The 72,089-nt window shown below is 43.5% G+C and overlaps 2 protein-coding genes across 2 annotated transcripts; both read right to left on the bottom strand.

Annotated features, from left to right (window-relative positions):
- Positions 1-24,287: 24,287 nt before the first annotated feature.
- map2k6 (mitogen-activated protein kinase kinase 6) lies at positions 24,288-60,231 on the bottom strand (the record flags this gene model as incomplete). Its single annotated transcript, XM_079492923.1, is given in 15 exon segments — positions 24,288-26,488; positions 27,527-27,572; positions 30,803-30,942; positions 32,328-32,405; positions 33,790-33,917; positions 35,563-35,614; positions 36,855-36,971; positions 39,017-39,136; positions 41,354-41,467; positions 48,620-48,668; positions 49,567-49,630; positions 60,068-60,144; positions 60,146-60,166; positions 60,168-60,213; positions 60,216-60,231. Coding segments are annotated over 15 exon segments (1,146 nt in total). The 3' UTR covers positions 24,288-26,410.
- Positions 60,232-61,290: 1,059 nt separating this feature from the next.
- btbd17a (BTB (POZ) domain containing 17a) lies at positions 61,291-65,790 on the bottom strand (the record flags this gene model as incomplete). Its single annotated transcript, XM_079492347.1, has 3 exons — positions 61,291-62,697; positions 63,537-63,816; positions 65,721-65,790. The coding sequence occupies 3 exons, from the start codon at positions 65,788-65,790 to the stop codon at positions 61,620-61,622; spliced, it is 1,428 nt and encodes a 475-aa protein (XP_079348473.1). The 3' UTR covers positions 61,291-61,619.
- Positions 65,791-72,089: the final 6,299 nt, after the last annotated feature.

Genomic DNA, 72,089 nt, shown 5'->3' with positions numbered 1-72,089 from the left:
ACCTTATACACTGTTGACATAGCAGCGGTCGGCGAGGAGTTATATGGAGGCTGTTGACCCACTTCGGGCGATGCCTCTGAGTGCGGACCAGCATCCCTGCAGCCAGGGTCATTCAATGTGACCGCAGCACTGCCGTGTCAAGGTTGGAGATCGCCCCTTGTTGTTCCCGGGTAGAGTTGCTACAAAACAACAACACTACGTCATCAGCAAACATCCCCGCTGTTGATCAAGGTCGGTTCTTAGACGCTGATGTCCACGGACCATTAAAACTCATCCAAGAGCTTAAGGTTCTGAGGGCCTGCTATGCATGTCAGCGGGGCTCAGAAGACCGGATCAGGTTTGTCACACATGGAGCCTGCATGGAGGCTGTTCACCAGCAGCAACACATCATTAAAATTGCATTAATGTATTCAAGATATACAAGTGCATCTCTGCAATTGCTACATCTGTTGCTTTTCTTCCACTATGAATGCCAGCATCGGCCATGAGGTATAATGGCTGTAAATTGAATTCCGTAGACGTTATCTACGGAATTTACACAGCCTCGAAGTCTCCTGGATGTATGTCACGGTTCTCCTCCTTTTTCTCGACTCCCATTTTCCTTTTTCCCCCTTCTCTTCTGTTATTCAAGGTCTACTTCATAAAAAGTCGGTTAGGAACATTCCTCTTAGTGAAATTATGTAGCCTCTAATATCTCCATTACAACATAGTGGTAGTATTTAGAATGACCAGACGGAGATAAAAAGAGATTCTTCCATATCTCCATATCAACAAACACCAATTCAAACCCTTGCATCTCCACAGTCCCAAGTGAAAATTCCCATGTACTCCTACATGGACCATTGCACTCTAACCAGGCACTCTAACGAGGAAGCCCCCACGCCAAGGTCACACCCCATTCGAATGCTGTCATGCACTGAATGGGAGATCGTCACATTTAATCGGACTATGGAATGGTCTCAGTAGGTCACCTACTGACCTACCGACGAGCTCAGTATAGGCGTTTTGTCACTATTCTGTTGTGGGTTGATGATGGCTACTGTTTTGACCACGACTGAGGCACGCCATCTCAAGTGAACTTGAGCCACGAGAGGCACCACCAAGCGAGCTAAAGTGAGCGAGTTCCCGTGCCAAACGTTGCTTCCCTGGCAGTTCACCATTCCTTAGGGGCCTCCTTCACTTACGGTTCTTTAACAAGGCGCCGCCTGCATAGCACGTGCATCGTGTGTAGCATATGCACATGGGCATGGCATCTTAGTTTGTTTGTCACCCATACAGTACTGTTGACATTACACTCCTTGGGCGAGGAGTTATAGTTGACCCACTTCCAGCCATGACACTGCGTGCCGTCCAGCATCATGACCAGGGTCACTGAATGTGACCATCACACCTGTTGTTTCAAGATGCCTTGTTGCTCCCAGGCCGAGTTTCTAAGCACTACCTCATCTGGCACCACCGTTCTGAAAGAAAAGTTAATCTCTGTTGTTGATGGACATCGATGTCCATGGACCGTTAAAGCCAATCCCAGAGCTTAAGGTGCTGGAGGCCGGCTATGCAGGTCAGCCCGGCTCAGAGGAGGACCGTATCGGGTTTGTCACACAACATGAAGCCGGGAAAACCATCTGCGTGAAGATCAACACTGATGGAGGCTGCTCACCAGCAACACCGCATTAGAGGAGCATTAAAGATATACAAGTGCATGCAAGTCGACACTTGCTGCATTAAAGTCTACAGTGTCAAATGAAATCTAAACCACTGAGATATTAGGCAGATCATTCTGCCTAATAAGGTGTGTTGGTGATCGGTCATAGCTGTGAGTGTCTTTTCATGTCGGCGGGTTCTTGGAGAAGCTTCCATTCTTTGTGAAGGAAGTCCCCCATGTGAAATCATGGGTAGATAGGGGAGGCAGGGAACATCTCAGTGGTAGATGAGTATCTGCAGCATCTCTCACAGCCACAGCAAGCTCTGCGTTAACCACACGTGAGTGGCTATGCTAAAACAGGCATGCTGAGTAGATTAGCCGAACATATACGAGCAAGCACACATGCACACACGTGCCCACTTGCATGCATGCAGCCTTGCACACACTTACACACGCTTATGCTGTAAGCACGTGCATTCATTCAAACGCTCAAATGCATTTACATGCAAAGTGACTGACAAAGTGCATTCAGTCTCACACAGACGCACGCACGCGCACAGACACAGACGCACTCACACACACGCACACACACACACACAGTATGATGCAGTGTAGAGTGATCTTAATGGTTGTGGGAAGTAGCAATTTCAAGGCTGCTTCGATTATTATTATGGGACAAAGACTTTGTCTTTTTGTGCCATAACGGCCATTATACGACTTTATACTTGGATCAGTGGAACTGTCTTGGTTGTAAAAGACATTGCATAACATAAATGGAATATAATGGCTGAATAATTACTTATGATGATGGCTATTATGAGAAGTTTGAGGTTATTAGGTAGGGGTGAGAGCAAAAAGCTAAGTGAGTACATGTGAACCCGCGGGTCTCTCGGTTCATTGCTGCCCCCTCATGTGATTTCAGACAGCTGCAGCAACTCGGCAGCCTTACGAATGTTATTTACTGTGTCAAAAGCACGAGTGATGGTAGGATAGAAAGAGATGGAGAGATGGAGGTGAGACTGACGCAAGATGGTGGGGCAACAGCTGAACCTGTCAGTGCCCGTCACCCAAACAAAAGCCAGAGGGGTAGCTTCTGGGGGACAAGGCCTTTGGCCAGGGCGCTGAGGGCGGGGTGCATGCTTGGCACGGCCCGGCCCGGCCCGGGGAACATCACGTAGGCCAGCAGGGACACCTGTGCCCACTCTGGACCAGACGTGTCTGAGTGGCAGCTCAGGGAACAGGAATAGTATAGCTTGGAATTAGGATGGCTTTAGGAATAGAATGGATTTCGATTCCTTCCAATGGTACTTGGCTGGACGCACCACCGAACGCAATGCAATTGGGAAGCCAGCGGGGGATGGGGTGGTGGTGGGGGGGGGGGGGGGGGGGGGGGTTGGGCGTGAAACTATTAAACTACTGTAAATAAAGACCCACCCCCACCTGCCTCTGATTGCCCCATAGGAGGGGCCTACTAGTTCTCACATTAATACAGCCAGAAAGCCCCTTTCTGAAAGCCAGCTTGGTAGCGTGCCTCGTTAGTCATTAGACTCTCAACCCACACCTCCTGGGATTGAATCCCACGGCCGTCCAATATTTTTCAAACAACTGCAGACTACGTTTTTGGGCCAATAAAGTATAGTTTTAGACCGTGAGGAAGGGGCACCGTCTCAAGCGAACTTGAGCCACGAGAGACACCACAGAGCGTGCTAAAGCTTGCGAGTTGCCATGTCGAATGTATGTTGTATGTTCAGGGCACTTGTTCAGCAGGGAGCGGAACTGGGAAGGATAGCGTGTTCCTCTACATGCCTTACATTACCCTCCCGGAAACTCCTCACTGTAAGCTTCAAAGATGTGACTGCCAACTCCATGTGTATTGAAAGGAGAAACATGGTTGTCTAGCCCTTATCCAAGACCAACAAGCAGGGGCTGGCAGTGACAGGGATTAGATTAGTATCATGTGGGGAACTGGCAATGAGATTGGGAGAACAAAAAAAACGTGTCGATAAAAAGGAACACAATTGACTTTACAGCTTTAGATCAAAGCTGTCGATTGGACTGTCAGTATACGGAAGTGCATGAAGGTGTCTCGATCGTTGGAGGAAGTGATAGGCGCAGTGCAAATACAGCGGGAAGTCCAGTGCTGCAGGTATTATCTCAATTACTGACCAGCGTCATCAGATCGCTGTCAACCACCCACATAGAGGAACAGCGCCGTCGGTGGATAATGCAAGGCACTGTGCCAAGCACAAGCTCTGTCAATCATGCCCTGTTACATCAACAGCAGCAGCAGCTTTATGTAACTCCTTACTGACTGTCAGGATATCAGCACGCATTCTGGGAGTAGTTCAGTGAGTTGGAGGAAAAACAGTGTCATTCCATACCTTGACTTGAATTGTTTCTTTTACTTCGCCCCTAAAAGGAAACACCACACGACAGCAGTTGTTGCATAATGTGACAGACAACACTAAAGCTCAAAATAACAGAACAAGGATTTAGACAATAGGAAGGCTGGCTTTCAGTCTTACACTACAGTATAGTAGTTTCATGTTTCCACCTTTTATTCCATCCCATGTGCATTTGGGGCTTATTGGGCTAGTGGGAAAATATACCATCTAACCCAATAGTACCCCTGAATTGAATTATACAGCAATTACACCTGCATACACCTGCTATATAAACAGTGTTCTGTAAATTGAGAATAAATAAAGCGGAATCTTGTAAAAAAACAAACAAAACAAAACAAAAAACACAGAAAAACACCCACAAAAACAATTACAATATACCAATCCAGTGTTAAATGTACGGTGCATATACGGTGAGTGAGTGAGTGAGTGAGTGAGTGAGTGAGTACAGTGAGTGAGTGAGTGAGTGAGTGAGTGAGTGAGTGAGTGAGAGAGTTTGAGTGAGTGAGTGAGTGAGTGAGTGAGTGAGTGAGAGAGAGAGTTTGAGTGAGAGAGTTTGAGTGAGTGAGTGAGTGAGTGAGTGAGTGAGAGAGAGAGTTTGAGTGAGAGAGTTTGAGTGAGTGAGTGACTAGTGAGTGAGTGAGTGAGTGAGTGAGAGAGAGAGAGAGAGTTTGAGTGAGAGATAGTGTTTGTGAGTGTGTAATAATAATGTGTCAGCAAAGCCACCAAATGTCCCATTTACTGGAGTAAGTCCAGTAGCTGACTAGTGTGCAAACAAGATGCAACATGCACCCGTATTTAGTGGACAAATTCACGCATTGGTTGAAATGCCCCAGGCTCCTATCCAATCCAAACAGTGTACCTGTAGTGCAGGTGCAGAAACCATTTAAGTTCGACACCCTATGCCCCAAACCTATAGCCGCACGCGGAAGCCACAGGTGAGTCTTAACCGGCCACGCATGTCAGACTGTTGCATGTCGGACCAACGTATGCGCCCCCCTATACTAATGCTTCGAAACTGGCTGATCTACGCACCGCGGGAAACGTGTGAGATTGTAGTCTATCAGCTATTTTCGGCACATTCCGCCTTCGTGTGACTACTGTAAGTAGGTCTAGTAACTTTTCATGTGATGATATCGATTTTTTGTTGTGTTCACCTGTGATGATATTGAATTTTGTTGTTATTGTTCATGTCATGTCTATGAATTGATAGGGCCTACTGTAAATGGAAACTGTTTATTGCGACCTTAGTAGGTCGCATTTACTATGAAAACCTGCATCTCCTGTCTGTCCGTCCGTCCGCCCGTTAGTTAGTCACCCACGCCTCTTATGGTCACGCCTCGTGACATCACATCTCCATGTCACGCCTGGTGACATCACGTCTCCATATATGGTCACGCCTCGTGACATCACGTCTCCATATATGGTCACGCCTCGTGACATCACATCTTCATATGGTCACGCCTTGTGACATCACGTCTCCATATATTGTCATGCCTCGTGACATCACGCCTCCATATATGGTCACGCATATGTCAGTCTGACATCATCACCCTTGCGTGTCTTGACACGCTATATATGGCCATGAACCCTGGCCATGCTCTCTGGACATACCTGTTTTTCATTGTGCATTTTTTGGCCAAAGTTGATCCCATGCCAAAGCGACAGCACTCGCCCAGCAGTACGTACTAGATCTGCATATATGAGCCAGCCAGCAACTCTACATCTGACCTCACTGACACCAGATTAATAGTTTAACTTGTGCTTCTCAACTGTGCCGTATTAAGAAGCTCTGTTGTTTCAGCATGACCTCGCCCTTTAGCTCGAGGTCGCTTCTTGCCCTCAGGGCGTCTTACTGGTACATTCTGTCTAATATACCAGTGGTTCCCAAACGTTTTCATGTCAGGGACCCCCAAATTGGCACTCATTAGCCCGCGGACCCCCATTTGAAGAGATATGCCAGGGACCCCCATAAGAGAAGATTTTTACGGCTCTAGTAGAGATTCTCAACCCGTTTAATTTCAAGGACCCCCAGGTTTGACATGCATTAGTCTACGGACCCCCATTTAATGGCATTTCTATCTCTGGGACCCCCAATTTATATGGTAAAATCCATTTGGTTCCATTTGTAGACTCAAGGACCCTTTGTGGGCCAACGTAATAAACTATTCAATCAATCTGAACAGAACTACAGTTGGAGGCCATCGATATTGTCCTTTTCTTTTTGCTGAGGTTTGCGTGATCTGCGCAAAAGGACAGTTAACCCATTTTGGGCGGGAACCCCTTTTGGTGTTTTAAACATTGTTATAATTTAGCTATTGAAAAATAGCAGATCTACAAGCTCATAGCGCGCCACCGAGTGGCGCGCTACGAGCTTGTAGGTCTGCTATTTTTGAAAAATCGTGAAAATATTTATTTCAGAAAACTGGAGGATTTAGAAGGATTTTTTAAAATTTTGAGGTCAGGCCTAAATGGGTCAAATGATAAGGGACAATATCGGTGGCACCCAACTGTATAAGGCTTAATGCTGCACTCTCCATCCTCCCCATGCTCTCCAGGCTGCTGTACTGTTGTTGTGGGGCATCATGGAACCAGGAAGAATTTGTTGTGCACAGGATGCCCCCTAAACACACACTGCTCCCCCTCGGCTAATAACTTTAACACTTCGTCTTCCCCTCGCTGCACACAACCGGGACATACTCACTTCCTCTTTGGCAGTCACTTCCTCTGTGGTCAGATTGTGCGTGTGTGTGTGCATGTGTGTGTGTGTGTGTGCATGCGTGCGTGCGTATGTGTGGTCAGCCTGCCCTTATGCAAGGGGGACCAGCAAGTAATGCATTACACACGCTATTCTGTTTTGATGTTTGATCATTGGCTGGGTGATCGGCTGGGTATGTATGTATGTATGTATGTATGTATGTATGTAGGGGTAGGAGCGGTGGTCATGAACGGGACTCGAACACGCAACACGCTGTCAGGCCAAAGCCTATATGTGGCATGCGCCTGGACCACTTGGCCAGTGGGCGCCCCAAGTGCCATTATTGTTGGTGACGTAACTAATCTATGTTTCAAAGTTATATATAGGAAACGTAAAACATTTAGAAACCATTATAGTGGACATCTTGGTATAGCACTCGACAGATTTAAACCATAAGTTATAACGGGTAGTAGACCCAGAGACTCACAGAGACTCACTAACAAGACGATAGCTGTTACCAGACAGACAATCCAGAGGTCGTCATGGTAGACTCAGAAAGAGAAGTCAAAAGACCTCTTCTTGAAGAGGAATTGGTTAAACGATAAGGAGTTGAGTCTCAGAAAGAAGAGAAAATACCTCCCCATTGGCTGGGTTCAAGTCCAAATGATGCATGGGAAAAACTTTTGGTGTAGACCAGGGGTGTCCACACATTTGTGACGTGAGATCTACTTTCAAAATGACCAGCTCAACCAGATCTACCCACTGAAAAAATAAGTGTACCATTGCTGAAAATAGTTTAAATATATAATGTACCTGGGGGGGCTTTGGAATAGGGAGGGGGGAGAAATTATGACAGGCAGGCTGTCAAAATATGTCCCCCCCGTATTTAACTTAAACGCCCAATGCATTCTCAATGGCAATAGCACAAACTTTGGCATGCTACTAGTCCTACATACTTACACCTAGAAACCCCATTCAAACCTATTTAGGTTCATCTTACGGTTGACATGTTTGCCTGAAATGGAATCTTTGAAATGTTTCATAGTTTTAGAAATATATAGCGCTTTCAAATTTGAGAAATTTATAATGGGGCTCAATGGCAGCTCTATGGCACGTCAAAAAAATCACTTTCACCTAGAAACTCAATTCACACATTTTATAATTCAGCTTACTGTGCAGACACGTGCTGGAACTTTATATTTTGAAATGATTTGTAGTTTCTCAGTTATTTAACTTAAACGCCCAATGCATTCTAAAATGGCAATATCACAAACTTTGGCATGCTGCTAGTCCTACATACTTACACCTAGAAACCCCATTCAAACCTATTTAGGTTCATCTTACGGTGGACATGTTTGCCTGAAAATAAATCTTTGAAATGTTTCATAGTTTTAGAAATATAGTGCTTTCAAATTTGATCAATTTATAATGGGGCTCAATGGCAGCTCTATGGCACGTAAAAAAAATCACTTTCACCTAGAAACTCTATTCACACATTTTATAATTCAGCTTACTGTGGAGACACATGCTGGAACTTTACTTTGAAATGATTTGTAGTTTCTGAGTTATTTAACTTAAACGCCCAATTCATTCTCAATGGCAATAGCACAAACTTTGGCATGCTACTAGTCCTACATACTTACACCTAGAAACCCCATTCAAACCTATTGATATATCGAACATATAATCGGAGACATGAAACGCATGAAACGTCTATGCAGATGCCAGAACAATCATTGTGATGTCAGAACAGGCCAGTTCCATATATGGAGATATAAGGGTGATCAGGTCCAGAGTCCGGGCAGAGGCTTTTGTGCTGGTTCTGGACAACCGGCTATCCGACGGACCCGACACCGGGCACTGCACTCCCTGTGGTGGTTTGGAACGCGTGTGTCGAATGTTTACGTGGATTACACACGTACGTACTGTACTACACACACACACACACACACAGAGACTTGATAGATTTATAGATGGATATTATTCCGAATTATGAAAAAATCATTAACATGGTGAAACACATCTTGATGACATCATCAAGATGTGATTCACCATGTTAATGATTTTTTTCAGACCTACAGTTCTAGGAAACACAGAATGGGGGGGACTTTTTTTTATTATTTCCACACAACAGTTCTAAGGTATATTAATGACATAGTAAAATGTTGAAAATGAGTGGAATGCCCCTTTAAGTGAAAGAGAAACAATGGAGAGATCTCTTCTATAGCGTCCACACTGTTCAAGCGGATAATCTAAGGATGAATGAAAAGGGAAGAGCCGCAATATCAGTGTCAGGGTTCAAGTAGTTGAATCTGAAACAGGAAGTGCGTGTGCGATTCCAAAACGACATGCATTCTTGGCTTCTTGGTTCCAAAAGGAAGCCGTTTGAAGGTGACAGAAATATTGCGCAAATACTGGCAGTTTTCTATGAAGATTAAAAAGAGACACACACGCACACGCACACACACACACCACACCAGCACACATGCACCGGCAGTCACGTTTTCATTCTCCACAACAGGATGTGATGCCTCTCATTCCCGTCGGCGGAGCTATATTAATTTGAATAAAAAAGATGAATGGGAAATGGGAGTGTGCGTCAGCGAGCACATCGAGCAGGTCTATTATACTCATCTGTATAATAGACCTGCTCGATGTGCTCGCTGACGCAATTTATACTTTCTGCTACGGTCCAGGGTTGCATCTTCGCGACAGCAAGCTTTTTGCCACAATTCCTCCATAATCCTCACCATGGACTGTGGAGGTTTTTGATGATGTTACTAAAGGTTGGTTAAACATATCAGGGCCTGGGCCATGGCTCAATGGTCCAGGCACATTGGCTGGTAATCCAGTCTGGCAGTGTGCCGCGGGTTCGACTCCCGATCCCGACGGCCTTTACTGCATGTCTTCCCCCCATCTCTCTCCCCATTTCCTGTCAGCCTACCGTCTGTCCCTTCATAAAAAATATAAAATAAAGGCGAAAGCCACAAAAAAAAAACATATTAAAAAACAAAACAAAAAAAACATATCAGGGAGATGCAGGACTATAAATGGCAGGATTCAAACTTCATTCTTTATTGGAGATATGTCATTACAGCAGAGCAGCAGCATGTCTGCGTCCAAGTTCAACGCGTGTCGCCCTTATCTTATGTCCATTTAATATAGCATTTCTGTTAAGAGTGGACTATAAGGACAGTCTCAGATTGGGGTTGGGGAGGACTTGTACCCTGAGGGTCTGCAGGAACAGGCATAGAAGGCCTGTTGTTCCTATATGATCTGTATGTTATTCTTCTGCCTGAATCTTCCTAATACATTCTCAACACTAAACCCTGAATGGACATTAATATTATCCATAACAACAGATTCTTCCCTTTCCTACTTTCTACATGGGAGAGCAGGAATAGCTGCACAAACAGTCAATGGGATGTGGTGTGTTTGGCTGGGGGGGGGGGGGGGGGGGGGGGGGTTGGGGTGGGTGGTGAGTGGGGGGGGGAGGGAGGGTGTCGGTGGTGACAGGATGTTGTTTGAGTTTCAAATCCTGTTTTCTTCCTTTTCCCAAGAAGCTACTCGAGCGCAGGTGCACAAGCGGACTCCCCACCCACCCCCACTAGCACCAAAGTCACCGCCACTACACCCCCCATCACGCCATTACCCCCCCCCCCCCCCCCCCCCCACAACACACACACACACCCATCTCAGGACATTTCCACCCGGACCAATCTCGGGGCCAATCTCCCGCGCACCCAACTAAGTACACTTCTTCCTCCTTTGAAAACAGTCCCCCCTCCTCCACCCAGATCTCACCCTTTCTCAGACATCCCAATGCACAGTCACGCATGTACAGTACACACAACCACACACAACACATACACACAGATGAGCACACTGCACACCCTCACAAAACTTTCCATTGTTGTCCGAGCGAGTGACTTTTGACATCGCCGATCAATTAGGGTGCCCTTGGGGAATTAAGGAAGACACGAGGTCAAGTATTTCTGTAAGGATCTGAAGTACTTTTGTCTTATGTTATGTAAGATTTTATGGCCGTGCCTTTCCCCTTGAACGGAAAGAAAAATATCTACCCATCTGTCACGGAGTGGAGCGGTATAGTGCTACCCCAGGCTTAAGTGACCCATGATGAGATGTATTTCGGTTGCACGTCGGTGTCGCGCACCAAAAATAGCCGAATAGCACTGCGACACCTTGTGAAATCGTACATTGGATATTTAACGGTCGAATCCGCTAGATATTTCCGTGTGCGACACGGTTAAAACTATCCTTTGTCCCGGCTGCTATTCAACTGCTGAACAGCAGATAGCACTTTATTCTTGCCTCTTTGCACATACTGCCCACTAATGCACTTTTGCTGACTTTGCTACTAATGAATGTCATGAATTCTCTGTCTCTATAGTGACCTGTTCTTAGATCTTAGTCTTGCATTGAATGTTGTTTGTTGTGTGTATTTTACTATGATCTGGCTGCAAACCAATTTCCCGCAAGGGACAATAAAGCTAACCTTGAACCTTGAACGGTGCACCAACCAACTACAAATAAGTAAGTAGTAGGTATTAAGCCTTGCCGGGCCATGAGGCCCCTATAGGGCAGGAGCCTATCTCCTGTTTCTGTAGCGTGAGGCGGCTTGATGTACAAGTACACCCCCTGGACATGATGTACAAGTACACACCCTAGACATGACGCAGGGACACTTACCCCAACCCTTGACGCTGCAAAGCAGGGAGGCACTGCATCCCCCTTTTTGAAACTAGCTCCTCGCCACTCGCCCTACACACTTCCACTCGGTTTGAGCATAGATATATAAATAATAGAGACGGCACCGGAATCCCACTCCCATCCACTTGCATTGCATTGCGTCACGGTTATTTATATATCTATGCTCAGACCGAGTGGAAGTGTGTAGGGCGAGTGGCGAGGAGCTAGTTTCAAAAAGGGCTGTACGGGTCCCATTTTTCACAGTATTTGGTATGAGCCGGCCGGGGATCGACCCCCGACCTCCCAGTCCCAGGGCGGACACTCTAACCACAAGGCCCAGCGATCTGGTGAAGTACAAATCCGCCAGGCGTCATGCTCCAGAGGCCTTGCTTTAGCCATGGTCTCGGGGGAGAAAGAGACCACAGAGAGGCTGGAACAGAGCGGTCCGTCCGGTCAAGTAAGTGAGCCTTTTGTTTCCTGATGTATTTACAGTGAGAGGATTTAGAAGCTGTGGGGCTGCATGGGGATGTAAAATATGCATTAAGGCCCCATTTTTCTGCAGGCGCAGAAAATGAGAGGGTAATAGAAAAGAAAGAAAAGAGAGAAAAAAAAAGGTCTGGTGCTAGACATGGGGGGACGAAGCGGCTGCTTTTGGTTACTTGGGAGCATAAATGTCTGTGCGGTGGGGTGGTGGTGTGTGTGTGTGGTGGGGGGGGGGGGGGGAGTGTTCGAGTTCAATCCAGGTATGTGTGTTTAATGAACATAAAGCTTGCAGACCTCTTGCACTCCCTGCTTTCATTCACCATGTCCAACGCTCCCCCTCCAACATACACACACCCACCACCACCAAAAAAAAAAAAAAAAGAGAGACTCAGGGGCTGCGTTTCATTACAAATCATTCTCCAATTTTTAAGTGCGCTCAGAAGAAGTTTCCATGACATCATCAGCTGTCAGTATGGGAAGCCAGTCGCTTATATTCTGAAATTCAAACCAGGGCAAGGAAAGGCAACATAGAATGCATGCAACGGAGGATCCTGCTGGGATATAGGCATTAATCCATTCTGGACGAGAACCCGTTTTGGTGTTTTAACTAAGCATTTTGTTATACTTTAGCTATTGAAAAATAGCAGATCTACAAGCTCAGAGCGCGCCACTCGGTGGCGCGCTATGAGCTTGTAGATCTGCTATTTTAGAAAAATCGTGAAAATGTGGCGGAAATCTTTGAATATATATTCTTTCAGAAGACTCTTTATTTATTTCGACGTCAGACCTAAATGGATTAATGGTGACACATTACCTGCATGGGGTGAGCTTGCAGCATGAACATTTGAACTTGAGCCTCCAGATAAGTGCACAGAATAAAACTGCAATAGCGAGGAGGAGGGAACGGGAAATGCCTACACAAATCTTTAGGGAGGAAAAAAATAAATTGACACTGCCTTGGCTTAAAAATACTTCCAAAAAAGGAGAGGTGCTCATTGTGAGGTGGGGTTCTTATCCATGGAAGAAATAAAGTAATAATTAAACATGGCCAATATTGGTACATTCAAAAATAAATACATTTGGAACTCTAGAAATCTACATTTGCATATACTGCTTATAACAGCGTAAAATGATAATTAAAGCCTACTCAATTCTTTATAACAATTATTACACATTATAAAGCATTGTTTAATAACTTAAAAGGCATTCTAATACTTAATAATTTCTGGACACTCGTAATTTTCATAGTGTATTGTTATAGTTGTAGGCCTACATTATGCAAGTAAGGGATAATTGCCGCCCAGCCAGTCATTGTTGAGAAATTAAACCAACCGATTAGTGTAAAGTAATAAATTAACACAAAAGTAACAACAAAACAAAGTATTTACTTGATTACGGTATAGAAAGTAGTGAAACTATTAATAGTGACTATAATATAATAACTATTAATAGAAAATATTGTAATATAAGTGTTGTTCAGGGCGTACACGGTCAAAGGTAAAACAATGAATGAATGAATGAATGATTTAATTTAATTTAAGTGTCATGCCACCTTGTGGCCCATCCCTCATGGGATTATAGAACACCTTTTCATACAGTTAAAAGGATGAAAAGGAAGGAAGTCTTGATTGATCAAATAGAATACATTTTCGGTTACAAAATCTAATCAAGCACCGCAGACAGGTGCTCTGAGTCTTTGATTAGAGCAGCAGTCTGTTATCACAAAATAACACGCCACTGAATTCAGCGGTTGTCCAATAAGAATCAAGCATTCAACCGAGCCGTGTAATAAAATGTATTAATGTATTATAATAAGCACCATTCTATGCTTTGGGGTGGGGGCTGGTCTGCCCTTTGGGTATGGGGGGGTGGTCGCCCGGGCAGGGGTCTCGATGCATTGCATCGGGGCCGCTTCTTGGGGCGGTGGCCCTGCCGCCTGGAGGGGGGGCGGTTGCCGCCTTTGAGTGGAGTATGCATGGGTCTGCTCTTATTGTAATGTTTTGTGCCTATGATAACTGTATTGTCTGCCTTTTTAACATGTATTTATATACTGTATGGATGTATTTCCTGAATGGGAGTCTATCAAAACTCAAGAGTCATTATGGTTCATTGTCCTTGCCATGTCTTTGTATGTTCAATCTTTTTATTTATAATGATGTTGTGCCTGAGCTGTTTTTTTTGTTTTTCTTTTCTTTTGTTGTTTGTTATTATGTTCTTGTTGTGTAATGTCTGTTTGTTGTCTTTAAGTTTGTTAAAAACCAATAAATATACTTTATAAATAAATAAATAAGCACCATTCTAATTCAATATAGTGTGGTGTGAAGTTATGACATTCCTGAAGGTGTAGGCAGAAATATGTTGAGTGTTGTTCTTGCATAGTTGAAACAGATTATAATGCATTATGATTGCGTTTATAATGAATTATATTTATAGACATACTGTAGGCTTCATAGGAAACGTGAGTGAAATATTTGGTTTAAAAAGGAAACTTGAGAAGGAACCTTGAACCTTGCAACACATCCCACAAACACCTGCTAACAAAAGATTTGCTGTGAATGAATAAACAGTTTCACCTTTGTGTCTCTTCCTTACTGTGTAGTGTACCCAGACATAAAAGCATAAACACAATGCAAAACCAGGGACAACAAAGCCTGTGGTTTGCACGGCTGGCCATCAAAGGTAAGTGAAACTGAGGTGGAAGGTATTGTTGAAATGTCCCTCGCCGAGCTATCCTCGTGCAGGGTAGAGAGAGAGAGAGAGGAAGCCAAGTAACGTTAGAGGATTAAGAAGAAATTGAACAGAAGCAACCCAGCTGTGGAGGCGATAAAAATACATATACGGGGTATTCCAATGAAACCGGATATCCAGATGACTTGACATTAAGGACAACGCTGCCCGACAGTGGCCGGACAGGGAGTCTGACCTTAGCTTTAGTAGGCCGATTCACTCACTCTGTCTGGCATGTAGTACAAGTAAATGTTTATTTTATTTTAATTAATTTATGTAGTGTTATCAGTCAAGCCATGTTTTATTGGTTTAGCCATGCTAACAAAGGCCCCTTTAAAGCCTGCCCTCCTCCTTGGATGGTATGAGTGCTAAAGATCATCATCCTGGTTCTCTCTCAAGTCATTTTGGAACTCGATGATCTGTTGGAAGTTTTATTTTGGCTTTGGTTGTCACTCACTGGGGAATTTCCACGAATGCAGGACGGGGGTATTCCAACCTGTAGGGTGACCTTTGCTCCCCCTGAGGTTTAGAGGTGGGTCACGGGAAGGAAGACTGTGTGGCATGACATGTCTCTCTCTCTCTCACACACACACACACAGTCAGTCTGTCTCTGTGGCGCGCTATAAATATATACTGCAAAAGTCGTGTTGTAGGATATTAGTGGGAGGAGGGATGTGCCAACAAAACACAGCACGTCAGAACAGGTGGCCCTGGATGGAGCAGCTAGGGGCCGCGTGGAAGTAAAGTCTGTGTGCGTGTGTGTGTGTGTGTGTGTGTGTGTGTGTGTGTGTGAAATGCAGGCGGAGAGGGGGGCATTGTTAAACTAAAGCATTGTAGTAGTCCACAGACGGACTGGACTCTCTCATCTCATCTCTCACTATACTGCTGCCAGTGGTGGAAAGTAGGGATGCACCGATGTGGAAATTCTTGGCCGATACCGATATGATGTTTAAAATAACAATTTATCCGATACTGATACCATATAGATTAATTTAATTGTTGTTTTTATTTCCCCCTTTTGTGCCAGAGAAATAAATACATCTTCAATACAAGAAATAATCTACAACCTGGTAGGCTGCAGATAACCAACAACATATAGCCAATGCAAAATGTATGCTTATCAACAACAGATACATATCGGCTACTGCCATATATTGATAACAGCAATAGCGTCCGATACCGATTATGTGGCCGATACATCGGTGCATCACTAGTGGAAAGTAACTAAGTACATTTACTGTACTGTACTGTACTTAAGTACAATTTTGAGGTATTTGTACTGTACATGAGTATTTCCAATTTCCAGTACTTTTACTCCACTACATCTCAGAGGCGAATATTGTACTTTTACTCCACTACATTTATTTGACAGCTTTAGTTACTAGTTACATTGTAGATTATTTGGATTATTATTACAAAAAACATACAGAAACCACTTCGGAACTATTTGCATTTCTGAAAATAGCAATACTGAAAATACAAGCTCACAAGTGAGCTTTGCAGAACTGCTAGTTTCAAAAGATAATTATACATTTGAGAACTTGAAAGTAACAGAGTACAGAGTACAGTATTTCTATGTTGCAGTATTGATACTCCCATTCAGGACGGGAACACCTTTTGGTGTTTTAAGAATCATGTTAAACTTTAGCTATTGAAAAATAGCAGATCTACAAGCTCATAGCGCGGCACCGAGTGCCGCGCTACGAGCTTGTAGGTCTGCTATTTTAGCGAAATCGTGAAAATGTGGCAAAATCTTTGAATATATATTCTTTCAGTGCGGACGCTTTTAGGTGTAACAACACATTTTCAGATGGGGGTCGGTGGCCGATTAAATATAATTTCTGGGGTTCTTGACATGAAATAGTTTGAGAACCACTGATATAGAAACATAGGTTTTTCAGAAAACTGTCATGATTTAGAAGACATTTTTTTAGAATCTGGCCTCAGGTCTAAGTAAAAAAATAAATGTGAGTAGCTTTCTTTCCACCACTGCCCTGGGTTTTATTTATCTTTGTTTCACTGTTCTCACCCCCCCCCCCCCCCCACCCCCGGCCCCTTCCATCTTCCTTTTGTTTTGCCGTATATTTACAGGAGTTTGTGTTTTTATTAGTTTTCTTTTAAAGCACGCAATATCCTCCTACTGTACACGACGGAAGTTCATTGGGTGCAATTCCCAAGACCAAGGCTCCACCCCTTTTTGTGCTACGTGACATTTCTCTGCCAAAAGCAGTGGTTTTCAACCCTTTTCATATCAAACGTCCATTATTTATTTATTGGGGCATTTGAGCCAAGGACCACCATGAGAATTAACCTCTCATACCCAAACGTAGAATATTTTGTCATCCTTGGATAACATTTTGTCCACAATCGATATACCGTAAGAGAGATAACGGCAAACGTCGATTGATTAAAATAACAATTATTCTACATTCTAATTGTGTAGACTTCTTGTAAATAAAGAAATGGAGATGTTTAACAATAATTTAACTCTTTTAGAGTGTACAATGAAACCTCATCATTTAGCTGGGGACCACCTGGAACCCCCTCAAGGACCACTAGTGGTCCCCGGACCACTGGTTGAGAACCACTGGTGTATCCAAGTACATTCACTCAAGTACCGTACTTTAAGGAACATTTTGAGGTACTTTTACTTTCTAATACTTTTACTTCTATTCTACTACTTCTACTACTACTACTAATTCTATCTCTGAGGAAAATATTGTACATTTACTCCACTACAATTATATGAAAACTTTAGTTAGTTACTTTGCAGATTTTGGTTATTGTTAAAACACACTAACCACTTCAGCCCTGTATATATTTTGGGCATTTGAAAATAGCAGATCTACAAGCTTACAATGCATCTCATCGCCAAAATGATTTTGCACGTGGTGCATTTATAGATATATAGATTTTGATGCCGATACTTTTTGTTTACTGCAGTACGGGATCGACTTCTACTTGTGAGTACTTCTTCTATCACTGCCTCCGAATGAGAGTCGTCTCCACTACAGGAGCACGCTGCCGGTCCGTCTGTCTTTTGCTTTTTACGATATTTTAGTGTATAGTAAGCCGACAGGAAATGGGGGGCGGGAAAGATGGGGAGTGACACACAGCAAAGGTCGTGGGGATCAGGAGTCGGACCCGCGACACGCTGTCAGGCTTAGAATTAGCAGCCTAGGTGCCCAGGCGGCTGGGACGGCCTGCATGGGCTCAGTCTGGCTATTTGAGTCAATGGCCTTACAAAGAACAGAAAACCTTCCCCCAAAAATGCCCTTTACTCTTGGGCTGACCTCAACGAAAGGCACTGGTACAAAAGAGCATAACATGGAGTGCTTATATTGTGTAAAAATACCTCTTTTTTTTTATTGAATTTCCGTCATTACAATTGCACACAATCAATTTGAGCAATCTAAAATATTAATAGAAATTCATTGAGCTCTAAATGAACAGTCATCAGTCTTAAGCAGAGGCTTTAAGAGACATAAATATACTTGAGAACTTCACTTCCCACGCAGGGGTCAAGGGAACTGTAGCTGTGGTGGTTACCCTCCCCAAACCCGCCCAATAAAATTATAATAAAAATAATTAACCAAATCATTAAGATGCCCCTTTTTCCACATACAGTAGCGTCTCTGGATACGTGTTGAGGCCTTTTTAGACGGGGAGCGACTGACGCGCCTTTAGTAATTCATTTTCAATGAGAGGCGTGCGTTTATTTTGGACGCGTGGAAAAGTTGAGGGGGGAGATTTTCACAGACACAGGTCCCGTGAAATTGTCGCTCGCGTGCTCGTTTCGTGCACACGCCAGCGGGCGACTAGACCTGGATTTTTCTTCTTTACGATACACGTCCCACAGGGCAGATACGTTGGTCCGACGTATTAAGACGCTTCCGACAACACTCACCCGTGGCTTCCCCGTGAGGTTAGGGTAAGGTTAGGGGTTAGGGTGTCGGACTAATGCCTGTTAGTACGTCACACCCGCGTCGCGCGCCGCTCATGAGCAGACCTGTCGCTGATCCGGGGCAAAAACACCTGCGCCACTCGCCTCCCCGTCTGAAAGGACCTTTATTCTGAAGCCAGTCAGCATCGAGCAAGAACCCATTCTTCCCCAACCAGCCCAGACAGCATTCGTCTCAAAACCCCCCCCTAATAAGAGAACACAGCACGGCAACATCACGTCACATACAGCCGAGTATGCACCAGCAGTTAACCATCCGCAACAGAGAGAGACATAAAGCTCTGATATTCACAAATAATTGTAATATTCCGTCAATGACGCCACAGACGCAGCAGTTCCCCAGGGAACCGTTCAAGCGAAAGGGCCGTGTGCAATAGATTGAATAAAAACAAAGCATAGTATTCAAATAAAAATGGAGCAAACATGTCACACGCAAAAAAAAGAAAAGAAAAACACGCACACATACAACAGATTTACAATTGATATAGTCTGGCAAATGCATAACACAATTTACAACTTTTTGAAAAAAGGGTCTCGCTTAGGATGAGAGGGAAACAGTTGCTGCTCATACATGAATATGTAATTTGATGGACTGCACTTATTTTTTATTTTCTTAAAGAATAAAACAATAGGAGGAACCAATATACTAATTTCAAGGTGTCATGTGTTTACAGTTGTCTGAGGATGAGGAAGATGGTCACAGATCAGGCTTCCTCTGATTCTTGTCATGGAAGCCCACACGGCTTTTCCATTTCACCTTTAATTTACCCCCCCACGAGTCACCAGCCATTTAGATAAGGGGGCTTTGTGTTCCGGTAAACGGGCCTCCGATATTACCGACACGAGGATCCATAAATACACACTCGGAGAAAAAGAAAAAACGAAAACTGAGGATAAATTAGAATCACAACGGGAAGCGACGTCGTCTGGGAAGGACAGTTTCCACTCCCGACGTCCTGCCCCCCAACAACAATCACCCCCCCCCCCCCCCCCCAGTGACAGACGTTTACTCAGCAGGTGAGTAGCGCACATGCACACGAATAGAATCACGGACGTGCTTTCCCACACACAAGCACACGCAGGACAAAGATCCACATGCTCACGCTCACTCACACACTCACACACACACACACACACACACACACACGCACGCACACACACGCACGCACATAAACAGACCTGAACATGACAGAGGCAGGAAACACTTTTCAGTTTGTATTGTGTTATGCCAATTAGTATGTGTGTGTGTGTGTGTGTGTGTGTGTGCGTGTGCGCGCGAGAGTATGAGAGATCACACGCAGTGACTGACCCTATTATCTGGCAAGAGTGGCATCATCAACGCAGGAAGAGCAGGGGGTAAAGATAGCACTGCCACTCTGGCCAGCCCACCAACACACGGTAAAATGTTTTTGCACACGCTTACAAATGGATAATGGATGCTAAATTAAGGATTTTTACAGTGCACACAGCAGGCACGTGGCCAGCCGCACTTGCACAAGAAACAAACCGTAGTGATTGGATTTAGCTCACATTTGAGTGCAGCTCAGTCAATTGAATACGAGGCAGCTGCAACCACAGCAATGCATGCTCGTCCAGAAGGTAAAACAACAGTGAATGCCAGAAATTGTCTAGAAACTGTCCGTGCCAAATTCACAGTGACCTTGCAGACGGTAACCCTACCTACGCTATGTGGTATGAATGGGCTCGATGCACACAGAATAACTCGTCCTACTTCCGGGCTGCTTCCCTACTCCCTTGACAGGTGTTACCGATGATACTAATTAAGGCTCTATTTAGTGTACAGTGGTTTTCAAACTTTTTTAATTTCAAGGACCCCCATAACTCCGAGAGTGTACAAATGGTCCATGCTACAGGAACAGGATGGCTATCTTCTTGAAAAAAAAATTGTATTCGTGAACAAAGTGGCAAGCTGGCAGACGAGGACAAGATCATTCAGAATCAGCATGTTGAGCTTGAACGCATGGAGAAGACTACCAAATTGCAAGAATACAAGATTGACATTCTTCAGAAGGCCACCAATGTATATGAGGAGAACAAGCGCTCTATGCAGATGGAGACCCACTCAAGGACACTTTGAGACCCACACTGGTGTAGTTTCCAGTGAACCAACATGCACAGTAGCAGCACCCTGACTCTGTATGACCAGAATGGAACAGAGCCTTCATTAGTATCATCGGTAACATCCGATGTAGCCCATTTGGCGTTCCCTTGTGGTAGGACAAGCCAGCCCTGCGTGATTGATTGGACTCGCTCGGCACAGTGCAATCACATGCAGCAACATGCAGCTTCAGTGTGTTACAGAACGGGATCGAAACTCTGAACAAGAGTGTGTTGGGCATTACTTAATCCATTGAGACCTGGAACGCATCCATGTCACGTTAGCGTTTAACCACATTAACCATTAACCCATTTTGGGGCGGGAAACCCTTTTGGGGTTTTAAACATTGTTATAATTTAGCTATTGAAAAATAGCAGATCTACAAGCTCATAGCGCGCCACCGAGTGGCGCGCTATGAACTTGTAGGTCTGCTATTTTAGAAAAATCGTTAAAATGTGCCTCAAATCTTTCCGAAAATTGTCATGATTTAGAAAACTTTTTTACTTTTTTTTAAATTTCGACGTCAGGCCTGAATGGGTTAATAGGCACTTAACCTCGGAACATTACGCAAAATTACTGCTATGGGGGATCATCCACGTGGTTGGCACATGTTGACACAAATGGGGACATGTCCATTATTTTCAGCGTGGGCAGGATGTACAATACAGTACGCAATTATTTCTAGGACTGTATTCATCACCTTACTTATTCATGGTAAGGAGGACTGAGTCACGGAACACATTGTGTCCCTTTGATCAAAGACACTCTGTCCTGAGCCCCGGATCCACGTGGTCCCTCGCGGTGACACACTTTGGTCTCATTGACTAAAAATGGATAGAAATGATGATTATCCCAGGCATAATAAAAAGGGAAAATGGGTCCTGTGATGTGGATGATCCACTGCGTGTCACACAAGACCTTTAGAAACCCGAGGACTATTCTAGGAGGTGGCCCTCGTTATTTTTACAGTGTCTTTGTGTGTGGGCGACAGGCATTAGTCCGACAACACCGTCGCTGCAGACATGCGAGGCCGGATACAACTATCCCCTGGTGGGTTAAAACTCACCCATGGCTCCCGACATGAAACTAACCCGTGGCAGGTTAAAACTCACCCATGGCTCCCGACATGAAACTAACCCGTGGCAGGTTAAAACTAACCCATGGCTCCCGACATGCATGGCAGGTTAAAACTAACCCGTGGCTCCCTGTGAGGTTAGGTTTAGGGTTTAGATTTTGGGTAGGGTGCCGGACTAATGCCTGTCGGACTGTTAGTACGTCGGACCAAACACATGCACCTTCTTTCTGTCAAATTTCTATTAGAAGTGTGACTTGAATTTGACGGTCCATTAATGCAACCCCACAATCGACACTCTACTTCAACAATGTTGTAAATAATCAAGGGAAATTAGCATTTGTTTCAGGTGTCTATGCCTTCATAGGAGATATTAACATGAGTGAAATCAGAATTATTATTTAATTATTTTTGGCAAATGGCATTGAGTACCTTAATTATAATTGAAAGTTGACCGTTTTATGTCTCCGTCGCAAAACTCGGTCATGGGTTTTAGTCCCACGCTCTTGATGAATTCAAGCAGTCCACGCTGCAGTGGACTTGAAATTAAGCTGAAGCTCATAGCAATGAAACATAAGGAGAGCTAGGGAAGGGAAGGACTGATTGGGTTGACTGAAAAGGTGTGAAAATGAAATGCAGCAAAGACGACGAAAGTCCTTTAGTGCTAAACGCAAGGATCTCAAAATAGGACACATTCGTGACTGAATGCAGTTGATGTTGCACAATGCACTGGATTCAGGACAACAGCTGATGCTTTATTATGTGGAGTTGAAATGCTTCGTCATTTAAACAGCAAACACAGCTGTGATGCGCAGTTCGTTTGGTGTTCAGAACAGCGGTTTGTTTGGTAGTCCACGCCTGCACGCCAGTCGCCATCCACAGGTAGTCCACGTCTGCATGTCAGTCGCCACTATAGCCTCGGAGACAACAGCAGTTTAGCATTCCATGCCACTGACTTGACATACAGCTGAAGGCTTCTGCAACAGCAAGGTGACACTGGAGTATTGTGTGGAGTGGGAAAACACCACATGCCTTCCACACACGCCTCCAAACAGAAGAACTGTAATAAGGACACAGCAATGCACAGCAGGGTGAGAAATAAGTAAGTAACAGCCAGGCAGAGAAGGGGAGTGCTTGACGTCATTGATGAAGAAACAACGCTGGAGAAGAGCTGCTACAAGTGGCCGACCAAAAAATCGACTGAGCCGTCAGACCTGCTGTGTCCCTCTGAAAGTTCATTTGATAATGACAGCACAATGTCTGTTATCAAATGAATTCCTTCCCACATAATGATACAGGACGGTCCACTGCTGGGAAATGTGGGCATGTGTGCTGGGTGGCAAAAGTTGTACCAAACGGTACAACAAGAAGAAGAAAGGGCCACTCAAAAACAAACTCTTAAGATAATGATCCTACTTCCTTGACATGCGACCAGTGGGTCACAAGAAGACAGCACGTCATGAAATTGACTCCTTGGGACCAGGACCACCCCGCCATAGAGCGTGTCCGCAAGATATTCGGTATCAGGGAGACAATAGAACCGGTTCCAGATCGCACTGCTCCAGACCACACATTTTCCTACAGAGAAATCTTAAGCGGTGTAGGGTGGTCAAAAGGGGACGGAGGACTGTAAGAAAGGACAAGAGAACGCAGTCCGCCAAAGATGGGAGCCTCACCAAGCAACCACACGTAGTAGACTAAAAATAATTATTTGAATTATTGGAAATAGGTTATTTTTGGCTGAGTCCGAGTATAAATTAGTCCTAAAAAGACTGCCTAGTTATACAATGAAATACTGTAAATATAAAGCAGATACAAGTGAATGATATATATGAACACGGATGCAAAAACATGCACTGGACGTAAGAGTACTGTAAAGTGTCAGTTTGTTACGCAACAGACAATTTAAGAAAGGCCATCACTGAAATGGACACTTATTTAAGACACTAGGACGCCCCCCCCCGCCACACACACACACACACACACAAACACACACACAAGAAACCTGGCAAACAAACGTGTTTACAGACCAATGCAAATGCATTATTTAACTGTGACGATACACTGCCAGTTTCCCGTTGACATTCGAGTAGTACTTTTTAAGAAAGGCAGAAAGAGTAAAGTAAGTGTGAAGGCATCGGTTTGGCTCTCCCTCTGAGCAGCCCAACGCCATCTATCCATCAGCAACTAGCCGCAACCACAACATGAATGAATCAAGCCATCGAGAACAAAGTGAATAAAAACAAATGCATTTACAAAAAGATAATTCACCTTGCCATCAACCGCTCCCTATGGACTCAGAAACAACAAAAATAGCAGATCTACAAGCTCATAGCGCGCCACCGAGTGGCGCGCTACGAGCTCGTAGGTCTGCTATTTTTGAAAAATCGAAGAAGACTGACATAGAAACATAGCTTTTTCAGAAAACTGTCAGGATGTAAAAGACATTTTTAGAATCTGATCTCAGGTCAAAATGGGTTAAGTGTTTGACAATTATTTGGGGGCCCACTTGCAATATCCTCCTCAAGGGCCGACAGGTTGAGAACCACTGCTGTACAGGAACACAAGCGAACAGAAGGTGGAATTGAAATCTGTCATAGAGTGTAACGGGAAGGGGGACTGCACGGGAACCGAGGCTGACCGAACAGAGAGGAGTACTGAGAGAGGCACACACAGAAGGCTTGCAGGTTGTTATGTTTACAATAGAGACGCTTTTGTTGTCACCTGGTGGAACGAGATAAAACCATAGACAAAACGCGCGCACACACACACACACACACACACACAAAAACGTCTCAACTGGATCAGGTCAAGTTTCCAGATGGGGAAAAACAGCAGCTGTAATAAATAAGGAATCTGCAGTAAATATCCTTGTGTGGGAAAAAATAAACCAAGATCTGAATAATATTAATAATAATGAAAACATATAGTTAATTAATATTTTCCAGTCCTTTTCACCTTGAGTGTGGAACGGAGAGAGAGAGAGAGAGGGTTGCAACTGGCTCAGTACAGACAAGGCAAAGAGGTGACACTAAAGAAGGACACCCACTCTGCCAATAACTGACCACAACGACGGCATACACATGCCACGGTTTTGTGTTAAACACAAATAAACGTACACGCGTTGACACACACACACACACACACACACACACACACACACACACACCTCACATGCACGCACAGTGCGCACATACACACACACACACAGGCAGCCAGCAGAGCCCATTTGACGTAGTACGGTAGATCTCTATTGTATACGAGGGAAAGCAGTTGCAGCAGTGCAGCACCTACGTCCGACCACGACGAGGCTCACTGCTCGGCTATTCGACCCAAGTTAGACTTTAAAGTGTCCTTCAAAAGGTCATTGGAGCCAAATTGAGCCCAGAAATATATTCTGTACATGCAGTCAATTAACAGATCAATGCATCACTTGCTTGAGAATACAAACATTTAGATATACATAGATATAATTATACCATTCATCTTTTTTTTATATATATATATATAATCTGCATCTCCTTTGCACTCGTATTTTAATACAGGTTGACCACGTACGTGCGGTCAACTCACTGACATCTAACGAACAACAATTAAGCTGTTGTTTGAGTGGTGGTGGTGGTGGGGGGAGGGGAGGCGTTCAATCACGATGGCGGGAAAGTATCTTAAAGGATAACTTTAGTTTTTTTTCAACCAAGGTTCATGTTTTAGGTTGTTATTAGAGAAAGTAAAAGATTATTATTGTTTTTTTAATTTGCTGCTTTCTTTCATTTTAGCGATTTTAGCTATTTTTGACAGGAGGGCATTCGAACATGGGGCTAAATATCTTTTTCTTTTACACCATTTTATGGCGATTTCTTTATTATTATTTACTATAGTCCTATTAGACCCGAGTAAATTACATTTGGCCACAAAAGATCACGGGATCTACTGAATGTGAAGGAGGAGGTGACAAACTGACATATTGAGCCTACAATACACAGTATGGCAGGCCCCTAGTAGTCAGAAAACAACTACTGTGGCCAGATGTAATTAGCTCGGGTCTAGTAAATAATAAATAATTCGCCATAAAATTGTAAAAAAAAATAAAAAATGTTTGAATGTCCCTGCCCCCCTGTCAAAAATAGCTAGAATCGCTAAAATGAAAGAAAGTTAATTTAAAAAAAAAATAGTCGTATTTTAATAATACTTTCTCTAATAACAACCTAAAATATGAATGTTGTCATTTAAAGAATAGTTTTTGCATACAGACAGACATCTTAAATTAATCCAGATTATGCGCAAGACAGTCACCTCTGGTGAAAAAGGTCTGTCACCGTCCGTCCTCCCCCGCCCTGTCTGGTGTGAGTGACGGGGACGTCCGACCGACAGGGACCTTCCTGACGGGGAAAAAAGGAAGGACATCTCTTCCTCCAGCCCACCGCGTGTCTGTCCCTCTCCCTCTGCGCTAGAGGGAGGGGTGGGAGGGTACCATGAAGGCCCCCCCGCGCAGGTAACAGGGGGGGGTCGCAGTTGATATTTTTTTTCTTTCGTTTTTTTTCTTGTTTTTGTTGTCGTTTTCTCTCTCTTTTTTGTTGTAGATCCACCTCTTCTCACTCAGTCTCCCAGGATGACTTTGACAAATGATGCCACGTCTGTCTCTTTGGCCTCGTGGGACGTGAAGAAGGGATGTTGCTGGACACACACACACACACACACACACACACACACACACACACACACACACACACACACACACACACACACACACACACACACACACACACACACACACACACACACACACACACACACACACACACACACACACAACCGGATGTACTTTAGTGCATTGGTTTTCAACCATTTCAATATCATGGTCCATGATTTATGCAGCATTTGAGCCACGGACGGACCACCATTTAAAGGGGAATACCACTAATTTTCAACATTTTACTGTCATTAATATACCTTAGCGGTGTTGTGTGGAAATAATAAAAAGGTCCCCCCATTCTGGTAAAGAATGATAAAAAATCATTAACATGGTGAATCACATCTTGATGATGTCATCAAGATGTGATTCACAATGTTAATGTAAATTCTTTTCAGACCTCCAGTTCTAGGAAACACAGAATGGGGGGAATTTTTTTATTATTTCCACACAACAGCTCTAAGGTATATTAATGACATAGTAAAATGTTGAAAATGAGTGGAATGCCCCTTTAATGACATTTAGACTCTCCAAAAACATTGAATATTTTGTTGTCGTTGGATAGGATTTTGTCCACAATTCCATGCTGTGTTGACGTTGGTACCATTAGGAGTGATAACAGGCAAACGTTGATCAAATTAACAATTATTTTACATCATCCGATTGTGTAGACATCTTTTAAATTAATTAAAGTAATGTAGATGTAAAATGAAACCAACAATCCATTTGGTTACCAACTCTCCATCATTTAGCTGGGGACCTCGTGGAACCGTTTCAAGGACCACTGGTGGTCCCCGGACCACTGTTTGAGAATCTCTCTAGCACCAGCATTACAGTAGAAACCCAGCAACTGCAGCAGCAGCAGCAGCAGCAAGTGAACCATAATGTCAAAAATAGACTTAGTCCGCCCTCTAGTGGCTGACCTACAGTATTAAAAAGAGGCCTGGGGTCTAATCAGTTACCAAAACATATAGTAGTAAATATACAGTATGTTCCCATGCAAAATTCAAAACCACACTCACCATGAGTTCTGTGTACGCTGGCCGCTCTTTGGAATTTTTCTTTAAGCTGGAGGTATAAACAGCAGTAAAATAAGAATTAATTCACAATAAATGTGACTCATCACTTTTTCAACTCGGTTAAACTTCAATGACTGAAGTTTGATTTCTCGTAATTTGAAGGATATTTTTGTACAGTATGTGTGCATGAGAGCGGAGAGTGGGATAGACAAAAATATGAAAAAGCTACAAACGAAACTCTAGCCTAGCATATGAAAACGTGACGACATGATGAATTGCATTATAAACAGTACATGTTGATTGTTTGCTTAACGGTACCCATTTAGACCTGAGGCCGATTCAAAAAAGGCTTCTAAATCCTAAAGGTTTTCTGAAATTTTTCTATGTCAGTGGTGCTATGTCAAGGACCCCCAGAATTATATGTAATTGGCCGCGGACCTCCATCTGAAAATATGTTGTTCCAGGGACCTCCCAGATCGCAAAGATTTTGGTTAAAAACATTTGCTCTGAAAGAATATATATTCAAAGATTTGAGTTTTAGGTTGTTAGTAGAGAAAGTAAAAGGTGAGTGTTCATTATTTTTCATTTGCTAATTTCTTTCATTTTAGTGATTTTAGACATTTGACAGGGGGGGCGGGGGCATTCGAACATGGGGCTAAATGCGTATTTTGCGTATTTGAAGGATATTTTTGTACAGTATGTGTGCATGAGAGCTGAGTGGCATAGACAAAGAAAAAGCTAATAATACTAATCTTTGACTTTCTCTAATAACCTAAAACATGAACCTTGGTTGAAAAAAATCAAAGTTGTCCTTTAAACATTATTTTAAACTATATATTATTTTTGAAAGATCGTGAAAATGTGTCTCAAATCTTTGAACATATTATATATTTTTATAAATTATTTCACTGCAAACGTTTTTAACTCAAATCTTTTAACTCAAATCTTTGCTTCTGGGGGGTTCCTGGCACAAAACATTTTCAGATGGAGGTCGGCGGCCGGATGCAGACCATTTTTGGGGTCCTTGACATTAAATAATTTGAGAACCACTGACATAGAAACAGAAAACTATCATGATTTAGCAGACATTTGTATAATCTGTTCTCAGCTCTAAATGGATTAAACTCAAAATACCCCCCAAAAAGTGTCAAAAACCTTTCACAGCTCAGTTTAAATCGGCCCTCTTGTGACACATGCTGTGCACTGCAATAATAATACAAAGCCTCAATACATCAATCTCTGTATCCGTGTATATATATAAAGTTTAATTGAATATAAAAAGGAGAGCCCGACCGTATAGAATTTCACACATCTGGATTTCTACACCCTGCTATACAAACCCTGCTATAAAACAATTATATCTTCCAAGCCTTTGGAGCTTAGGACAAACACAGCGGGTACTAGGGCTTTCACTTCTAGTGATTTTTACTAGTTGACTAGTTTACTAGTCGACTAGTTGTTTAACTAGGCCTGCCAATTATGTAAAAAGAATATATATAATAATAATTTCTCTCTTTAAAAAAATATATATTTGTACATTTTAAAACATGTACATTGGTGACTAACTATAATCTAGCTGATCTTGAGGCCTACAAAAATGGGAGAAAAAAAGATCAACTAGTCAACTAGTACCAACGAGGTTAACTAGTGGATTTACTAGTCGACTAGTTGCTTAAAGCCCTAGTGGGTACATGAAAATAATGACAATAACACTAAACATCCTGCCAAAAGATGAATGGATAAGAAGCATACAGAAAGACTAACATTCTGCCTGTTAACACAGAGAGATGCAAGGATTTTTTAATGCCATTGGACAAACAGTGCAAACCTGTACCAGGAGACCAAGAGACTTTCATGGGGGGGGGGGGGGGGGGGGAGTGCTTTTGCTATTGTGCAGCTATGAAAACATGTGAAAAACCCCCGACAACGCTAGCTTTGAGCAACGTTTCTACGGCACGGGATAAGCTAATCCACGCAGCAACGCGGACTAGACATAATAACAGGTTGGTGAGAATGCACATCAGACACATTCCACGCAGAGCTCAAGGGCCCTGGCTGGCACGCCCCGTTACATTCTGTCCAGGTCAGTACAGGCTGCCTCTTACAACAGCCAAATGTAAAACAATGTCATAATGAACTCTATTCCACAAAACTTGGAAGCAATGCAATTTTCTTTTCTTTTTTCTTTGTTGCTTTATGATTTATTGTGGCAAAGCAACGGCGGACTTGGCCAGAGAATCCTGTTGAGTACTACAGACTCTTAGGAGCTTTCTCTTTGATATGGCCAGCCTCGAGTCACACACAAAATGGTGCATTTACAATTTACAATTACAATTTAGGCATTTAGCAGACGCTCTTAATCCAGAGCGATTTACATTTACATTACATACATTTATATGTTGCATTTAAATACCGCTTTTATCCAAAGCGCTTTACATAGATTGTGCATTACATTCACCCATCCATTCACACACACATTCACACACTGATGGCAGAGGAAACATGCAAGGCACCAACCTGCACATCAGGAGCAATTAGGGGTTCAGCGTCTTGCTCAAGGACACTTCGACACCAACTCTGTGGGAGCCCGGGATCGAACTGGGAACCTCACGGTTTTCTCATCTGGCCTCTCTACCGGCCACTCTACCCCTGAGCCACAGCCGCCTCACACACCCCTGTCCCCTCGGACAGAGTTTTGATTGTTTGATTGTAAGAAGTGGTGAGAGAAAAAAACCCTCCCTCCCCCCAAAGACCATGGGATGAACAATGCCAAAGAACATTCATTGATACAGGTCACATTTGCACCTTTTGACAGGGAAAATGTGTACAGTCAAGTGTGGAGTTACTTTTATCTCCATTTGCTGCTAGCATCTACAGGCATGTAACAGTATATTGATGTTTTCCTTTCTTTTCCCCCCAATTATATTATTGTTGTTTATCACTGTTACTATGCTGTTGCAAAGTCTGAGGAGTACTTTTTACTCTCATGTACCTGTCCTGTACATGACATTACAATAAAGTATAGGTCAGGAGGGACTTATCCCTGGGAGATGGATTGCTGAGGTGGAGCACCACACCTACCATCAGCTCTGAGTACTTTCCGCATGACTTGCTGGACCCAAGCCATGCTACTCATCCGCTGAGGTGGCGGTGCCCGGGATCAAACCCATGAACTTGTGGTCCAAAGGCGAGAGCTCTACCGCCTGAGCTACCCGGACACAATAAAGAACCTTTAGGGGGGAAAAGAACAAGAAAAGATGATAAGGTCATGTACTGTACCACTGGGAGGTGAAGTCCACAAACTCCGGGGAGAAGCGGTCGACGGAGAGCTGTGGCGACGGCTCCTCCACAACCTGCTTGAGCTGCTGGAAGGGCGTGCCCCACGAGTCGTAGGGGAAGCGAAGGATCGCCAGCTCGATCTGAGGAGGAACAATTGTACAGTGAAGCTATGCGTATACACTATAGCAGGGGTAGGCAACCTTAGGCACCAGTGGCAACATTGGCACAAAGGAGGGTGATCACTGGCACACTGGCAAGTGTGTGAGAGTATTTTTGGTTTTAAATCAACTATTTAAAAAAATGCCGTCAAATAAATGAAGTCCCTCACATTTGTGTGTAAATTACATCCTGCATTCTTTTTTTTTTTTTTAAGATATTTTTTTGCGGCTTACGCCTTTTATTGGTTTTTGAAGGGACAGACAGTAGGCTGACAGGAAACGGGAGAGAGATGGGGGAAGACATGCAGTAAAGGCCGTGTCGGGCTCGGGAGTCGAACCTGCGGCACACTGCGACTGGATTACCAGTCGGGTGCCCAGACGGTTACGCCACCGCCTGGGCTACATCCTGCATTCTACATTCATTAAAACTGAACTCTGTTATTGCTCCGAGTCTAATGATCATTATAACAACGTGAAAAACAATATTGAAAAAGAAGGAAAAACGTTATATTTGTGGACAATCAAAATATGTTGGACTTTTTCACGTGGTGTCGTTAAAATTAATGAATGTTGATATGGCACACTGACAATCTAGAAAATGAAAACATGGCACTTCATTTAAAAAAGGTCGCAGACCCCTGCACTATAGAGTGCTATTGTCTAATACGCCTGTAAGGTCGTCGAGGCTAGTGCAAGTGCTGCGGCAAGTGCTACGGGCTAAGGTGGAGTCTGAAGAGGTGGGTTTTCAGACTACGGGCGGCGGAAGATTGGGAGTGAGGCTGCAGTTCTGATTGCAACCACGGAACCACGCAACACAGAGGTTACTACTAAAACATCCGATAGTTTAACCCCATTTTTACACTCTCATGAATAATGTGGATTTTACTGTGTGCGTACCCGAGCGTAAGCTTTAAAAAGGAAGCTAATAGACAATAGAGTGTCTATACCTACGATGGCCAGTCTGAGAGATTGGAAGTGGTTGGCCGAATTAAAAAGGTTCTGCTGAATCGCGTCCAGTGTGAGCTGGAAATGTGCAAACAAGCGAGCTGTGAAAATTTCACAACTCATAATAAAAATGTCTAGACACCATTTTGTCTTTCTTAAGCCATGGCCTCCAGACAGCTGGCCTTTCCCTTCCGTTACGAAGCCGGTCAACCTTTGCTATTATTGTGAGGTTATTTTTTGCAGCAATGAATGCAGCCAGCCAGGGGAGAAAACAAAAATATGGTAATAAACAGCGGGCATGACCCCCTGTGTGTTCTAAAAATGCAAAATGAAATGAAAAATAACACAATTACGTTAACACACACACATTTCAAAACATAATAAAAGCAATAACCACAGCAAAAGACGACAGACAGACTTACCAATGTGATTCCTAAGCTCCAGATGTCAGACTTGACATTGTAGCCTTTCTGGTTCGTCTCCGGGTTGATCCTCTCCGGCTGACGGGACAGAAGGACACACCGATGATGTCACACACACACACGTCAGGGGGCGGTTGTCTGGGTCAACGGGCACACCTTGCAATCGTCCTCATGATTCTGAATCCATTCCAAGCATTAGTTTTGCACAAAAAACACTCAATGGGCAAAAAACGGTCATAGCCGTCATCACAAATGTGATGAGGTCAGCACATTTTGGGCACATTTGGGCAAGTGTCTATGGCCGTTTTTAGCCCAAGGAGTGTTTTTTGTGCAAAACTAATGCTTGGAATGGATTCAGAATCATGAAAACCCCCTAGTTTGACATGTCACATGCTATATAGCATAATAAAAATTGGAAAATCTTGCCTTATATAGGATGTTAATGGTAGGATCACATATAAACCACTATAAAACAAATTTCTCAATACCGACAGCCGGTCAGCAAGTGGATTCATGAATGTATGTATATAGACAATATTTTAGGCCAATAAAAAAAATATATATACCAAATTTCCCACTTTAAACAAAAGAAGCCTGTCGGCTGCTGGACTATTAACAATTTTGAACTTCAACTGAACTTCAAAATTTGCTTTCAAAATCAACACTATTCCCATGGAGTGCCGCCAAGCCCCTAAAAATGCTCTCAGCCAGTGTGGAGCCACACTCCTCATTGGTTGTTACGGCAGTTAAAATGTTAACAGGGGGTCATCGAGTTTGCATCGGCTAATGATGAGATGGATGGAACCCACCTGTCTGTCCTACATTGAAGCCAGGAGCCCCGTTTATATACACGGATTCTGTGCCTAAAAAACAAGTTTTCAAGTGGGGGCTGCCAACTTGTTTTTTCTTTTCTATCCAAATTAAATTCATGTGATTGTTCTGCCCAGTTTGACCACGTTCAACCTGGCGTCGCTATTTCGGGTCAAAATTGTCAAAGTTTTATTTTATTGTGAAAATCATCATCAGAAACGTTGCTCAAAGCTAGCGTTGTCGGGGGTGTTTTCACATGTTTTCATAGCTGCACAATAGCATCATCATGTGTCAAATATCAAATGTTACTTAATGCAGGTGATGAATGCTACAATATATATATTTTTTATTTATTTATAGTTTTCTGCTTAACCCATTTTGGGCGGGAACCCCTTTTGGTGTTAGCATTATGTTATGCTTTAGCTATTGAAAAATAGCAGATCTACAAGCTCATAGCGCGCCACCGAGTGGCGCGCTACGAGCTTGTAGGTCTGCTATTTTTGAAAAATCGAAGAACTACTGACATAGAAACATAGCTTTTTCAGAAAACTGTCAGGATGTAGAAGACATTTTTAGAATCTGATCTCAGGTCAAAATGGGTTAAAAGAAACAAACAAAACATCCACCCAGCCTGTCCAACCACAGGGCTTACCGCCATGTAGGGCTTGCAGCCGGCGTCCATGGTCTTGGCCACAGAGTCCACCAGATAACCACTGATGCCAAAGTCACACATCTTGACCTGGCCCTGTGTGTTGATGAGAACGTTGGAGGGCTTCACGTCTGGAGAGAGAGAGAGAGACGCAGAGGGAAAGTTGTCAGTAACGTGGACTGCAGAATTGCAACAACCAACATTAGGAGACCATTGTGCGGCTGTGCCTTCACCAGTCACCACTCGCCAGTCTAGGAGCACGGTTAAAGTGGTTCCCTGATCTCACTGGTCCTAATAGCCTGCTTTATGATCTTTGTAGAAAATGTTTAAGACACCCGTCCTGTTCTCATGGTCGAAGTCCAAAGCTGTTTTGTTTTTGTTCCCCTCAGCAATATTGTATATACTTTCGTTTCTTGGTTGTTGTTGTTTTTTTGTCTTTGTCTTTTTGTCTGCCCACTCTTTCTTCTTTCTCTCCTTCTGAAATGTACACTCTGAAGCAATATTGCCCTTTGCCCCTGTTAAGTGTTGACTTGATGCCATATGTAGTCCTGAAGAAAGCAAGGATGTTACAGAGACACTGGAGATGGAGTCACTTGGAGGGGGGAGGGAGGGAAGAGGGGTGAAAAAAAAATCCTGGGAACTGCACTTGTGTCCTATGTATACATAGAAATGCTGTTATTGTACTGCTTTTTCCAAATAAAATAAATATTATAAAAAAATAAATAAAGTGGTTCCCAAACAGCATGTTTTTTGTAAGTACCTCAAAACACACCATCTTTGTCTTCCACCCCAAGGGGGAGGGCCCCTGAAACACGCTTCAGCAACGGTAGTACTAAGTGGCTATCGTTAAGGCCCAGTTGTGGCACTTTATTTTAGTGACATATAATCTTCCTCGATGCCTACACGGGCCTTGGATACAGCAAAAGCCATACTGTGGTTATGGTGGTGGGACCACTGCTGTGGTTTTAGACAGAAGACTTTAACCCAGCAGCTGAACTTTAGCCCAGCAACAGAAACACGTGAATGAATGAAGTACCCAGGAGTCTGTCTCCTCAGTCCAGGTGAAGAGCTGGTGACGCTTTACACGCTTTATGTATCCATCTTCTAGCACAGAGGTTCTCAACCTTTTCAGACCGCAATCGTTTTGGCAGATTTGTGTTAAATAAAATATATTTTGTTTTTACAAAAATATTTAGGTTTTTATTATTGTGAGAACGATGGCTTCCATTATCAAATTTTTTTCAGGAATAGAAAGCCTGCATGTTTCTATTAGCTTGGATTCCCCATCGATGATGTCACTGGTTTCTGACCCGCCCACAGCCCTCCTATGACACACAGACCGAGTAGGAAAGAAATGTGGCATTTTATTTTTATCACATTAGTGAGGACCAATTATATGAATGTAGGTTGAAAAGTGGTCCTTTAATTTACAAGAAGTCTACAAATTTGGGAGAATGTAGAAGAATTGTTATTTTGATCAACGTTTGCCTGTTATCTCTCCTAATGGTACAGCATCAATACGGCATGGACAATACGGCCCATTGTGGACAAAATCTTATCCAACGACAACAGAATATTCTTTAGTCTTGGGTCTGAGAGGCTACCGAACAAATAATGGGCCTTGATATGAAAATGGTTTAAAACCACTGCCATAGGTATACGACTGCCAAGATGTAACTATAATTTAATCACACATTGTCCGAATGTAATTTGAGCCGATGTTTTGGGGCGGTGGGGGAAATCTGATAGTCAGTTAGGATCCAGCCCTGCTCTTACCTCTGTGTATGACTTGCAGATTGCTGTGCAGGTGCTCCAGAGCCTTTACTATCTGTAAGACACCAGAGAGAGTTGAGATTGTGATTGGGCACAGGTCATTACATAACATTATATAACGTTATGCAGCGGCGGCTGCACAAGTACATCACTGATATCAAGTGAAGACGGACAGGAAAGAGGGAGAGAGAGAAGGGGAGAGACATGCAGCAAAGGTCATCATGAACGGGACTCGAACACACGACACACGTAGGCTTTGTCAGGCCAAAGCCTATATGTGGCATGCGCCTGGACCACTTGGCCAGTGGGCGCCCCGATAACGACATTTTGTCCACACTAAAGTATGCGATAATGGTGGGTAATGGTGGATAATGGTGGGTAGCGATAATTAATTAGAACAAATTAATTCACACAAATCACAATTCATCTGTCGCACTACACAGTTTAAAGGGACACTTCACCCTTTTTGCTAAAAAATATATGTTAATGACGTTTAGGAGCTTTAGAACACTTTCCTGGGAGTCTTTATGTGTGTAATATGTGGTTTTAGATATTTTAGATTGTAGCAGTGAGCCCAGTGTCTCTGATGTCATGGACACTGGGCTCACTTACTTCCTGGACTACATGTTGTCTCAGTAAGACCACCAAAGTATTATGGGAATTGTAGTCCAGGAAGGAAGTGAGCCCAGTGTCCATGACATCAGAGACACTGGGCTCACTGCTACAATCTAAAATATCTAAAACCACATATTACACACATAAAGACCCCCAGGAAAGTGTTCTAAAGCTCCTAAACGTCATTAACATATATGTTTTTGCAAAAAGTGTCCCTTTAATACAGGTTGGCTGCTTGTGGGAATGTCCAATTGTGGTGAGGGTCTACCTCTCCCATCTACTACTTCACCTGTAAGTGCAAAGGTGCTTCATGAGAACACGGCCTTCTAACTAAGAGATTCCCTGGGGGCGGGGGAGGGGAGAGAAATTAAGTTCAGCTACCACATTTGTGGATGGTAGCTGAGTTTCCCTTTCACTTTGTCAGGCATTTCCTGGTTGTGCAGAGACGGTTCCAAGGTGGTTCCATTTCGTGACGTCCATGCACGCAACTGTGTGAGCTGTGATTCACACTCTCTCACACACACACACACACACACACACACACACACACACACACACACACACACACACACACACACACACACACACACACACACACACACACACACACACACACACACACACACACACACACACACACACACACACACACACACACACACACACACGACTATACTTACAGAGACGGTCATTTTGCCCATGATGTCCTCTGGGATGGTCATCCCCTTCTCAATCACCTGCTTGTAGAACTTATCCAGCGAGGTGTCCATGAGCTCCATACAAATCCACACGTCACCCTGCCGACAGGCGGAGGGGAGGGGGGGGGGGGAGAGGGTTGATGTTACTCCGTGGTGGGGAATAAATATTACTCTGTTTTGGCATTGCCTTGGGGGGTGGGGGGGGAGGGTAATAATTTACTATTCTGTCCATATCGTGTTGCAACTCGAACAGATCGACACGGCAACTCTGTGGTGTCTCCCATGGCTCAAGTTCGCTAGAGACGGTGCCCCTCCGTCGTGGTCTAAAACTATACTCTATCGGCCAAAAAAAACTAGTCTGCGGTTGTTGGAAAAATAGTTGCGGCAGCGGGATGCGAACCCTGGCAGCGGGATCCGTAGTCTAGAGATTAGACCATTATGCTAGCGAGCTGGCTGCATGAGTTGGTTTGGAATTTGTATTTGAGGCTGATAATGTGCTCCGCCCCCCTCCTACTAGTAGTACTACTACTAGTAGGAGGGGGGCAATCAGAGACAGGTGGGGCGTTACCATGGTTAGAGACGGACGTAGGTCTAGAACTAGGCGGGGGGGGAACATAGATATTAAACAAATAGATGCCTCATTGGCTGCTGCAGTGCAGTTCGTTGGAGCCATGTGTGTTGACGGGAGGGCGGAAGCATTTACACTAGTACGCCGGAAGAGTGGACAGCACACTATGTGACGCTGCCACTCAAGTGACTACTGGCCAATCACAGCGCATCTTTTCCGGGACTTATCAGACCCGAACATGCGCTCTGTGACGCACGCTCATGCTTCCGCGGGGCTTCGCAAGGAATCTCGGGAATTTTTTGCCCTCCCTTGAGCACATATGCTCCAGAGCCGAAAGGGCGTCTACCTTTATGGGGGAGGCAGGTTAGTGTTTTGGGGGAAGTGGAATCTGCAAAAGGATTTGGGGAACATGATGCCAACAAAGGGGACAGGCCACACTCTTCTTGACAGAGGGATCAACTTAACAGGAAGCTACAGTTTTTTCCAACGTGACTCACAGCAGGGGATATCCTGTGGAGTGAGTGTCACACTTTTGGGAGGAAGTCAACCGCATCCGCAAAATCTTGAGAAATGTTTTAATTATGTTTTCATCATTCACTACAATGCTATGATTGGGTTTATCTTCTTTGGGAGTATTCTGGATCGATGACAACTTGTGTTTGTTACACAGAAAGGTAACCAGTTATGCTTTGCATAAATACAGAAAACTGTGTGTGTGTCACGGCCCCTGCCAGTGTCCTGTGTGTGTCTATGGGCGCGTTCGGAAATGCACACCGGGAGCGCACTCGCCTATTTGTTTGCATTGCACAGTGCGCTCAGTGCACTATTTCCGAACGCGCCCGATATGTGTTAGTCTGTCTGTCTGTGTGTGTGGGCGTAGGCTTGGTTCCTGGCGTTCCAGATTGGCACACCTGGCTCTGATCATCTCATCTCACTCACCTGCCTGCCATCTTCTCATCACCACCACTCCATAAAAGCCCTGGTTCTCGCCGCACGCTGCCAGATCGTCTCCCACAGTTCTCTGTGCGGTAATGTTTCTAGCTGTTTCCTAGTGCTTCTTAGTGTTTTTCTAGCCAATTATTCCTAGTGTTTTTGCTCTACTTTGTTCCAGTGTTTTTTGGTTTTTGACTTTGTTTTTTTCCCCCTCTGCTGCTTGCCTGTTTGCCTGCCAGCCTTCCCACCACCCCAGCTCCAGCCAGCATTCTGAAAAGTAGCCAATCTACAAGCTCATTCTGAAAAGTAGCCCATCTACAAACTCGTCTTCTTTTGAATAAAAACCCTTGGACTTTGCCTTCCTCTTAAATTAGAGATAGTTAGGGAACCAAATGGACCCTTGTGGGTCTGTAACTCAGAGAGTGTACAAATGGAACCAAATAGACCCGTCTCTAAGTTAAATTAGCAGTGATTTGAAATTGGGTTCCCAGAGATCGAAATGACATTAAATGGGGGTCTGAGGCCCAATGCATGTCAAACTGGGCGTCCTTGAAATGAAAATGGTTGAAAATCACTGCTAGAGCCATAAACATCTTCCTTGTCATGAAATAGTTTGAGAACCACTGCTGTAGTGGTATGGTACCTCTCGGAACAGCGCTCCGTAGAATGTGACCGTGTAGAAGCAATCCACCGTCCTCATGGAGATGTCCAGATCCATCAGCAGCCTCTTCTGCTCCTGAGTGTTCACCGTGGCCCTGATCCGCTGGAAGGGACAGGAAAAACACATCAGTATCATGGCGCAGAGCTACACACTAGTTAACACTTTAATTGCCCGGAACTATTTAATCCATCACATTCATGCGCCCAGTCTATTTATAAACACGGACGCCTTTTCCAGACGGACCGGCCGGAAGTTCATGATGTTGTGTAGCAGCTAACAATAGCCACAGCACTTTAGAGTCGATCGACAACAACGGGAGACAAGAATAAATCTATCGAGACTAGCGACTGGACCGCGGAGCGCTGTCTAACACAGGATCTTTTTTCAGAAAAAGACGGGATGCTTTAGATCGCGATTTATGAACGTTTTAAGATTTTCGTTTTCATCAGCTAAACAGAGGAGGGAGTTTTTTGATGACGTCTCACTCTTGCGCGTCACCGAGGAGAGCCCAGCAGGCGCGCCTGGGCTATACAGCCAGGTGATCCGTTCTCGTATCAATAAACTTCGTCTTTAGGACAATACTTCGTCCTGAGCGTCGGGTGTTACTAATAGAAAGGACAAAGAACTTCGTCCTGGGCGATGGGAGTGTTAAGAATGCATTGGGCGTTTAAGTTAAATACGGGGGGGACATATTTTGACAGCAGAAACTGCCTGTCATAATTTCTCCCCCCTCCATATTCCAAAGCCCCCCCAAGTACATTATATATTTAAACTATTTTCAGCAATGGTACACTTATTTTTTCAGTGGGTAGATCTTGTTGAGCTGGTCATTTTGAAAGTAGATCTCACGTCATAAATGTGTGGGCACCCCTGATGTAGGACTATAGTAGCATGCCAAAGTTTGTGCTATTGCCATTAAGAATGCATTGGGTGTTTAAGTTAAATAACTCCGAAACTACAAATCATTTCAAAGTAAAAAGTTCCAGCATGTGTCTCCACAGTAAGCTGAATTATACAAAGTGTGAATGGAGTTTCTAGGTGAAAGTGCTTTTTTGACGTGCCAATATCTGCCATTGAGCCCCATTGTGAATTTCTCAAATTTGAAAGCACTATATGTCTAAAACTATGAAACATTTCAAAGATTTCTTTTCAGGCAAACATGTCCACCGTACGATGAACCTAAATAGGTTTGAATGGGGTTTCTAGGTGTAAGTATGTAGGACTAGTAGCATGCCACAGTTTGTGCTATTGCCATTGAGAATGCATTGGGCGTTTAAGTTAAATACGGGGGGGACATATTTTGACAGCAGAAACTGCCTGTCATAATTTCTCCCCCCTCCCTATTCCAAAGCCCCCCCCAGGTACATTATATATTTAAACTATTTTCAGCAATGGTACACTTATTTTTTCAGTGGGTAGATCTGAGCTGGTCATTTTGAAAGTAGATCTCACGTCATAAATGTGTGGGCACCCCTGCACTAGTACCTACATACCTACCTACCCTTACTGGGCATTTGTCATAAAAAAAAATTAAAAAGATTTTTTTAGGGAATATAAGTCACCTTAAGGTGACTTATCTATAAACAATGACCACTCAGCCATACATTATCCCACTTATTACATAAATTAGATATTAGAGATATTTCCTTGCTTGCGGTAATGAAAGTACTCCATAAGTGTCGCGCTGGCCGGCGTCTGCCCAGCTGCAGCACGGTCGAAAACAAGGAAGTGAGTTTATCAAATAGAATCGGGTACTGCTTCATCTATTTCTCGCTCAAATGTTTTCAAAAATAATTTTGAGAGCAATGTTACTGTGTGTGTTTACATAGCTGTCATGTTGGAAACGGCAGTAAATCAAGCGGCTGCAGCCAGGTGCTCCGAGGGTTTGATTAGGCAGCCGTCTGTTATAGAGCGGAGCGGTCTGTTATCAAGAAATAACACACTGCTGAATTCTGCGATTGACGACCAATCAGAATCAAGCATTCAACCAACCCATGTAATAATGAAATGTAGTGTTTATTTTAAGGGTAACTGTTGTATAATCGGAAATTTAAACAAACCGTGCCTCTTGACCTCCTCCCTCTCACTCACTTTGACGGCCATGATCACCCCACTGGGCACGTGTCTCATCTGGTCGACCACCCTGTACGCCCCTCTGCCCAGCTCTACACCCCTCTGCCCAGCTCTATACGCCCCTCTGGCCACCCCGTACGACCCTCTGCCCAGCTCTACGGCCCTCTGCCCCAGCTCTACCCTCTGCCCACCCTGTACGCCCCTCTGGCCAGCTCCATGTCCCTCTGCCCAGCTCCTCTCACTCACCTTGACGGCCATGATCACGCCGCTGGGCACGTGCCTCATCTGGTCCACCACCCCGTACGCACCTCTGCCCAGCTCGCTGATCTGCTCCAGATCATCTGCCTTCACCACAAAGTTCTGCTCCGCACAGGGAGAGAGAGAGAGAGAGAGAGAGAGAGAGAGACAGAGAGAGAGAGACAGAGAGAGAGACAGAGAGAGAGAGAGAGCCAGAGACAGATACAGATACATATAATATATATTGGAATATAAGAGAAAAGAAAAACACATTTTCAAAAAAAAAGTAGTGGCGTAAAAGTACAATATTTGGATCCGAGATGTAGTGGGATCCCGAGACGTTCCAAGGGGAAGTCACTAATGTTGCTCTGGAGAGGGAAGTCTGGAGCACTCTGGTGGAGCTGTTGCCCCCGCGACCTGACTACGGATAAGCGGTTGAAGATGGATGGATGGATGTAGTGGGGTAAAAGTAAAAGTATTGGAAATTGGAAATAATCCAGTAAAGTGCAAATACAACATTGTACTCAAGTACAGTATTCAAGTAACCGTGAGGACGGCTGTATCTCTTATCGCCGTTGTAAAGACAATCCACGTCGCACTCCCGAGACTGTTGTTTGAACAGCTACTACGAGAGAGTGGCCGCATGGCTTTGAATTCTGAGAACTCACTCAGCAACATAACTCATCTGTCCTCTGTAGCAGTATCAAGGTCCATTATTTATTTGGCCTTCGAGCCACCATTTCAATGAGATTTAGCCTCTCAGACCCAAAAAGTTTGTCCACAATTCCATGCTGTATTGATGTGGATACTGGTATCATACCACTGGTATAGGAAAGATAACACAATTCTCCTACATTCTCCAATTGTGTAGACTTCTTTTACATTAAGTAATGCAGATGTTTAACAATAATGTAATGTAAGTCTTGAGTGTAAAATGAGAGTAAAATGAGAGTAAAATGAGAGTGAAATGAGAGTGTAAAATGAAACCAAATGGACCCGTTGGTTTCATTTTACGCTCTCAAGAGTTAAAGATATATAAGGGTCCATTTGGTTACCAAATCTCCATCATTTAGCTGGGGACCACCTGGAAGGACCACTGGTGGTCCCCGGGCCACTGTTTGAAACCCACTGCTCTATAATGGGGAAAGATGAAGGAGGACTCTTCATGCATTAATCACGGGAACAAAACAAACTAGAAAGGTCGCAATTTTAAAAAATTGCAAAGTGTGGTTGCCGCAGTGGCTTACATATGCCCCTCCCACTGATATTGCCAGCCAATTACAATGTCGCGTCACCCCTGCGATCATGCGTAAGTAATTCCGATGGGATTTATCCCCCAAAAATCATGTTTTTGCGACAAACGGTTACATTTCTCGCATTTGCGGCGCCCCCTATGGATGAAAATGGAATTGCTTTTGGAACTTGGTTGATTGAACCACCCGCGACATGTGATTACAATTTGGGATGGATCGGACATTCCGTTCGTGATTTATGGCATTTTTTGTGATATAGGCCCCTCCTACTAACTTCGGACGACGATTACGGCCGAACGATACGCACTACCAAAATTCTGCAGTTGGTGTTTCAATCGGATGGGTCCCGAGATCATGTGTGCCGATTTTTGTGAGATTTGGACAACATATGTAGGAGGAGGAGCCAAAAGTGTTTTTTGGAGAAAATTCAAAATGGCGGAAAATCTATCATGACGCAAATGGGCGTGGCCTATATGGTGAGATGCGTCATGACCCAAGGAATCCAGGGAAAAAATAATTTTGATTTTACGACCTATGGTTCAAGAGTTATAAGCCAAAACGTAAAGTGGGCTGTTATAGCGCCACCATGAGGCCGACCGATAACATTATAAGTTAATTAATTTTCGTAAGTATTACGAATTATCCCTCCAAGTTTTGTAACTATATCCCTTACAGTCTCTGAGGAAAAAATACTTGAATGTGATTTTTCGCACTTTCCCATTCATGTCAATGGGGAAATTTAAATCACTAATAAATTCATATCAATTAAACTATAGAACATTTCTCTTAACAAAGTACAAGCTATCGATTCCCGATTTTTCCGGTCAATTTGACATATGGCTCAAGTGCGTACAGTCAAAACTGTGGGAGGAGTAGTAGTTTGAAATTTAGGGTTACTCTAGAAAGAAGTGGAACTAGAAAGGTCGCAATTTTAAAAAATTGCAAAGTGTGGTTGCCGCAGTGGCTTACATATGCCCCTCCCACTGATATTGCCAGCCAATTGCAATGTCGCGTCACCCCTGCGATCATGCGTAAGTAATTCGGAGGGGATTTATCCCCCCAAAAATCATGTTTTTGCGACAAACGGTTACATTTCTCGCATTTGCGGCGCCCCCTATGAATGAAAATAGAATTGCTTTTGGTACTTGGTTCATTGAACCACCCGCGACATGTGATTCAAATTTGGGATGGATCGGACATTTCGTTCGTGATTTATGGCATTTTTTGTGATATAGGCCCCTCCCACTAACTCCGGACGACGATTACGGCCGAACGATACGCACTACCAAAATTCTGCAGTTGGTGTTTTAATCGGATGGGTCCCAAGATCATGTGTGCCGATTTTTGTGAGATTTGGACGACATATGTAGGAGGAGGAGCCAAAAGTGTGTTTTGGAGAAAATTCAAAATGGCGGAAAATCTATCATGACGCAAATGGGCGTGGCCTATATGGGGAGATGCGTCATGACCCAAGGAAGTCAGGGGAAAAAGAATTTTGATTTTACGACCAACGGTGCAAGAGTTATAAGCCAAAACGTAAAGTGGGCTGTTATAGCGCCACCATGAGGCCGACCGATAACATTATAAGTTAATTAATTTTAGTAATTATTATGAACCTACCCTCCAAGTTTTGTAACTATAGTGCTTACAGTCTCTGAGGAAAAAATACTTGAATGTGATTTTTCGCACTTTCCCATTCATGTCAATGGGGAAATTTAAATCACTAATAAATTCATATCAATTAAACAATACAACATTTCTCTTAACAAAATACAAGCTATCGATTCCCGAGGAAGCCGGTCAATTTGAGATATGGCTCAAGTGCGTACAGTCAAAACTGTGGGAGGAGTAGTAGTTTGAAATTTAGGGTTACTATAGAAAGAATAACTAGAAAGGTCGCAATTTTAAAAAATTGCAAAGTGTGGTTGCCGCAGTGGCTTACATATGCCCCTCCCACTGATATTGCCAGCCAATTGCAATGTCGCGTCACCCCTGCGATCATGCCTAAGTAATTCGGAGGGGATTTATCCCCCCAAAAATCATGTTTTTGCGACAAACGGTTACATTTCTCGCATTTGCGGCGCCCCCTATGGATGAAAATGGAATTGCTTTTGGTACTTGGTTGATTGACCCACCCGCGACATGTGATTCAAATTTGGGATGGATTGGACATTTCGTTCGTGATTTATGGCATTTTTTGTGATATAGGCCCCTCCTACTAACTTCGGACGACGATTACGGCCGAACGATACGCACTACCAAAATTCTGCAGTTGGTGTTTTAATCGGATGGGTCCCCAGATCATGTGTGCCGATTTTTGTGAGATTTGGACAACATATGTAGGAGGAGGAGCCAAAAGTGTGTTTTGGAGAAAATTCAAAATGGCGGAAAATCTATCATGACGCAAATGGGCGTGGCCTATATGGGGAGATGCGTCATGACCCAAGGAATCCAGGGAAAAAATAATTTTGATTTTACGACCTACGGTTCAAGAGTTATAAGCCAAAACGTAAAGTGGGCTGTTATAGCGCCACCATGAGGCCGACCGATAACATTATAAGTTAATTAATTTTAGTAAGTATTACGAATTATCCCTCCAAGTTTTGTAACTATAGCCCTTACAGTCTCTGAGGAAAAAATACTTGAATGTGATTTTTCGCACTTTCCCATTCATGTCAATGGGGAAATTTAAATCACTAATAAATTCATATCAATTAAACTATAGAACATTTCTCTTAACAAAGTACAAGCTATCGATTCCCGATTTTTCCGGTCAATTTGACATAGGGCTCAAGTGTGTACAGTCAAAATTGTGGGAGGAGTAGTAGTTTGAAATTTAGGGTTACTATAGAAAGAATAATAATAATAAAGTGTTACAATTACAATAGTCTGGTTGCCCTTTAGGGCAACCACACTAATAAAGTGTTACGATTACAATAGTCTGGTTGCCCTTTAGGGCAACCACACTAATAAAGTGTTACGATTACAATAGTCTGGTTGCCCTGTTAGGGCAACCACACTAACTAGAAAGGTCGCAATTTTAAAAAATTGCAAAGTGTGGTTGCCGCAGTGGCTTACATATGCCCCTCCCACTGATATTGCCAGCCAATTACAATGTCACGTCACCCCTGCGATCATGCATAAGTAATTCGGAGGGGAATTATACCCAAAAAATCATGTTTTTGCGACAAACGGTTACATTTCTCGCATTTGCAGCGCCCCCTATGGATGAAAATATAATTGCTTTTGGTACTTGGTTGATTCAACCACCCGCGACATGTGATTCAAATTTGGGATGGATTGGACATTCCGTTCGTGATTTGTGGCGTTTTTTGTAAAGTAGGCCCCTCCTGCTAACTTCGGACGACGATTACGGCCGAACGATATGCACTATCAAAATTCCGCCGTTCGAGTTTTCATCGGAAAGGTCCGGAGATCATGTGTACAGATTTTTGTGAGATTTGGACAAAATCTGTAGGAAGAAAAGCAAAAAGTGTGTTTTGGATCAAATTCAAAATGGCGGAAAATCTATCATGACGCAAATGGGCGTGGCCTATATGGGGAGATGCGTCATGACCCAAGGAATCCAGGGAAAAAATAATTTTGATTTTACGACCTACGGTTCAAGAGTTATAAGCCAAAACGTAAAGTGGGCTGTTATAGCGCCACCATGAGGCCGACCGATAACTTTATAAGTTAATTAATTTTAGTAAGTATTACGAATTATCCCTCCAAGTTTTGTAACTATAGCCCTTACAGTCTCTGAGGAAAAAATACTTGAATGTGATTTTTCGCACTTTCCCATTCATGTCAATGGGGAAATTTAAATCACTAATAAATTCATATCAATTAAACTATAGAACATTTCTCTTAACAAAGTACAAGCTATCGATTCCCGATTTTTCCGGTCAATTTGACATAGGGCTCAAGTGCGTACAGTCAAAATTGTGGGAGGAGTAGTAGTTTGAAATTTAGGGTTACTATAGAAAGAATAACTAGAAAGGTCGCAATTTTAAAAAATTGCAAAGTGTGGTTGCCGCAGTGGCTTACATATGCCCCTCCCACTGATATTGCCAGCCAATTGCAATGTCGCGTCACCCCTGCGATCATGCGTAAGTAATTCGGAGGGGATTTATCCCCCCAAAAATCATGTTTTTGCGACAAACGGTTACATTTCTCGCATTTGCGGCGCCCCCTATGGATGAAAATAGAATTGCTTTTGGTACTTGGTTGATTCAACCACCCGCGACATGTGATTCAAATTTGGGATGGATTGGACATTTCGTTCGTGATTTATGGCATTTTTTGTGATATAGGCCCCTCCTACTAACTTCGGACGACGATTACGGCCGAACGATACGCACTACCAAAATTCTGCAGTTGGTGTTTTAATCGGATGGGTCCGGAGATCATGTGTGCCGACTTTTGTGAGATTTGGACAAAATATGTAGGAGGAGGAGCCAAAAGTGTGTTTTGGAGAAAATTCAAAATGGCGGAAAATCTATCATGACGCAAATGGGCGTGGCCTATATGGGGAGATGCGACATGACCCAAGAAATCTAGGGAAAAAAATATTTTGATTTTACGACCTACGGTTTAAGAGTTATAAGCCAAAACGTAAAGTGGGCTGTTATAGCGCCACCATGAGGCCGACCGATAACATTATAAGTTAATTAATTTTAGTAATTATTATGAACCTAGCCTCCAAGTTTTGTAACTATAGCCCTTACAGTCTCCGAGGAAAAAATACTTGAATGTTATTTTTCGCACTTTCCCATTCATGTCAATGGGGAAATTTAAATCACTAATAAATTCATATCAATTAAACTATACAACATTTCTCTTAAAAAAATACAAGCACATCCTTTCCGATGAAGCCGGTCAATTTGAGATATGGCTCAAGTGCGTACAGTCAAAACAGTGGGTGGAGTAGTGCGTCAAAAAAAAGGTTACTCCAGTAAAAAGAAATAAAGTGTTACGATTACAATAGTCTGGTTGCCCTGTTAGGGCAACCACACTAATAAAGTGTTACGATTACAATAGTCTGGTTGCCCTGTTAGGGCAACCACACTAATAAAGGAAGAAAAAGGGTAACTTTGACATCAGGTAAGGGCGAAAAAGTAATCTTTGCCAATGGAAAATTCCAGTTATAGTTATTAGTTTATAAAATAAATATTTTTACTGCCTAATGGTCAATAAAAGGCATTCCAGTCTGCCTACAATCAGAAGTGTTCAATTCAGCGGTAATGCTCACTGGGGTGTTCTTTACAGCTACGAGTCCTTTTTATTGAGCCAACCGCTTTGCAGAGAGAACAAATTAAAGGACAACTTTGGGGGTTTTTCAACCAAGGTTCATGTTTTAGGTTGTTATTAGAGAAAGTAAAATATTTTTAATGATTTTAGCTATTTTTGACAAGGCTAAACAACATGATTTTTCACATTTTACAGTGATTTCTTGAATATTTTTTACTATCCTGCTAGACCCCAGTAGTTGTTTTCAGTGTGTCTGAACGAACAACTGACCACTAGGGGGCTGCCATAGGTGTCATAGTCTAAATATGTCTTGTCACCTCCCCCTTCACATTTAATAGATCCCGTGATCTTTTGTGGACAGATGTAATCTCCTGGGGTCTAGTCGGGCTATAGTAAAAAAGTAATAATAAAGAAATCGGCAAATCGCTGTAAAATGTTGTAAAACAAAAATACATATTTAGCCACTTGTTCGAATTCCCCTGCCCCCCTGTCAAAAATAGCTAAAATCGTAAAAACTAAAGAAAGCTAATTCATTTTTTTTAAACACTTACTTTCTCAAATAATAACCTGAATCTTGGTTGAAAAACCAAAGTTGCCCTTTAACGTACTCAATCAATTATTATATTTAAAAACCCTGGATGATTGAGTTGTGTAAAAGTGCACGGTAATTTAAAAGCAAACGGCAAATCCTCAGTTAGGTACAAACGTGAGCAACTACATGAAATATGAACCATCAGTAATATTCATAAATGAGCAACAAAGCACATACCTTATCCCCGATGGTGACGCACGCTTTGGAATCCAAATCTCTGGGAGGGCTGCAACAAAGATGATATCGTCACCTAAAACACCTAACCCTGATTTGTTATGGTATCCGTTTTGGCAAAGCAAATAAAACATAACAATTTCTTCCCAACTCATTTCCCGCTGTAAGCCTAGGGAATAAGGGTGATTTATAGTATAATTGGGTTGTGCACCGGGTGTCGTGCACCAAAATAGCCTGATCTACTATAAGCTCACTTACAGATCTGCTATTTTCAGTGTACGACTGAGTCTGGCACACATCTGAGTGTACCAGGCCGTCCAGTAGCTGGGTGCTCCCGAGTACTCCCCGAGCCAGGCTAAATTACACCCAACATTTTGCATAGCGGTCAAGTCAACAACCACAGATATCTCTATATCAGATATTAGGCGGATATTATTCTGCATTATACCACAGGTCTTTTCGAGCAAGCAATCTGATTGGTTTAAACAGCATTCTAGCCGTGCATAAACGACAGTATATGTGTATAGGTGTTCCTATACTATAGGAACACCTAATCAAAACAAATAAATCAGCTTCTCTGTTCTACTTGCTAGGCTAGCGAGTTTCTTGGGACATTTGTGGTCGTAGTGGCTACATCTGTCATTAAAACAATATGGGTTTTTTTGCGATTATCTTAGTTTTAATGTTTGAGGGTGTTCTTTACTGAGTAAAGTTTACTCAATTAAGCAATATTACACGAGAGGGTGTTCTTTATCGTCATTAATGCACGCCTGCGATGCTGCAGGAACTCGCCCTCTTGTGTAATATTGCTTAATTGAGTATTCCATTTATGAGGGGCCGTGTAAATGGCAACGCCATATCCAACAATAAAGAAGCCAAATATCATCATTGGGATATACAGTAATTCAATGTATTCATAACAATTCATACTGGTAAAACATCAATCTTACGTTGCTGCAGGAGGAGGCTGTTCAAAGGCCTCCTTGAACAGCTTGAGCTTCCGGGTCTTCTTACCTGACAGAAGAAGACACAGGCAGAAAGATGATTAGAATCACTGGAGTACAGTGAATACGCCTTGCATCACCGGCTTCGAATGCTATCAGTGCACTGAATGGGACATTATCACGCTTAATCAGTATCAGAATGGTCTCAGTAGACATCTATCGACCTACCAAGATCTCAGCAGCTGTCATTGTCCAATTGTCATTGTCATTGTCATTGTTGGTCGCGTTGTCCGACTACTAACCCTTTTACTAGCTCTAACCCTACCTCGGTCTTAACCGGCCCACGTAAGTAAACATAAAGCAAAGTTGTTGTATAGTGCAGTTTCACGTTGTTTTCACTTCGGCGGCAGTCATTTCACTTCCGCGTTTCCTAGTCGCCTACTCGCGGTAGGCCGTGTAGGAAATGTCCATATTGATCCATTGCATGGTCTAATAAGGAACATATTGGTGATTATCAGTTGATATTACATTCAAAGCGGGTGAGTTAACTAACTACCGATGTCACTGCAAACCCTGTTGGCCACTACAAATACTGTTGGACAAGATCAGTTGTATACACTTACAATCCAGTGTTATTCACACAAGTTTCTACCGTAGGGACGATTAGGTTTTGCTCCTTTTACTGTGTAACAAATGTCTCAAGTCAAAAGACTCAAATGATCTGCTGGCTCTGCACAAAGCTAAGAACTGCCATGAATTCAAATACTCCCACTCATTGAGACTGATGCTGACAGGGGGCACACATTTCTCTCAACAACCACCGTATGGGTACGGTACCAACTACTTCTGCCTCAGGATAACAAACGGAAAAACCACTGTAATGTCAGCACAGTCCATCTATGGCACCGTGCACCGCAGGTACAAGTAGCAACTTTAAGCTCCATCATATTCTAGGACATCATTAGCCCAAGGGGCTGCAGCATCAGAGCAAAAGAAGAAATACAAAATAAAATAAAAAACTTAACAAGTGTGCTGAACCCCGGGCCAATTAGTAGCATCTTAACACATCTACAATTTCTGGCACATCAGGTCGAGTGCTGGATAATGTGAGTCAGTGCACTGAAAATAACTCATTGTCAAGCTGAAAATGCTGTTGCCGCGGCGCTACAGCACATAAATGAAGGTAGCTGCTGTGGCTCATCTAGTTCTGAATGCACTCTGGTCTTAACAGCACGGTTGGATGCAGTAAGTGCAGATACTTTATTGCAGTGCTTCCCAAAGTGGGGTCCGGGGACCCCCAGGGGTCCTTGAGGGAGTTACAGGGGGTCCCCAGCTAAATGATGGTTTGGAACTAAATGGACCCTTATGGGTCTGTAACTCTGAGAGAGTACAAATGGAACCCCATTTGGTGCACTTACTGCATCCAACCGTGCTGTTAAGACGTGCTGTTAACATTGATTTTACAATACAAATTGGGGTCTCAGAGATAGAAAGGCCATTAAATGGGGGGGGGGGGGTCCTTGAAATTAAACAGGTTGAGAATTACTGCTAGAACTGTAAACATCTTCTCGTATGGCATATCCCTGACATATCTCTTCAAATGGGCATGCGCGGGCTAATAAATGTCAATTTGGGGGTCCTTGACATGAAAAGGTTTGGGAACCACTGCTTCATTGGACCAAACAAGCATTGTCACAGTAATGCTGCATTCACACGAGGCAGATGCAAAGATCACTCACGCGGTCGTTGACGCCATCCAGCGTGCGTCCGTAGTGACGTGTGTAATTGCAGCTACAGACAGTTGTAGCTTTGTGGCTTTGCATCTGGAAGTTGAACTCGGCTCAGCTTCAATTTGTAGCTTTAGCAGCAGCTACAAACGTTGTATGGACCCTTGTATCTTCGTGTCACTGGCTTCCATTGACAATGAACGGTAGACTATCTTTGCATCTGCCCGTGTGAACGAACGCAGCATATAAGAAGAATATATCCGCCAGTCCAGGACAGGCGTGGTTGCCCCCATCTGAAGGAGATACCGGTACACTGTGTTGTTAACCCAGGTGTTGCATTGCTGGGTGTGACCTACAGAGACTGTTATATGTGCATTTCTGTGCACGTGCATTCGTGCGAGGGCGTGTGTGCGTTTGTGTGACTGTTTGCCTTGTCTCAACGCAGCCTCTGGCTCAAACCTCCCCAGACTGGCTTGCACTTCAGTGAGTGGTCCCGGCCTGGTTGGAGCTCGTTACAGTAAACATATACAGTGCTGCTCATATGTTATGTATGCAGTAGGGGTGTAACGATATAGTAACTATCGAAATATAATTTTTTTAATCGAAGTATATTGATATGTAAACAGAAAATATCGTATCGCTTGACTTTGTATCGTTTTGCAATGTAAATAATCGCAATCGAATCGTTTTGGAATGTAAATAATCAATTAAAAAAAAAAAAAGAGGAAAAAAAAGCCCTGTGTGTACTGTGTATGTGTGTCAGACTGCCACAACAGCTGCGTTCTCTTCCCGCGTTCACGCGTCTTACTTGTAGTTTATCTATGTTAGTCGTATCTGACCATTGCATCTTTTGAAGCCTAAAAGCCAAAGAGAAATTATAATTATTATTCATATGTTCCAATGCACAATAACGCCAGGCAAAAACACGTTAATCGCAATTATGTGTGTGAAAATTAATCGTCAAAGCCCTAGTCATACCCCTGCCGCTATAATAAACAGTTGAGCTAAAGGTTATCTTATCTCTGTTTGGAATGAAACGTTGCCATTGTCTGGAAAGACTCAAATCTGTTTTACATTATGACAAAAGCAGTGCTGATAAATTTGCACCTGTAAGTTTGTTTGTCCGTCGCTCGGATACAGTATGATCACCTGCCCTTAAAGGCCCACTTTGCATGCCATGGACATCTCTTTCACTCGCACGCACGCACTCACGCACCAGTGTGGTTGACGTGTCCTGGTTTGGGTGAAACAGTGCAGGGTGTGCCACCACTCTGTGCTCTGCTATGCAGACCTCCAACCGGTGGGCCTCATGCTCCCAGCCTCCCAGTCTCTACTTTCCAAAGCAGCTTTGTGTTGTTGCACTAAAATGTCAGTGAGAGCCCCTCCCACGTGCATTTACACAGACAACAATAGTAACTGAAAAACGACACTCTTCTAATACGGTAAGTGCATAACAACAAAAAACCCAACAAAAAAACAACATTTGAACTTTCAACCAAACATAGCACAATCCATGTCCATGGGTTGCAAATAATGTGCATCTTCCGCAAGACTGAACCGTGAAAACGTTTTTCCCCATGACATTACCAGTTACCACATGCGGTTCTATTCACACATGGCCTTAATGTTGTCGGGACTGGTGATCAAGTATCAGTACCACCCATCACTGACTGTACATACTGTATGGCTGCATAATGCACCACAGGCTTACTTATCATTTTATGATTGCATTTCATTTGCTTGATGTTGTGTAAAGCACATTAAATCCTTGTTGTTGAAATGTGCTATATACAAATACAATTACCGTGCCTTACATCTGTGGCTGAACATAACCCATGCACAGTATGGCTGCGCATGCACCGCATGCCTACCTAATGGCTGTACAATGGCACAGCATGCTTGCGTGACTTTACATGCAGCTGTACAACGCACCGCATGCTTTGCTTGCATCACTTTACCTATGGCTGTACAACGCACCGCATGCTTTGCTTGCATCACTTTACCTATGGCTGTACAACGCACCGCATGCTTTGCTTACATAACTTTACCTATGGCTGTACAACGCACCGCATGCTTTGCTTGCATCACTTTACCTATGGCTGTACAACGCACCGCATGCTTTGCTTGCATCACTTTACCTATGGCTGTACAACGCACCGCATGCTTTGCTTACATAACTTTACCTATGGCTGTGCATGCGCCGCAGGCTTTGCTTACATAACTTTCCTACAGTATGGCTGTGCATGCACCACAGGCTTGCATCACTTTTACATATGACTGCGCATGCATGCTTGCATCATTGTTTTTTTATGTCTGCGCATGCATGCACGCACCGCATGCACCACAGGCTTGCAGCATGGAGTCTGCAACCTTTTGCAACCTCAGTGTATCCGGATGATGGGACAACAAGATGCGGCACGCTCCGTATGAAAAGGACAGAGCTTTTATCTCCCGAGACCCTGTGCAAACCGCCGTGCGTGACCTGACAACTGCAAATCCCCGAAGCACTTCCAATCCACTTTAATATTCATGGATGCTGCACACGCAGCCGTAGTGTGCAAGTGTCTTGGCTTAGAATCTAAAGAATGGAGCTCTGTATGCAAAGTGCTGCAATTGGAGGTAACACGGTCAGGTATTTTGACATGCTACTACTAGTGTGTGACACTGCATCAGGCATGCATGCAAATAAAACTGAGCCGGAGCAAGGGCATGATCAGTTTAAATTGTTGGGATTTTGATGCTCAGATTTCCATAGCAGAGATGAACCGAGTACTATAAAACCTGCTGAGTGACTGAGTGTGTGTGTGATCTAGAGCATATTTTGTCCTACATGTTGTGCATGTACTGTAGCAGAGAGAGAGAGAGAGAGAGAGAGAGAGGGTGAGGGTGGGAGGGTTGGAGCAACAGGAACATATGGTTAGTTGCAACAATAATGAGCTGTATTGTTTGACTTGCATCAATGTGTGAATTATACAAGATCAAATATTGAAAGGCTGAGTGGGAATCATGGTGCATGAATCGTGCAGGTTTTACACATAGTAGTTATTCTAGATTATCTTGCATAACTCAAATACACACACTCCCATTGTTCTTGCTGAGCTCAGCATCAAATCTTTTTTACTGTCGCAGGCAGCGAAGGGTTAATTAAAAGCAGCAGTACATATTATTCCTGGTGATTTGCAGCACATGAGCCGAAGTATGTAGTGAAATAAATGCCATGAGTGAGAGGCCACAGGAAGCGATATCTGCATCGAAAACACTCCTAGTCCTTGTTCTTTCTGCAATGACTGTCACCAGGGAGAGCAAAATGATAGGGTTTCATGATCACAACATGCACAACGACCACGTTGCAGAGGAGAGGACTACAACAAATCAGAGGAATTCAACTGAAAAAAAGACAACGGTATATAACTCTGCCCCACCCAGCATTAATATGCAACAGTGCATAAGTTAGCCGCAAGTTGCAGCAGCATGCCATTGCAAGATAAGAGTATGCTGACAGGACGGCTGCCTGCTGCCAGCGTGATTCGGTACCGATATGGAGGCTGGTTGGGAAAGCCATATTGTCATATTGTGTCGCACGGCGGTGTAGCATGCCTGAAATAGCAGATCTACAAGCTCACACAACGCTACGTTCAGTGCACAGTGATCTTGCACAGACAGGAATTTGCGGCACGTGTCACAGCTCAGCTGTACGGCGGAGCATAAATCAGCTCGAAGAAGAAGAACGCTGGGTAAATCTGGGGCGAAACGTTCTGCGTGCACGAGGCGAGGCAGGCGATGGCCTCCGCCTGGCTGATAATGAGCGCAGGATGACAGGAACACAGGGGCGTCTGAGCCACCCACTCCCTCTTCCTAACCCACACATGCACTCCGGCCTGGAATTCCAAGAATCCTAAGAGTTCCTCAATGGAATTCCACAGACCCGGAGGAAGACACATCAATCACACAAGAGAGAGAGAGAGGGGGTTGGGGGGGGGGGGGTGCAGAACCAATAAGCTTAAGGACAGGAGAAAACAGCAACAGAGAGATGACTGTGGAGTGATTTGGGTTGGGGTTAAGAGAGAGAGAGAGAGAGAGAGGGCGGGGGGGATGAAAATAACTCCTCTTGAACCGACGGCTGTTTGGCCCCTCCTGACCGCTCTGGCAGTCTGTGAGATACTCTACACTGGGATCCTTTAGGTTACAGCTGTTGGAACTGGAAGCTCCATTGGGAACCGTGTCGTCACTGACTACACTATACTTCCTGGGCATGCACTCGACTGGTCTTGAACGATACTCCGAAACCGGAGAGCAATAATGTGCAAGGGTATCGGCTTCAGATTGCTCCAGAGAGAGGCCCCCCTTCCACTGGTTAGCTAAGAGTTCTAACATCATGATAAAAGTCTAATACCCCCCGACTGCCTGACCCTGACGTTGGCAATCAATGAGCACCTGATACACTTGTCATTGGCGCTTATTATCACTGATAATTAGCACAGACATAAGCAAGAAATGAGTTTAGGTCACTGTATGGAGTGGGTGGACTTCAACTGCTATTGCAGGCCTTGTTACATGCACCAGCCATGTCTGACATATGTCAGACATGCCTGTGGCCGATATTTACAGGATGGCCCAGCATGTTTGATTTGGCTGGCAGGGGCCTCTGCAAAATAATCTGGCTCAGTATGAGGCATTACGTAAAGAGGCAGAAACAAATGTCCCCCTCCCCACCATGCTGACCCACCTTGAAACAGGAGGTGACAATATACCGACACAAAACGTTAAGTCCTGATCCCACTTCCCATCACCGCAAAGATGCAAAGTGGAGAAAGTTAACAACTAGGGCCCAAACCACACCAATGCGACTAGTCGCAACTCCTTGCAACAAAACAGTTTTAAGCACTAGACTAGTGCTGCACAATTAATCGAAAAAAGATCAAGATCTAGATTCAGACACTTATGCAATCTCATTTTCAGACACTTATGCAATCTCATTTTGTGAAGAATCATGCAGCACTAGATGGCTGTCTAATTCATTTTAGTTACTCTTTTTTTTTTATACATTTTGTTTTTTTCATTGAAAAAGTGAGAATTGTGTGAGAATCGAGCAGCACTACATGTCACACCAATGCAACTCCACCGTGTAATTGCCACTGGGAATAATGGTTGAAACTTGTACTGATGCAACTACTCGCAATGTAGTAGTGTGCAGGTGTACATGTCTGGCCGATTAGTAAGGCAACCATATGAAGCTTCTTTAGATGAACTGCAGCATTTTTCTCTTTTTATTCAAACCAATGCCAATACTCTTTCTCCAAGAGCAGCCAGTGCAGCCACTTTACTTTTCTAAATCACCATTTAAGTGTGGAACAAAGTGTCTGGGAATGCTTAAAATTCTAGATAGACCTACCAGCAGAACAAATCCGAGAGCTGTCAACTAGAGGGCAATACATTCTTCTGTGGTAACTGAGTGCAAGCTCTTTGCGAGACAGGCATGCTCTTGAATGTATGTATGGTATGCTAGCTGGCGTTTTATGAAAGTGGAAAAATCGGGAGGTGGGGGGAACTAAGTGCAGTCAGTGCACAAGTGTAACACACATCCAAACACGATGACAACAGCAAGCTATTTATTGCCTCTATCTGACCCAAGGAATCAAAGTTCAATTACCTCCTTGATATGCCTTTTTAGACAATTAGTTAAAATTGCTCATAAGAACTAAATGCATGGCTGTAACCAGATCAGTGGAGGCGTGCATACATATGCATATGACAGTTTGGCCATCAGTGGGAAAAGGCTATCTTGCTGTCAGAAACCTTTTATCTCCATATTTTAACTTTGTATGTTTTTCGTAAATTAATTCCCTACTTGATCATATTACAGCGTCACACAAAAGCATGAAAACTTTCAAGCTTGTATATCTGCTACTTTTGAAAATAAAAGTAACAGTTGTGACTCTGAGGTTTCCACCCGACAGAGACGATATCCTTTGTCCCCCAGGGGTCTATCCTCCTTGGCCCATTCCCTTTTTTTAAGGCTCAACACCAAATCTCCTCACTAAAAATAACTGGTCTACAAGCTCAGAACGAGTCGTGTTGTGATGTATATTTAGCTTGAAGAGTTGCTATTTTCACAAAATGTCCTCCGATTAGGACATGCCTAGAAAAGGGACGTTAGGGGCAAATGTTCATATGTTTTGATGGTGCATAATAGTAATATGCATAGCTGCATTGTAAAAAAAACAAAACAAAACAAAAAAGGGTACAGTGCAAGACCCCTCAGCCCTGATCTATTCCCCTTTCAGCAGCACCAAGGTAGGATATTCACAAGGGTTAGTCCATATTGAAAAAAGACAAGACAAGATTTGAATAGAGGGTATGCGTGTGACATCATCATCAAACCCGGAAGTTATGCAGGAACGCCTACTGACTGGCAAAAAACTATTTTCTGGCCTTGACAACCCATGCATCCAAACAGAAAAGTCCTATCTGATTGCATTAAACAATGTTAAACAATCACTTTGCATGTTGCTTTGCCACTCGATTTGCCACTCGATGTGCCATTCACTTTAAGCATGCGCATACCCTCTATAAAGTCTTGTGTGCATAAAGTTTATACACCTCTCGCGTTTCCACCACGGCACAGATACTGCACTGTTGAGAGAACCCCGGGCTGTCACAATTACACATACATACATACAGGACAAAGCTGGGATATATTGGAACCCTTTCACGTTTTGGGAAATTCTGAGCATCGCAAATGCTACTGGTGGTTCTTGCCATATTGGATAAGTTGCTGCTGTCTGGAGTGAGTGGTTGGGAGTGTGAACGTGCTTGCTCAGTCAACCTTGCACAAAACGCCGAAGTACAGTTCGTGGATCATCTGAACAATGCACAGTGGACAATTCTACTGTTATTGCAGCAGAAATCCACTATAGGCCCTGGAACCAGACCAACAATCGGCCCGTCGAAACAGCAAATTTAGTATCTGTGCAGCTGAAAACGCAGGTTCCATTTGCATGACAAATGTTCCATTCGTGCGGGGTTGCAAGGGCTGGCTGAGGCTGCAATAGTGGCCGGCTGCAGGCCGGGGACATGGACTGGGGGGACCACTGTCACTTTGCCATCGCAGTACAGACTACACCATACAGCACACTGTACAATGGTGAAGGCACACAACTGTGTGGGCCACACAGGGAGCCCTTGAGGACCAGTCATAAGACATACAGTTGAGTACAGTAGGAAGCATTCTGTGCCAAATGCTATGACAAGGTACAATGAAAACAGAGCAGGGTACAAGCAACTGGAACAAAGGTGTTTTCATTAACATTTTCCTTTTTTAAAGGAGAGAGACAGAAATTATGATCGTGGGTTTTGTTAAATATGCCATTGCCAAATTCGATTAATTTGGCTGTCACTCTTCCAATTGACTGGCCATTTTAATGATGGAAAGAAACCAATTTCCAGTCACAGCCTGGGAAATCCCTAAAACTGACCATCCATCAAAAATCGATTTGTATTATTCATAGTAACAACATTACGTGACTCTGGCAACAACTCCCTTCTTCTGTGTAGCCAGGCTGATAATGCATTGTGCAAAAAAGCACAGGTAGGTAAACATTGCAAGGCCCTGGCCATTGGGGGCTTACAAAAACGTAGTCATGCCCTGCAAAGCATTTGTGTGCGTGCGTGTGTGTGTGTGTTATGCAATATAACCTAGCCTCTTTTGACTTCTCTTGGTAGAGCTTTTGAGGAAAGGGGTTATTATTTTCCAATAAAGTGCATCATGGGAATTGTATTGATCGCCGTTTAGCAAGAAAGACTAAACTAAATACAGACTTGACGAAGTCAAGAGTGCAGTGCAGTGCATGTTACTGCATGCGCACAGCTGATATGGTCAATTATATGTGTGAAAACATTAGTGCATGCATGCAGAAAGTTTCACATAAATGCATGTTGCAACAAACAACACCCCACCATACTAGTGGAAATGCACCCAAGGGGTTTTATCCACTTAAATAGAAGTAGCAGCTGACAGCCTATTTACTCTAGGACTTTTGTTTTTTTGCTTGGAGACTTCTTAGTTATTTTAATAGCCTATTGCACAGTTCCTCGAACTGTTAGCACCACCTAAACGTTCCAACACCAAATACTATATTTAGCTTTTGATTTATATGATGTACGTCTATGTATTAAAAACACACCAATAAACCTTAGCAGGACGTGGGGCGTTCCGGAGACAATTTACCTACGCGGTCTCGCATAGAAAACAAATCTGCACCTAATGTAATTGTCACAACAACTTGACAGCTGCATGTGGTCACGTCGTGTTCCATTAGAGCCATATCGAATGCACAATGCTAACTACACAAAAAAATACTGTAGCAGAGAGTACATGTACGTGCATGCAGCTGCGTGCTTTATTATTCTTTACCTTGAATAATAATGCACATGCACTGCAAGGAATTTGCATGAACTCCTGCATACTTTATTATTGCAAAGTGTTGCAATTTTCCTCTGAAATCTCGTGACTCTGGAAAAAAAAGGGCATGATCTACATCCCTGGTTCAAGCTGGTTGCAGAGAATGCAAATAACGTCAATATGAGAGAGTACACAGCATCGCCTTACCAGGAACTCTGCAAAGGGGAAGATCTTAAAACAGGAAATGCAACTGACCCTTTTAAAGCACCTAACTTTAAAATGCATTGGTCGCATTCAACCTGCAGCAATGCACATTGCAAAACGTGCAGCAGGGACTGCATATCGGTAGTTTTGCACAGATCGCAATTCATATTCTTACCTCCCTTTGGCTGAGACATTTCCCCTTTGCTTTGAGGGGGGGGAGGGGTAGCACAAAAGACTTTGCCTTCTTTCTCACTCCCTCCCTCCATCGCCCTCGCACTGGAGCTGCTTCAGCGGCTCGCTTTGCAACAAAAGATGCAAAATACAAGCCTCGATCTTCATGCACCTGGAGCCCTTTTGCGTCCGAGTCGTGGGTATCCGTGCAAAGAGCAATATTACAATTGCACGACCTCCAGAACTGCCAGGGAAACGCACAATTTTGCAATTGCACTGCAAAGAATTCTCCGCAGCACTTACATGATGGGCCAAGGCTGGCAGTCGAAAGCTCCTAACTTGGATCAGTGTGAGCCCCTGCGAGAGAACGTTCTTCCTGCTTAGAGCGAAGGGGGTTATGGGAACTGTAGTCCTGCAGTGTCACGATTTGCTACCAATCTATCTCTCATCGATATTTTCTATCATATTTACTTAGGGGGCACTGATAATGTCGTTTACTCGTTAGTTGCGTGTTTGCGAATATGTGAATTATTGCGTTTCTGTGATAATTCCCCTCCCTCACAAATAGAAATTGGTTGAACGTGTGCATTACTGTAAATGGTTTCAAAACAGGTGCTGATAATCTGGGGTGTTAATTGGTCAAACATTGAATCTAGCAATTGTAGCAAACCTGCTTAATAATAACAAACAAAATGAGCACTATCTACTTGTCTGAAGACACGGTGAGTACTATAGTAGGCTATTTAAACCTATATAAATCAACAAAAACGAACTTATTTGTGTGTGTAGCCTACCAAGAGAAAACAGTGAAAAGTATGACCCCTTAACTCCTATTATTGGAGTAGCACCATTGTAATTTTTAATAAACCTTTTTACAAACTCTTCGAGCTTTTATACACATGTGTTGTTCAATGGCAATTGGCAGCATATGTTCTCATGATATAAATGACACACCACGTTGTATAAATTCATATATTTACTCCTGGTTAATTATAGGCTAAATCAGGGGTTCTCAACGTTTTTGGCTGGGGATCCCGGAAAATGCTTTGGCCATGTCTCGCGACCCCCGCCCCACCCCACCCCACCCCACCACAAATTGACCGCAATAACCTCAAAATACATCATAAATAAATACTGAAAACCAATCATTAAGGAAAGTTTATGCATGCACTATGTGTACTATGTAAACTAGCTCTACATTTCCATTTTCCAGCCATTCAGTTTCCCTTTTTTTTAAAATAATTTGGGGACCCCCGAGGGGCTGCGACCCCCAGGTTGAGAACCCCTGGGCTAAATGGTAGAAGAAAAAACAGGGAAAAACAGACATTTAAATTCAATACACACATGAGGAGGATTCAACTTTGCCCCCCAAATGTGATATGAGGTCTCCAAATTCAAACAAAACTTGAAAATGTATTTGGGTCTCTGAAAGTAAATGTTTAACATATTTTCTGATACTGTAGGCCTACATTTTGGAAAGTTAAAATATTTTCTGTCAGAAGTATATGTACAGTAGCAGTAGTATCTTCCTGTATGTGAAGATGAATGTGGTTGGTTCAGTTCTTGGTAGTAGTAGTAATGAGGGTCTGGTACAGTGGCTTGACTACCACATGGAGGTAGAGGGAGCCACCAGTGAGGTATTGGGAGCTCCGGCTATTCAGGTCAGCGTTGGCCAGGAAATCCCCGTTTTCCTCCGTGCTCTGATAAAAGTTATAGATGTGCTTCACGACCACCTTGCCCTGCTGGCGAGCCATCACGAGCACCGTCTTCTGGAAGTTCACGCCGGCAAAGTCCACGCTGGAGGTGGCGGGGGTGATCATGATACGAGGCTGAGCCCCGTCCACACGCGCGGGCTGCGTGGCGCCGCCCGTTTCCGTGGACCTCATGCTCACGGGCAGCCAGCGTGGGGAAAACAGGGCGTTCCACGTGACCCGCTTATTGGCGTCGTGCCCGCTAGGACCCAGGTGGGTCAGGAAGCTGGTACTGCGATCGTCTCGGGTCGGGCTGTTGATGACCCAGGGGGACCCCCAGGCCGGAGACAGGTAGTTCCTGGGCACGAAGAGACTGCAGTTGACGTCAAAGTACTTGGCCATGTGCAGTGGCGAGGCGGAGTGGAACTGGTAGGACATGTAGAGCAGGTCGCGCACCGACTCCTGGTAGCGCGCCAGGACGGGTGACTGGGTCTGCAGGCGAAAGAGCTCGCGCGGGGGCATCATGGCGTAGCGCACCGCCCTCAGGGCGTTCTCGGCCGTCAGACCGTCGGGCTCGTTGCGGAGGATCCAGGCCTCCAGTGCGGCGAAGAGCTCCATCTCGCTCTGCAGGACGAGGTCGGAGCGCTGGAGCAGTGACATGAGCAGCTGACCACTGATGGTGGTCCACTCTTTGCTCCGCAGCACCGACGACAGGTTCCATGCGAGGTAGTCGAGGCAGCTGTCCCTCGTTGTCGAGTCTCCGGCCTGAAGGGCGTACTCGTACCAGCCCACCACGTGGCCCGACGGAGAGTCCCTGGCCAGATTCTGGGTCATGTACTGACTGATGCCTTGCTGCAGCGCCAGCACCCGGTACTTGGTAGCCAGCTTGTGCAAAGGGGTGGCCTGTTCCAATTGCAGGGAGATTTCGCCACAATATAGATACCTGCAATATGAATATTACAAATAATTTGCAAAAGCGATCTGTGAAAGAATCCAAATTACTGTAACGTTGGTTTATGGAATACAGTTACCATATACCATAATTCACTTTCCTTTTAGTGAAATGATAACACAACAGTTTGATCATTGACCAGGCTAGTACTGTATAGCTAGTGTTACTTTAGTTTATTTTAAGCAAATCATAGCTGTCCCTTAGATCACCAGGAGTAAAGAACTGTTCTCCTTTGATCCAAACAGAATCTCAAAACATAACAAAAACGTCAGGATGGTGGCACCTTGTAAGATGGCCCAGTACAGTACGAGCCTTTTTACACTGGCATGATAAGATATTAGATATAACACATCACATTTGGATCAATATGCTACCTCATTACCATTAGTTAGATACCCTGCTGTTACACTACTAGGCAGGTACTGTTTGGGAACAAAGCAGTTAATTTGTTTTACAGTCAGTGAAAAACTGTACCATTGATTGTAGACCCGTCAGGCTGCAAGTGCACATTTCACCCCAGTAGAGGGCATGCTAAGTTCATGAAATCTGCACCATATATGTATACCAGGGTCCATGCAACATTTCCCCCTTATTCTGTGGTAAATAATTAACCTTCATTGAATATTTCCTGCCCTTTAGTAATTTTACATTTCCTTAACTACAGTAAATCTGCTCAGCAGAAGTGCCCTTGAGCAAGGCATTGAACCACTACCATGAAATGTTCTATGAGCAGGGCCTGGCTGGAAACAAGTTCTTGAGCTTAGCCCAGATACCCTGGGTAAATATAGTAACTTTGCTTTGCTTTGCTTAGCTCTGCAGCTGTTCCTCACCTAATGAACTTATCAAAGACGGCTGCACAGTCCGAGCTCTCCTTGAGCACCAGGGTGCCGCTGCCATTGCGGCTCAGCAGCAGACCCTCGAAGGCCGGGCTCTGCAGGGAGAGCACCAGGGAGTGGGCCTGGATCAGCTTCACCTCGTCCGCGTTGGGCGTCTCCACCCTCAGGGTCACGTCGCTGGCATTTCCCTGCACCAGCAGGGCCTCCAGACGCTGTACCACACCGAAGGCGTGGCTGATGATGTCCCCTCCATCCCCGCTGGCTCCGTTGGCTCCTATTTGAAGGAAGTAGGTGAAATTTGGTTTAACACTAGAGGAAGAATAGAACTGGCACATCTACTGGATGGCAGGTACAGGACCAACAGTGGATGAGGCAATGTATAAAAAATAGAAGTCCGCACACTGTAACTTTGTAAAGCTCCCAGTCAAGACTTTATTATAGATTAACGTTTCGACACAGTCTTCATCAGAATGATTCTGATGAAGGCTCTTATATTCTATATTTTGAGGGCCGATTTTCCCAAGTTTCGACTTTGTAAATCTAAAATAGGGCTTAAGTAGTTACGGACAAAACACACAAGACTACAAAAGTGAAAAGTGTGTGGGGGTGGGGTGGGAAGGGAAGAAGGAAGCCTGCTGGGATGCATGATGGCAGGCAGTACCGCCCAAATCCATGGCTTCGATTAGCACAGCTGCACTGGTTGTCTCCATAATGAGCAGTTGTGGGTAAGAATTAATTAGAGCTTTGCCTCATTTGCTGCTGAGCTTCTGAGATAAACCCACCACCCACCCATTGACTCTGTCACTGCCAGGATTTGAGCTTTGATTCATCGTAGGATTCATAGCGGTGTTCCTCTTTCTGATTCTTGGCTTGTTTGTGACACTTCCTTTAACCTGATAACGAAAAGGGAACTAGGTTGGGTAGTACAGTAGGTTGTGCAAAACTGCACATGCTGTCACCGTCAGTAACGTAGAGCAGGGGCCCACACTTTTTGACCACTCCAAGGAACAGCAATGTCCGTGTCAACTGTGTGTTCAACCGTGTGTTCATTTTTCGTTTGTGTGTTTGTCTGTGACTATGAGCACCAGTACCAATGAGTACCAAAAGTGGCGCTGTTGTGCCAGAAACAGAGAGAGAGAGATAGTGCTGCACTGTTGCCTGCTAATGAGAGAGAGAGAGAGATAGAGAGGGGGGGGGGGGGGGGGGGGGGGGGGGATTTGCACCACTCAGTTCAGACGGGTGTGATTTTTTACTAGCTCAACCAGATCTACCCACCGAAAAAAAATATTATACCATTGCTGAAAATAGTTTAAATATGTACCTGAGGGGGCTTTGGAATAGCGGGGCTGGTGTTACAAATGCACTTGGAATGGGGAAAATAGAGGGTGAGAAATGGAATAGGTAGGGTTTTTTTTGTATTTCATTTTTAATGCTACCAACGTTAGTGCACAAATTGCACGTTTGTGCATAAATTGGGGGTTTAGTGGTTAACTCCATAAAGAATGTTAAACATTAGCTTAACTTATTGTGACAAATTAAAATGGGTTTTATTACAGGTAATCTGTGACGATGTGTGTACACCCCCTTAATTTTCAGAACTGACATCGTCAATATGGCATCACCACTGAGGGGAACTGAGGTCCACAGGGAAGCGACCCTGTCTTGTTTTCTCTTTATAGTTGGCTGAGATGTTCTTTTTGGTCATGACTGCCAGTTCCCACCTGATGTCGTGTGGGAGTCAGACTTTTCCAGGTCGTACTTAATAACTGCTAGTTTACACAACGTCTTAAGAGTAGGACTCAAGTCTAAGATGTACAGGTCATCAACATGGTCTCCTTTGTATCCTCCAAAGAGGATGATATGATCTCCCATCATGCAACAGCAAAAACCCTGCATTGGACATGGTATTTTCCCCTTGGGCTCAACCTTCTTCCAGGAGAAGGTCTCTGGACTGAATTTCCACAGATCATTGAAGGTCTGGTTATCGTTGTGAGTGTGACCACCAAATATGTACAGCTCTCCATTGTAGGTAAAGGCTGCATGACCGTAGCGTCTTTCCGGGAGAAGCTGTGCAGAAGTTGGTCTTCATGCATAATCGTTTCTACAGATGAGCAACAACACGTCAAAACAAAATGCCCTGGGCAGTTCGAATAGCGTTTGAGACAGACTCCGACTTACCTACAGCGACCGGTCCGTTGTGGAGACAGAGAGCCAACAGCAGCATCCTCATGGAGATCTGGACAAGCATCCCTGCTTGAATGAACAACATTTTATCACTCGTCTGTGAACTCTGCCTATCTTTCCTGCAGTCTCTGTGCTCCGTGCCTCTCTTGTCCCCGACGAGATCTGTTTTCTAGGTGCGTGCTTCTGTCCTGTTCTGGGAGAAGAGGGGGGGGTCTGTATCTGAATGTGGGACACGGGTTCTTTTAGGCACATCCGGGCGACAATGCTGATCACCCCATCGATTGGTGGGTGGAATCCAGGTCTAGGTTGTTTCCATGGCTACCATTTTGACTCTCGAGTTTCCCATCTTTGGGTATTAATTCTCTTGCGTGGCATTGATCTAGTAAGTAAGCCATGGGGGACCTTGGTCGGCTCTGATTAGGAAGAGCTGGGTATGAGAAATAGGGTTTGCAAGAAAATGTAAGCTTTCTCTGGTTTTGAACATGAACTCTAGCATCCCTATTCTGGGGCATGTCTCATAATAGGTGAACATTCGCCGGAAATAGTAAATCTACAAGCTATATGATATTGTTACAATATTCAAAAGTTTAAAAAAATATATGGTTACCGTGTAGATTCCTCCTCCCCACCCTCCAAAAAAATACATGAAAAATGTAAAAAATGTTTTCACCAAAAAAGTATCAATTTGTCTTTAGAATGCAAATGTAGTTGTACTGAATGTGGGTCACTGTGCAGCCGGTTCAGTTCAGTAGGCCAGAAACTGCCAATTTATTCACTGCTCCCGGCCATATAGCGTGCTTCATTAGAAGGACTAAATCGTAGAATCAATATAATTATGGTAATGCTCACTTTCACCTCCTCATTACTGTTGCACCAAACGTGCATGATCTAAACTAAGAACTTATTGTCAGGTCAAGGAAATTATGTGTACTACTACTGTATGTAATTTATATGTGTTGAGATTGTGCTCCTGCAGACAGTGATTTGGTTGCTCCTTGTGCGTGTGCATACTGTGGCAGGATCGAGATCAGGCGTGATTGTGTCAAAGTCGATAATCATCCCAGAGGACAAGTCCTTTTTATTCCAGTCTGTCTGTGTGAGAGGAGACCAGTGTGTCTGGCTGTCAGCCAAAAAGCTAGCTCATCATGGCTTTGTGTGTGTGTGTGTGTGTGTGTGTGTGTGTGTGTGTGTGTGTGTGTGTGTGTGTGTGTGTGTGTGTGTGTGTGTGTGTGTGTGTGTGTGTGTGTGTGTGTGTGTGTGTGTGTGTGTGTGTGTGTGTGTGTGTGTGTGTGTGTGTGTGTGTGTGTGTGTGTGTGTGTGTGTGTGTGTAGGTAGGCCCACATCAGTGTGATCACTGTGATGGGATCAGGATAAAGATGTGGCTTGTTTTTATTTTCTCATATTGTTTTATAATGTGTATAACTTTAGATACAGTTCAGGTCAAGGATAACAGGGGGGATATGTCTGTAGTTCCAACAGTATAATGTTTGAAGGCAGTAAAGTAACATAATGATAAGTTACAGTAGCAGATAATTGGTGCATGGCTGCTTTGAGCTTGTGTGTCCTCCTGTGAACAAAGAGATGTAATGGGTAAAACTGTGGTGAAACTACAGCGGTACGGCTACATTTTATAAAGGGACGGGGGGGACGGGGGCGGGGGGACGGGCTCTATATAGCTTGTGTCATAATATGTCTATATGGTACCCAGAAAGCAAATGCGATGTGAGAATGTGGACTAACCAACGCCATTACTGGATGTCGATTGAAAAGCAATGAGTGAACATCTATAGGTGTGAGGTCTCCAGGATTGGTTAGTAACTGACTATTAGGTAATCATGATTGCATAATCAGATTATGAAAATGAAGTAACTGTAATTATAATCAGCATAGATTGCATTTGGAAACATGTAATTACTATAAATAATATTGTCCTGGTATGGGAATCTCTCAGTTAGACATAAAAACAAGCTTATCCAGGTAGTCAACCAGGCTAGTAAGATCATTGGAGACAAACAAGTGCATCTTCAGGACATATACTGTGCAACTCGCTCCATAACCAAAAAGGCAATTCAGATTTATAATGATACTACCCAGTACCCACCCTCTTCGCCCTGAATTTGACTTGTTACCATCAGGCAGGAGGCTTGAAATTAGCAAAAAAGAAGGATTACAAGACTTCGTTTTTGCCTAAGAAAATGTTTAAATACTTTCACCACCTAATCCCCACCTAATCCCCACAGCCCATGATCACTGTTGCTGCGTTATCTGAATGCATTTTATATAGTATTTGAATGCATTTGTGTATATTATGTAATGTTTTTATAAGACAAATTTCCATTTTATGTCAAATTTAATGGACAATAAAGTCTTCTTTATCTTTATTGTCATTGAAGCTTGAATGTTGATATGATAAGGCCAGGTGCAATATTTGCAATCTATGTTTGATTTAGCAGTAATCCAAAGGTATTCCGATTTAGATTAGGTTTTAAAATGGAATAAGCTAAATTAAACATTTTCTCGGTTCTCGATTCTCGGTTTAAATGCAGGCGGGTGTACAAATATAGGATTTCTCTGCTGAGTGCATATCTGTGCATACCCTCTTTACCTCCCGCAACCAGTGGTGTAAAGTAACTAAGTACATTTACTTAAGTACTGTACTTAAGCACAATTTTGAGGTACGGTATTTGTAATTTTGTACTTTACTTTAATACTTTTACTTCTACGCCACTATATCTCGGATCCAAATATTGTACTTTTACTCAAATACATTTATGTGAAAACTTTAGTTACTATAGTTACTTTGTAGATTTTTATTATTATTACAAAACATACAGTAACCACTTCAGCCCTATATACATTTCGGCCATTCGAAAATAACCGATCTACAAGCTCACAATGTGTCACTATGCGATGCTTTGCAGATCTGCTATTGTAAAAAGATATTAATACATTTGATATCTTGAAATGGGACATTCTGCACATGCACAATGAGTACTTTTATTTTGGTACTTTAAGTACATGTTGATGCCAATAACTTTTGTAATCAAATTTGAGAAAGCCTTGAAGACCATTGCTGTCTATTGTATTAAACTAAAGGGTATCTAATATCTATCCATTTATTCCTTCCAAGTGAAATGATTGTCATTAACATCTCACAACCACCAGAGGGCACACTAGGCTTTTCTCATCAGCTGTGCACAGCAAATCAGTCACCTCATCTGCCCTGCCATCAGCATGGAAACAAGCTGTGTGTGTGTGTGTGTGTGTGTGTGTGTGTGTGTGTGTGTGTGTGTGTGTGTGTGTGTGTGTGTGTGTGTGTGTGTGTGTGTGTGTGTGTGTGTGTGTGTGTGTGTGTGTGTGTGTGTGTGTGTGTGTGTGTGTGTGTGTGTGTGTGTGTGTGCTCTGGTTTTTATATCTTTGTGGGGACACAAATCTGTTTACACAGTCACGTCATGGGGACCAGTTACGGTATGGGGACAAAAAACCTAGTCCCCATGAGGGAAACCGTTAAAAAACCAACCCAGGAGATGCTTTATATGTGCCTGTGAGGTTTTTAGCCTTGGCCCATAAGGGACGTTTTTTGATCATCGTGTGTGTGTAAGTGGTGCTCAGTATCTCCCCCTAAGGGTTTTAGCTGCTATTGCACTCATTACATTCTCACACACACTTTTGTGGCCGCACCCACATCATTATGTGGCCCCACCCACCCTGTTCCCCACAAGGAGGGATTATACCATCAAATTGAGTGTTAACAGGTGTAACAGAACAGGAGATTCCAGAACAAGGCAGTGAAGATGGAAGCAAAAGCAAAACACAAGGTAAGCTATTTTTTTCTGAATGAACAATTAATAAAAACAGTGCTCAACCACAGATATTTGAAAGATCACTATAACCAGTATTTGACCATAACATTTTGTGAATTAGCTCTGATTATTAAGATAGCTCAGTTAGCTAAGTTAGCTCATAACATTTTGTGAATTAGCTCTGATTATTAAGCTAGCTCAGTTAGCTAAGTTAGCTCAAATGGCTCACATGGGCTGAAGACAGTTTAGATCAGTTAGAGGGATTGCTTTTCCTGTACTTTCAGGTTAGTAATGACCTTAAAACTACTGTTTTGTAACACAAATAATTTTGTGATGAAGTTAAGATACTTAGCTTCAGTTTAGCTTCAGATATAAGGATGATGTTGTTTGGTGGTAATTTCATGTAATGTAATCCAATGTGGGCTCCTGAAACGTTTTTTTTGCTATTATTTTCTGTGAAAATAGTCAGAATGGGTATACAATTTCGTTTTTGTGTTAGGACTTTCTACTGTATAAAGTATATATGTTGAGTTTGGTCCAGTTTGTAGTGTTGTAGCATTAGCTTCCTTTAGCTGCTGTCTTTCTGTGTAGCACTGTAGCAGTGCAGCCAGTGACTCTGCAATGATGTGATATTAAAGAAAATGGTAATAATAGGCAGAATAATTGAAACATCAGAAGACGTCCCCATGATGCACATTAGCACGGGGTCCCCAATATGCATGTTTTAAGATGTGTGTGTGTGTGTATTTATGCAAGCTTGAAGGCAAAATAATTGAAACTTCAGAAGACGTCCCCGTGATGCACATTTAGCACGGAGTCCCCAAGATGCATGTTTTAAGATGTGTGTGTGTGTTTGTTTGTGTGTGTATTTATATGTCCCCGTGATGCACATTAGCTTAAAGTGTGTTAGATGTCCCCATATATCACAAAACTGAAAGTGTGTTCTAAATACCTACTATCTATCTACTATTTAGTATGACTGTCCGTTCTCTCACACACTCACTCTGTATAATTATGTCAATTTAACAACATAGCCGCAGCCAACTGGTGGTGTTTTTTCCTTTACTGGGGCTTATCAGACTTAACATTATGGTAATGTTTCGGGCCGGGCTAAGCCTTGGGTTTGACCAGTTCGGGTCCAGGCTTTAATTGTCAGGCCCGTTGAGAACTCTAACAGCATGTATGTCCCCGTGACGCACATTAGCCTAAAGTAAAGGGCATTAAAAGTCTAAATATTGTAGATCACATAATAGGCAGAATAATTGAAACATCAGAAGACGACCCCATGATGCACATTAGCACGGGGTCCCCAATATGCATGTTTTAAGATGTGTGTGTATTTATGCAAGCTTGAAGGCAAAATATTGAAACTTCAGAAGATGTCCCCATGATACACATTTAGCACGGAGTCCCCAAGATGCATGTTTTAAGATGTGTGTGTGTGTTTGTTTGTGTGTATGTATTTATATGTCCCCGTGATGCACATTAGCTTAAAGTGTGTTAAAGGTCCCCATATATCACAGAACTGAAAGTGTGTTCTAAATACCTACTATGTAACAAAATGGTATATTGGACTACATCAGGATGTTGTAATACTAGTAACATTATCTTACATGAGTTATTTCGAACTCGCTTTTATCCAAAGCAACTTCCAATAAGTGCATTCAACATTGATAGTCAAGTGCACTACTTTCACATGACTAACTCTTTTAAATATTCAATGAATCTTATTCTAAACAGATGTTGAATGACATGCCTGCAACAGGGGGTGGAGACTCCCCCACAGACACATATGGCTCCAGCAGTTGTCAAGACATCCACTTCCATTGAAAAGGTAAATGGGGAGAGCACACCTTACAAGGATGTTGTGTAATGTCTAGTATGACTGTCCGTTCTCTCACACACTCACTCGGTATAATGATGTAAATTTAACAACATAGCCGCAGCCAACTGGTGGTGTTTTTTCCTTTACTGGGGCTTATCAGACTTAACATTATGGTAATGTTTCGGGCCGGGCCAAGTCTTGGGTTGGACCAGTTCGGGTCCAGGCTTTATTGTCAGGCCCGTTGAGAACTCTAACAGCATGTATGTCCCCGTGACGCACATTAGCCTAAAGTAAAGGGCATTAAAAGTCTAAATATTGTAGATCACATAATAGGCAGAATAATTGAAACATCAGAAGACGACCCCATGATGCACATTAGCACGGGGTCCCCAATATGCATGTTTTAAGATGTGTGTGTGTGTGTGTGTGTGTATTTATGCAAGCTTGAAGGCAAAATAATTGAAACTTCAGAAGACGTCCCTGTGATGCACATTTAGCACGGAGTCCCCAAGATGCATGTTTTAAGATGTGTGTGTGTGTTGGTTTGTGTGTGTATTTATATGTCCCCGTGATGCACATTAGCTTAAAGTGTGTTAAATGTCCCCATATATCACAAAACTGAAAGTGTGTTCTAAATACCTACAATCTATCTACTATTTAGTATGACTGTCCGTTCTCTCACACACTCACTCGGTATAATTATTTCAATTTAAAAACATAGCTGCAGCCAACTGG

Source organism: Electrona antarctica, assembly GCF_951216825.1.
Source record: "Electrona antarctica genome assembly, chromosome: 22".
In the NCBI taxonomy this organism is placed as follows: Eukaryota; Metazoa; Chordata; class Actinopteri; order Myctophiformes; family Myctophidae; genus Electrona; species Electrona antarctica.
Note: the sequence above shows the minus strand (reverse complement) of the source record. Positions and strands in the feature narration are given on the sequence as shown.